At 39.6% G+C, this 60,948-nt stretch overlaps 1 protein-coding gene across 14 annotated transcripts; it reads right to left on the bottom strand.

Annotated features, from left to right (window-relative positions):
- Window positions 1–509: 509 nt before the first annotated feature.
- Window positions 510–54,095, bottom strand: LOC118723408 (SSX family member 2 interacting protein). 14 transcript variants are annotated; one of them, XM_045584388.1, is made up of 14 exons: window positions 53,942–54,094; window positions 27,870–28,001; window positions 27,100–27,269; window positions 26,428–26,640; window positions 21,372–21,482; window positions 18,658–18,793; window positions 16,810–16,885; window positions 16,551–16,740; window positions 14,349–14,499; window positions 11,686–11,828; window positions 11,168–11,341; window positions 8,122–8,236; window positions 7,587–7,749; window positions 510–3,709 (listed from the first exon to the last, which is right to left on the bottom strand). In XM_045584388.1, the coding sequence occupies exons 2-14, from the start codon at window positions 27,910–27,912 to the stop codon at window positions 3,535–3,537; spliced, it is 1,860 nt and encodes a 619-aa protein (XP_045440344.1). In that variant the 5' UTR covers window positions 27,913–28,001; window positions 53,942–54,094; the 3' UTR covers window positions 510–3,534. The 14 variants fall into 14 exon arrangements, with proteins under 14 accessions (XP_045440344.1, XP_045440347.1, XP_036301559.1 ...); XM_045584391.1 differs by having other exon boundaries at window positions 11,168–11,338; XM_036445666.2 differs by having other exon boundaries at window positions 11,692–11,828.
- Window positions 54,096–60,948: the final 6,853 nt, after the last annotated feature.

Genomic DNA, 60,948 nt, shown 5'->3' with positions numbered 1-60,948 from the left:
CCTAATCTTGTCAGGAATAGGTCCAATTCTGAATAAAGTTGCCATAGTAACCATCACAAAACAAGGCTAAGTCTTACACATGGACTATGTGATAAATATCTTTGGTGTAGATGATAGGGTGGCATATGAGGAGTTAAGAATGGAACAATATCATTTGAAAAACCGTCTGAAAGGCACTGTAGCAGTCTGGACCACACTGGAAATTTAGAAATCACATCTGGGGCTTTACGTTTTGTTTTATTACTTACTAGCTATGTGACTGGATTCATCACAACATCTGAAGTCTGTTACCAGCTCTAAAATCAGTTAATAATCTCTCATAGTTATTGGATCAAAAGGAAAGGTGTGTTCTATGCACTGTAAAATATTTTAGTAACTGTGTGAAACTACCGCTGGAACATTTTAAAACTTTGTATGAAAAGGTTAGAGAAGGTAAAGGAGTCTTAATATATTCCTTACAAGAATTAAGGATATTTGAAGCCATTAATAATCAAGCAATAAATCCCTTGCACAGAGTAGTTTTACTGTTGCTTTTTCTTTTGTTTTTTTTTTTTTTTAAATAAGTCACTGAATGGATGAACTATCAGGCATCAACTATGACATGTTAACGCTGTCATTGGTCACCAAGTAGCTGTTTTCTCTCCCAGCCCTGTTTCTAGTTAGGTTGGGGCCGCAGGCCCACGTTCTTAGTGAAGCAATGAAGGTGGAAATCATGCCTCCTCAGGCGAGATTTTGACATCCAGCCACATGCCCACTGGTTCTTTCCCCACGCTAATGACTTCGGGGCCCAGTGTTCCAGGTGTCATAACGATGGTGGCAGACTTCCCAATCCATACTGAACATTTCATGAACAAGAATTAAATTTCTATAGAGTCACACCAATTTTGTGTTTTTTATTTGTACCATGGCCTAGTCTATCTTAAAACTCTAGAGGAAACCAAGCTACATAGGGTTGGAAATATACTCCAAAAGTTCATACTCTCCTGAGAAAAGTTGGGTGTTAACCTGAAATTTATGGCCCTTTTATGCCAAGAAAGTGATTTGCTATTTGTTTCATTAGCATTTTATATTTCTCATCAACAAATATTATGTATTTCCTGTGTGTTAAGCATCATACTGAGTATATTTCTGAACATAAAATAATTAATCTTACAGATCTTTATGAATCACTGGCATTACAATAACTCCTAAGAGCCCAGAATTACTTACTTGTAAATGTTAAAAAAATGTTTTTTTAATCTTAACTAGCCAAGTGGAAGTTTTTATACAAATCAAGCAACTTTTTACCTTTTTATAGAGCATTTTGTTTATTTCCGCTAAACGTATTATGACATATGCCAGGGACCAAGATTGTCAAAACTTCTGAAAATAAAGAATTTAATCAACAGTCCACTCCACTTTTACTAGTACATCCAGATTGAAAAAACACTGTATTTAGAAAATGACTAGAATAACCCATTTCATTATCCTTATCTACATGACCCAAACCTTTAGAAGTACTTTGTCTACTAGATAACAAAACAAAGATTTTCTGTTGTGGGCAGAAAATCTTATCCTGCTTTGCAGGTCAAAATTTTGTTGAAAACAATAAACACAAAATAATAACATATCAGTTCTGTAGTACTTCCCATAGGAAATAATGCCAAGATTAACTGGAATGGAAGCCTTGCCGGATCCCTGTTATATAAACCCTGGAGCAGAACAATGAGATCAGTCCACGTTTTATTAACAGACAATGTCTGAGGAGCACTTATCATTGTTCTTATAACTTTGGCTTCTAGAGCTGGTCTTCCACTCAACTCCCAGATTCTCAGTGGCAGGGAGTGTGCTTAGTTGTCTGCCAATCCCATGGACTAGGATGTAGAAATAGGTCCTGACATACAGCAGGGACTTCATAAATGCTTATCATGAAATTGAAGAGAAAATTAAGGAAAAACACCTGGAAAAATGTATTTACTAGTCTTCTATGACCCATACTTATTTTAAATCCTATCTAGAAATAAGAGCATGACTTACTTGAGCAACATACTTATATTTTTCAATGGGACTCTCACACAAGGAGCTTGCCAGCCCACAGGACTCAGAGATCACACTGCAAAACCTCTCCTGCTCTACCCACCTGGGAAGGCCAAGCCTGGATTCCAGGGCACTTCTCACCATGCATCGCGGAATACACTTCCCCACAAAAACCACACTTACCAACAAGTCCAATAAGGTAGACAACATGGAACTCACCCCATACAGGGTGAGTATATGTTAGTGTTTGAACTGCTCGAAATGGGCCTGAATTACAATATCTAGCAAGGATGGGATCTATTCAGGCTTCTAAGTACAGACAAATAAGGTTAGGCACTTAAACTTTTTATGAGAATCCTGGAAAGAGCCTAGGTCTGCATGTGTTATTATTACTACTATCAATAATAACATATATGAAGAAACATGCAATCAGTTATGAAAATGACATGACACCAGTCTGTCCAGAAAACATCTGGATTATAAAATCTGATGTTTGTACATTGTCAGAATTCCTTAACAATTAGTGGCATCATTGAAAAATTATTGTCAACTACGTATACAAAGCCTTTGCTGGTACAGCTGGTGTAGTACTGGTACCCATCTAGTAAAGAAAATATCAGAATCCAAGCATCTTAAATATCTTAACGTCTCCTATTATCCAAATATCTGGAGCCAATAGTCTTAAATTGCTTTATTCAAAGGTACTTTTGTTGTTTTGCCTCTATTACTCTATAATCAATACTTCTTTGAAAAATTATATCCTACATATATTTAAAAAATCAAATGCTGTAGAAGTCTTTTAAAAATGTATATCAGTAATGTTAATTATCTAAAGAATGAGCTTTATGGAATACCTTTTAAGTATTTATTGCTCAGATGAGTCCAAGAAATTCTTAAGCATAATGTGGCAATAGCTCTAATACACTTGTAAACAAAATCCCACTAATAAAAATTTTATTGGCATGAAATACTATAATTATGAATGTGTAAAACTTTTTGATCTTAAAGCCTCTTAACATAATCATGTATATCTATGTACAAAACATAAATTTCACTTTATTTAAAACATGAAAGAGAAAATTTCAAATCACACTAAACATAATAAATATAGAACTTGCTTTGTTAAAAATCTACAGTATACATTCAAGTGAAGGCTAAACTCTCAATGCCAACTATATATGGGACAAAAGTAAAACATTTACAACAGCCTGTTTACTAAAAGTGCTATTTTTAATTCCTTTAAGAGGAAACTCACTCTAGTGCTTTTGTTTCCAAACACTATACATTCCTTTATTCATAGAACCAGATGCTTCTGATACTAAAAATACATATCCGAACCTATATACTCTTTTAAATAGATTTAACATCTTAGTTCTTTGGGGGAAGAACAGGAAGTCCAAACAAACAACTCAGACCATCTTAAATTATGAGAGATGACCAACTTTATGACACACCCTGTTTCAAGTTAGATGTGCAATTTGATGAACATATTAATGAAAAAAGTTCCAGTCCACATGGCTAAGGTAAGCCATCTTTTTCTACGTGAGAATTCGTGGAGGTCCAGGAGCACTCACTACAGCACCCGTCCTGTGATGCAGGCCTTGATGCCACGCTCCATTTCTGATTTGCACATTCTCCTCCAACCTGATTAGGTCTAGTCTCTTCTGGAGTCATATTTAGCACACTGATTGAACTGTAGGGGGAAAGAAACATAAGTCTTAATAATCATCTGCTCCTATATTTTAGATATACTTCAATGTCTAAAGGCTGACTGATTCCTTGTCCTATGCTGAGTAAATTTTGAGGACATGCTGATCAAGAACAAAGAATCTTTAAAATGGCCTAATTCACTTTTATCCTATCCACATATTTATTTATCTCTTTAGTCTAACTTTAAAGCACACTGCCCAACTTAGCATGCACCAAGCCCAAGGTAGACAGAGAGCATGTGGGTTTGGAAAGCCAGTGTCTCTCATAGCCCCATCTTTCTGCCACTATTTTCTAATCTCTTCGTGGCTTCTTTCAGTACTTGTCCATTTGTTCAGGCTCGGTTTCATCTACCCACTCATTCACCGACACAGATCCTTAACGAAAGCCTACACACGTGTAAAGATTCCAGCTAGACCACTTTGGCAAGTTAAACCTCCCTGTTCTTCAGCTTCCACAGCCTATCTCATAGGATTGGGTGAGAACTAAACGAGTTAGCATGCACTAAGCACTAACAGTGCTCAATTAACTGTCAGGCAATAACAACCTTCTTGTCTGAAAACAGACACAGCTTCCACTGTCAGCAATACAATCTGAAAGATATACTCTGCAACCAGCCTCAAAACAAACAACATCTAGTTAAATGATCACTTTAAAATCTACGGGGTTGAACCAATGAACAATCAAGTGAGTACCTTATGTAACTTTTTTCATAAAAATTTTTTTCCTAAATGTTCATATTTTCTGACTTTGGTTTACCAACTCCATCTTAGAATGTGGTAAACTTAAAAAAATTAACTTGCTTTAATAAAAAGTTAAAAAAACATAATTAAAATTGCTTTTTAAAAAAGTAGCTTAAGGCCCTAACCGGTTTGTCTCAGTGGATAGAGCGATGGCCCTCGAACTGAAGAAGGGTCTCAGGTTCAATTACAGTCAAGGTCATGTACCTGGGTTGTGGCCTTGATCCCCAATAGGGGGTATGCAGGAGGCAGCTGATATATGTTTCTCTCTCATCAATGTTTCTAACTCTCTATCCCTCTCCCTTCCTCTCTATAAATATCAATTATATATATATATATATGTATGTATATATATGTATATATATACATACACACACACACACACACACATATATATATATATATATATATATTTTTTTTTTTTTAAAGTAACTTACTTGTGTATCATTCAGCCCTTAGAATCCCTGCCATCTCAGATAAGGTCAATGATCAACTGAAATCTCCAACTTAGTACAGAGCTACTTTGCATGGAACCCAGGCACAGCCTTTATGTATAATTCCATCTTGTAGTGAAGGAGCAATGAGGATGCTACAAATACTGCTACAAATACTTTGGTGTAACCTTACCTATTACAAAACCCAGATCCAAGGTGCTTCAGGAGCAAAAACACAAATTCATCACATAAAATAAAACTTCAAGAACTACATCAAGCTGCAACTGACAGCCATTTACAGAACTCTCTCCCATGTTTTATCCTCCGAGGCCAGTAACTGAATAGCTTAATGAAATTTAAGATCAAAATTGTTTCTATGTGATTGATATATAGTGCAAAACCTTGGAGTACAAGAAACAGAATAGCCTTTTTATAATCTATTTATGTTTACATTTATTTTTATTTTTATAGCCTGTTACTAAAGGTTTACAATTGACCAAGTACTGTTTTAAGTTAAGTACTTTAACAAATATTAACACCTAACTTCACAACATCCTACAACGTAGGTACTAAATATTGGACTTTTATTAAAAACAAAACAATGTCGTCAAGAAATATTTATGTCAAATATTTCACAACTAAAAAAAATTATGTAAAAAGGTAAAAATTTAAAATATGTAAAGATAATTGGGGCAACTATCTGATGTTTTCTTTTAGATACAAAAAGTATTATTTGTAAGTGGTAACTAGAACTTATGTCTAAATATATATATATATATATATATATATATATATATATATATATATATAGTTATGATTGGTCAAATCTCAATGTTTCAATAACATCCTGTGTAAGAAAATACTCTGAGCTTACATTATTTTTATTATAAATTAAATAAACATTCACTTCCCATATCCAACCCATCAGTCAACCTTTTGGCTCTAACTGTAAAATATACCCTAAATCTAAACATTTCTACCTTCATCCACATTGCTATTATCTCTCCCCTCTGCCCACTAATGCCTCCTGACTGAGTCTCCCAGCTAATATCACTGGCTCTGAGATGTTTCCTATATAATATAGAGCAATGTTTTTGAAACTTAATTTTTCTCACTCTCCTGCTTAAAAGTCTTGAATGCTTTTGCATTGCCCTTAGAATACCTGACCTACAAATACAGATTAAACGATTTTTTTTTATTGATTTCAGAGAGGGAGGAAGAGAAACATCAACAATGAGAGAAAATCATTAATCAGCTGCCTACTGTATGCTCCCAACTGGGGATACAGTCCACAACCCAGGCATATGCCCTGACCGAAAGGGAGCAGGCCGGGCTGAGGAATATCCCCCAATCCCCACTGAGTGCACAAATGTACCAGGCCTCTAGTATTTATATATATTTGAACTTATACATAGTACCGTTTAATCCCAGGTCCTTCAAGGATATGACCCCTGGTTTTGTTTGCTAACTCCACTCACATCCACAAGCACACTAGTGTCCACCTCAGGGTCCCTACACTTGCTGCTGGGAGGGCCCTCAGCTCTTCTTTGGCCCAGTATTACTTAGTCCTCATCCTTTCAAAACTCAACTTTAAGTTAGTGTCTTGTACTTTGAAAAGCTTCATTTTTTTGTTTTAAAGTTCATCTATTTAACAATTCTTCTTTGAAAGTTACTGCCTTCTTTAGCACCGTGCTCCACACAAGCCTCTCACCACCACAGCCCGTGTGTGCAGCTCCCTAAGGCAGGCCCTGGGCCGTCTCCTCCTCTGAGGACAGCGCCGCCGGCACTTTCCCACGCAGCCCCTAGCTCCCTCCGTCCTCTGCAGCACTAGCAATGGTCCAGCTGCTTAGTTCAAAGCTAATCTTGGAATAGGATGTGAGCTAAAGAATTGATATTAGAGCTTAGAAAATTAATTTAACAACCTTAGAGGACTATCCCAAAATGTTAGTTAATAGCAGTTTGTGGGTTTCTGGGACGGACCCCATCATCCTGGGCACTGACCCTCTTTACCAGTCAGGATGAGCAGTGCTCTGCCCTTCAACACCAATGAAACGGGCATACGAGAAGAAACTCTAAATACGTGCTCTACAAAAAATTTCAAAACAATATTCTTCTAGTTAATAAAATTAAATACTTAAAATATTAAGTGATCCCTATAAATAAGACTATATTTTAAATTGTATTTTAGATATGAAATAAAAATAATCACATTAGCCAAAACCGATTTGGCTCAGTGGATAGAGCGTCGGCCTGCAGACTGAAAGGTCCCAGGTTCAATTCCGGTCAAGGGCATGTACCTTGGTTGCAGGCACATCCCCAGTGGGGGGTGTGCAAGAGGCAGCTGATCGATGATTCTCTCTCATCGATGTTTCTAGCTCTCTGTCCCTCTCTCTTTCTCTCTGTAAAAAATCAATAAAATATACTTAAAAATAAATAAATAAATAAAAAATAATCACATTATATCATTTAGCTCAAAGACAGGGACTGTATATGCCTTATTCACAACTATATTCCTGATGCCTAATAGTTGTCTATAGATAATGGATACCCAATAAATATTTGCATAATGATGAATCCATCTACTGAATTCCTCTCCAAACCCTCTACTACTGTTAATATTACAAACATGCCAACTTTTCCTTAGCAATGCAACTCTAGCGATGTTATGTATATGTGAGATGACCAATACCTATGTTCAGATACACAGGAACGTGTCTGGCAAAAGTCTGAAGTTGAAGGAGAAGCAGGAAGAGATTTTGTGAGTTTAGAGGTACAAATTGGAGACCCGTTAGACACCCTGTAGGGCTTCTGTCGTGGCCTTGAGTGCACTGTAAGATTGTCCCGGTCAGAACCTGTGGGGCAAAAAAAGGCAATATAATGGAGGTGGTTAACTATGATGGATTATTTGTAGTTCTGAGTAAGGTGTGAGACAGAACGAGAGTCTAGCTCGTCCTGTAATCTTTGTCACAAACATTTAAATGGGTTGTTTTAAAAATATTTGTTTGTAGTAAATTTTCAAAAACTTGACATTATTACACAACAAAAGTTGTCTTTGGAATACACAGCCTTCCTGTCATTCCCATTTGACTCAGTAAATAAAATATTAAAGTTGATTTTTTAGTTTTAATTAGAAAGCTCTTACTGCTGCCCTCCAAAGTCTTATATTAATAATTTACAGTATTTTTACATGCATTTTCAGATTAAAAAGCTTATGAAATACTCACTTCCAGAGAAGGCACTGAAAAGTCTCACATTTTCCGAATTCTGGTGGTCAAAAGTAGTCATATTTAAAAACTGTTGCTTTAACCAGCTGGCTCTTTCTTCTTCAAATGCTTTTCTCTGTCAAAATAAGCAAACCAAAGAAATATGATCAATGTTTCAATGCTGATGTAGTTGCCATTTTACATGATTTCTCTAGCTATCTGTGTTTGCTTTCTGGCTACCATATATGTAATTAAGTCAAATGAATTAAAAACACTAAGAAAAATTTTATTTAAGAAAATTGCTTAAAAAATAAAAAGCCATCCCTTTCATCTAATAAACTAACTAGTCACTATTTTTTCACATCAATTTTGATTAAGTGCAAGTGGACAATGCAAAAATAGCATATTAGCATAACTTTTAAACATGCAGAATATGAGCAAAACTTTTGAATATACAGAACATTATAAATATAAAATCACAAACAACAGAAAAATACCCATTGTAAATTAATCACATGAGAAAGGGGGGTAAGGCTTTATCAAGCATTGCTGTCATCCTCCAACTTTCTACCAGCAGGAGCAGCACCACTACACCACAAGGGGGCGCATGTCAAACCTCCCCCTTCTGCACAGCTTCGGAATCCTAAACTATATTCTCCCAGACACTCAGGTTTCTGGTCCATCCTCTAGTGACCACAGGCAAAGGGATTCCTAAGCAGAGAACTGGGAGTGGCATCAAAGTAGCAAGAGCATCTCAGAATAGGGTTGGGGGTGAGGGAGAGATGGGCTCAGAAACAGAAGTGATCCTATAAAACAGAGAAAATGCTAGTGCAAATTGTTCTTGTTTTCTGAGAATGATAGCTATTGATGAAATTTTCACAATTTGCTATTTAAAATGACCAACATATATAGTTTTTCACTTATAAATATTAATATAGACTAATGGATCACTAAACATTTGAAGAAAACTAACAGCCTAAGAGGAAAAACAAAAACAAAAACAAGACAAAGAGAAATGATTATGGATAACAGATAGTTTAGGACAGAAAAAAATATTTTTTAAAAACCATAATACAGATTTTAAATATATTACCAAAACTGTACTAACATAGTATAATATTACAAAAGTTGTAGGAAATATTAAAAAAATCTATAAATAACAGGATTACTTCTATTATATTTAAAACCTTTTTTTTTGAAATATTAATGTTTGTTACATGCAATATATTTGAAATCGTTTTCCTTGAAAAATAATTATGTGCAATATATTAAAACTGTTTGATCCAAAAAATTCATAATACAAATTACTGGACAGATTTATGAACTCCTATAAAATAATACAGTGCTATACCAAAAAAAACAACAAAGAAGTAAAGAAATTAAACACTAAAATGATAAACTCTGAAATAAAAACTCAGGGGATGAAGAGAATAATAAAACTGACCATGATGAAGACCAGGTTGCTGATGCACAAGATAAAGGGAGAGAATATCCCCAAATTCAGAATATAAAGTCAATTGATTCAGAAGGATAACCATCTGTCTAGTAAAAGTTCCAGGATGTGAGAGAAATCAAAGGAGGTAAAAATACAGCATAGAAGAAAAATTTCCTAAAGAAATATGGTATATCTTCAGGCAGAAAGAGCCATGGGGCCCAGCTGGCATGGCTCAGTAGTTGAGCATCGACCTATGAGCCAGGAGGTCATGGTTTGATTCCTGGTCAGGGCAAATTCCTGGTTGCAGGCTCGATCCCCAGTGGGGGCATTCAAGTGGCAACCAGTCAATGATTGGGATAGAATAAACGTGACGGCTGAGTCTGAGTCGAAGCATTGACTCCACACCGATACACTCTTCCAGGTGGCAGTCTTCATAATACAGAAGATTTTCCATGTGTCCAAACATATTACTTGGTACAAAATAAATAATATTTAGACAATTATGTTATCAATATTCTTTCCTAGGTTATAATTTTTAAGTCTTAATCTTACACAAAGTACTTCACTGGGATTATATTACAGGGCAGAATATGAATATGGTAACACTTGACAGTGAAAAATAATTATCACTTGGGAAGAGAGGGGCAAGCAGAATGGAGTAAGTGTAACTAGGAGAATGCCTTCTGTCATTGCAAGGATAAACTAATGCTGTCTGAAGTTGAGCAAACATGAAGTAGATGCATTAAACTGTTTATTCAAAGTAAAAAAGGTTACTCAGAAAAAGCAATTTTAAAAAAATTAGTGTAAAAAGTAACGATAGTATAAAAAAGCCAGGTGTAAGGAACAGTATAGGCGGTAGTCAAGATAAGTACATTAAATGCCTCCTCTTTCATTAGTGGGGAATCAATGGACTGAAATATATTAAAGTTAAAATATTTCCCAGAAGAATGACAAATAGAAACTTGTAACAGTGGTTACCTCTGAGGAATTAAACTGGCAATGGAAAAGGAGGATATTTCCTCACTTTTTAGCTTTGTGTATGGGTTGATTTTATTTTTAAACCATGTTCTAACATTACTTCTATAATTGTTGAAAGGAAAATCTATAGGTGATACACTGCTGGGTAAAAAAAAACAAACCACAAGCTGAAGACATGCATACGCAATAGTCCAAACTGCTAACTGGGAGGCCCACATCCCTGAGTGAGGGCCCAGAAGGAGAAGGAATTTCACTTTTTACCACACTTCCTTTTATAAAAACAAAACAACAAACATGCTCTTGTTTACACTGTCTTCTTACACTACTGACAGTGGACAGATGACATATGCCCAAAAGAACTCTCTTGTGAAGCTAAACACTTAATAGTAGAAAACTAATCCAAAAGGGATAATGAATACTTAGTTGATTTTTTGTTGTTGTTTTTTTTTCATTTTTTTTAAATTTTTTATTTTTCAATCCCCAAATCTGGTAAAGGCAAAAAGATATCCCTCTATAGTTCCAATGCTTAGCATCTCTTTCATTTCAAGTTATTGATGAAATACTTGTAGACGACACAGAACTTAGATGCATTCTACTGAGGCCTCCCTACAATTCTCAAAAGCTCTACAAGGAAAAGCCAATTGTTTAAAATACCTCCAATCCTAGGCGAATGGCAGCTTCTGTAAAGCTCCGTCTTTCTTTTTCGAAATTCTTTTTTTGCTCTTTAAATAGGGACCACTCTTCTTTGAGGCGCTCCTTTTCTTCCAACAAATAACAGTCTTGCAGCAGTGAAGTGGTATCGTCATCACATGTGGTAGCAAGCTGCTGCTATTAGATTTTAAAACAGTAAGTTCCTGAGGGCTCCTGCAACCCTCCACCAAGTTGAAACGAAACAAGGGAGGGCAGGTTAAACTTGAGGGGATGAACAGAAATGAAGAAGAATGAGAATGTCAACTGAAGTGTGCCATTCCCCAAATGCTTCTACTCTACAACACCCACTAAGCAATGGTATGAAATCTACCTGTTAGGAAGCAGAGAACTTAGATCAGACAAGTGTCACAGACTTATTTCTTAAGTTTCACAGAGCTTATGAAATAAAGAAATAAAATCTAGTAAGATTCAGTAACATTCTGGTCTTTCTCAAGGAAGAATCATTTTAAAAAGTAACTCACATTTACCTGTAAAAGTTGTTGTTGAGTTTTAATCATTTCTTTACACTGCTGAATTTCTAACTCAAGTTTTTCGGTTTCTTCCTCATGGTCTTGTCGTGAAATTACATCTTCATCATTAAAACCTTCTAGGTGTACCTTTGAAACTAACATAAAAGTAGTAATTTGACATAAATTTAACAGTCACCACTTAGCTTATGGTATCTTTTGGACATACACTTAAAAATCAAGGCTCTCAAAACTTTTCACTTTCGGGAATCCCATAGGTTTTTCTGAAGGATTACTATTGTCCTGTGCTCTTTAAAAATGTATAAGCTATGTTAAATTTATATTATTTTAACACTTGAAAATTTTAAAAAGCAAAGCAACTATAAGGAGTTCATGATAACTATAAATTGGCACCCTTTTTGGACTAAATGACAGCCACACAAATAGACCTTCATTACCAACAGTTACTTTGTAATCCATATTTATTCAAGATTATGTCCTAATTAAAAATGGACAATCTATATTCACAGAAGAGAAAAATAACTGACCTGCATAAACTATGTTCTTTTGACACTTTTTCAAAGATCATTGCAGTGCCACAAATCTCATTCTCTGGTTTAGATTTCAACAAACAGGAAGCCCAAACATACTTGCTATTTACTAACAGGCAATGAAGACTCACCCAAGTCAATAAAATCTCATGCCAATTCATTTTGGTACTTACATAAGTTTGCTGATTGCTCTTTATTTATTTACTAGAGGCCTGGTGCATGAAATTCATGCACAGAGGGAGGGAAGTGATGGTCCCTCAGCCCAGCCTGCACCATCTCCAATCTGGAACATCCCTCTCACAATCCAGGACTGCTGGCTCCCAACTGCTCGCCTGCCTTCCTGATAGACCCTAACCGCTTCTGCCTGCCAACCTGATCACCCCCTAACCACTCCCCTGCCAGCCTGATTGATGATTAACTGCTCCCCTGCCAGCCTGTTTGCCCCTAACTGCCCTCCCCTGCAGGCCTGGTCACCCCTAACTGCCCTCCCCTGAAGGCCTGGTCCCTCCCAACTGCCCTCCGCTGCTGGCCATCTTGTGGTGGCCATCTTTGTATCCACATGTGGGCAGGATCTTTGACCAGATGGAGGCAGCCATCTTGTGTGTTGGAGTAATGATCAATTTGCTTATTACTCTTTTATTAGATAGTATAGAGATCTGGTACACAGGTGGGAGTGGCTGGTTTGCCCTGAAGGATGTCCTGGATCAGGGTGGGGGTTGCCTTGAGGTATGGGGTGGTCTGGGTGAGGGGCCTGGAATGGTTTGCAAGCCAGCCACACCCCCTGGCGACCCAAGTGGAGGCCCTGGTATCTGGGATTTATTTATCTTCTATAATTAAAACTTTGCAGCCTTGAGTGGAGGCCTAGGCCGTCCAGGGTGTGCAGAAAGCTTGGCTTCCTCCATTACAGGGGAAACCCAAGCCACCTGCTCACTCCATGGCTGTAGCCATCTTGGTTGGGCTAATTTGCATACTTGCTCCTGATTGGCTGGTGGGCATGGCTAGTGGGAGTAGCAGAGTGATGGTTAATTAGCATATTGCTTTTTATTGTATAGGATTTATTTATTAATTAAATGTATCTTTATTGTTGAAAGTATTAGATGGCCTCCTTTTACCCCCTTTGATCCTCTCCACTCAGCCTGCTGATTGTTTTTTATTACTGAAGACAACTGGTACTAGGTTTGTTATTTTTGACAATTTAGAATAATTTTTTAAAAATAAACCACTTATTGAGCAGAAACTTAATTTTCTTGATTTAAAAGCATGTAAACTTTAATAAATACAAAATATTAAGGATATATTCATCAATGTAAATCTATCTATACTATCTGTACTGATAGGAAACGATGTCTAAAATATTCAATTTTGTTTTTTTGTGTGTGTGTGTGTCTATTTTTAAATAAATATTTTGCAAATGCAGAGAGAAAAGTCTAAAAAGATTTCACAGAACTGTTAAGTGTTACATATAGGGAAGAGTCCTAGATATTCTACTTTCAGACTCCCTGACACAAATACATTGAACATCTATTATTTTGAAAACAATTTAAAAGTGGATTATTAGCCGAAACCGGTTTGGCTCAGGGGTAGAGCTCGGTTTGTGGACTGAAAGGTCCCGGGTTCGATTCCGGTCAAGGGCATGTACGTGGGCTGCAGGCACATCCTTGGTGGGGGATGTGCAGGAGGCGGCTGGTCGATGTTTCTCTCTCATCGATGTTTCTGGCTCTCTGTCTCTCTCCCTTCATCTCTGTAAAAATCAATAAAATATATTTAAAAAATAAATAAATAAATAAATAAATAATCAAAGTGGATTATTAGGATCTTAGATGCGTATATCTAGAATAAGCAAAATATTCATATGTGTACTGTATGATGGTTACTGCTTCTTGATTTCCAGGATTAGTAGAGACTGGTCACTGTATCTAAGTGCACTGAGAGCACATGAATCATGACGTCCTCTTTTCAGAGAAAGAGGCACTCTGGAGGCCAACTACATTTTCTCAGTGATATTCAACCTCATGACTAGAAGTAGGCAGTCTTGCTTTTTAAACCACCAAACTGGCTTTTATATGACTGCAAATTAAGTGTACTGAGTTTCACTACTCACTTTGCATGCATTTAGGCAGTAGTTACCTTGGTTATCAAGTTTTTCCACATGACTTTTCAAAATCCTCCACTGTTTCCTGATGCTGTTTGTAAGCTGCTCTCTCACAGTTTCACAGGAAAGGTCCCATATACTCTCTCTGCTCAGTTCCCCAGGATCTTCTTCAACATCAGAAATACCCTACAAGAGATAAAAAGACCAGTATCTTAAAATGGCTTTAGGCACATACGCAGCAGTAATCACACTGTCAACTACTTATCAAAATCATTTCTGTGCTGTATCTTAAGCATATATGACCCAGTTCTTAACGTAAGTATTTTGAGAAAAAGCGATTAATATTGAAGGTAGAAATCCCCCAATTCAGGTCTCTTCAAACCTGAATTTGAACCCAAATAGTTAGCAATCAGCATCATAGAGCTGTGTGAGAAAGTTGCTATGTCTCTAATGTGTTAGATGCTTTCACATGTTAATTAATCTTCCAAACTCAGGCTTAGAGAAAGAATAACTTGCCCAATGTCACACAGCCAAGAAGTAGAAGTGAGGTAAAGTTAGATCAACTGATCTCCAATCTTACGCTGCTTAAACAAACCTGTAAAATAATCTCCAAAGTAAAAGCAATCTCCAAAGCAACTGTTAGTTCTATTTTTCTCATATAATTTTTAAAAATAAAATTGAAGGTTATTTTTCTTTGTGAATTCTACCAAGACATTATATCATAGGAAAGTGTAACACTCAATTATTGCACATGATCAATTAGAACCAAAGCAGAATAAAGCACATACAGAAAGGATATTAAAATGAGCATGTCATACTAATATGAATCTACATAAAATGGTCCTGAGCCTGAAGAACTGCATCAATAGTCTGAGGTCAGTGATGGATGGCAGAGGTCAAGGTCTCCCAGGGGAGCCAGTAGGAAAATGAGTTCTTTTTTTACACACTGCACTAACCTATTATGGCTCTATAATAATTATAGAATTATGACTTCTCTGTATGTGTGTCTCTCTCAAAAAGTGTCTTGCAGATGCAATAGACTGCATGTTGTGCTCCGTCAAAATTCATATGTTGATATTCTCACCCCGATGGGAAGGTATTAGAGGTGGGGTCTTTGGGAGGTGCTCAGGTCATGAGTAGCGCCCTCATGAATAGGATGAGTGCCTCTATAAAAGGGACCCATAAGCTGAAACCGGTTTGGCTCAGTGGATAGAGCGTCGGGCTACGGACTGAAAAGGGACCCATGAGTTCTCCGACTCTCTTTCCACCATGTACAAGTTAGCAATCTGCAGCAAAGAAAAGCACCCTCACCAGGCACCGAATCAGCAGGCACCGATTTGGATTTCCAGGCTCCAGAACTGCGAGAAATAAATTTCTGTTGTTTATAAACCCGTCTACAATACTTTATTATAGCAGCCCAGACAAAGACGGAGGGAAAGTCAAAGTCTTTTTAGAGACTTTTGCTCTGTTGGCGTGGCTCAGCAGTTGAACACTGACTTATGAACCAGGAGGTCACAGTTTAATTCCTGGTTAGGGTACATGCCCAGATTGCAGGCTCAATCCTCAGGGAGGCAGTAGGGGGCATGTAGGAGGCAGCCGATCAATGATTATCTCATCACTGATATTTCTATCTCTCTCTTCCTCTTTGAAATCAACAAAAATATATTTAAAAAAATATTTTTAGAATTTTCTTTCCAGGGACTGGAAAAGAAAATTGTGCAATCAATATATTTACGAAATAAATGATTATTTGATTCCTAACATTAGCAAAGGTTTCACTCTCTGAAAAGCAGAGCCTGTTTAAGCACACAGTATCGAAATAAAATGTTTAAAGAACACTTTGCACAGTGGTAACAAACATGAACTCTGGAGGAGGGAGGACTTGGATGCAAATCCTGGTTCCGTCATGTGTAACATTGGGCTGACCACTGTGCCTCAGGTGTCTTCATCTCACAATGGAGATAATTCCTGAATAGTATCAAAAGCATCAAATTACAATAAGGATGAAATGACACCATGCTTATAAAAACCATTACAGTGTTTGGCATATATTATGTCATAAAAAAATAGTCTCCATCATTTCCCAGATGTCTGGAAACAGGGACATTTTTTTGGTTGTCACGGTGACTGGTAGCAGAGAGTGTCCTGTCCAAAATACCAACAGTGTCTCCATGGAGAATACCTATTTGTTGCTTCAACTGTTCTAATTAGCAATCCGAAAGGAAAGAGCCACTTACAGTTCCTGTGCTATCATCTGCTTTTTCTATAGGTTTCTGCTTTTGGGGAGAAAGAAGAGAAATCATTTCCTTTTTCATTTGCTGAAGAACCTTCTTAAGTTCAGCATTTTCCATTAGGATTTGTTTCTGACGATATTCATAATCATTCAAGAGAATTTTATACATTTCATCTTCATTCCTGAAAAAGAAACTGTCAGTATGAAAATGCAGCATAGAAAGAAGGGTCTGGATAAATGTATCAATTTAAACTGGACCTTACCTTGCTTCACTTTTATCAGTCCTCCAAGAGCCTCTTTTTCCATCAGCTCTCCCCACATAATTTAAAACTTCCATAGCTACAAGTAAGAACACACAAATAAAACCAATCCTCACCACACATGTTTAAGTGTTTAAAACCCTAATATATTCCATAATACATCAGGGACTTAAGTCAACCTGGTATATGGTATATAGAATGAAATTTGTTTTGGACTCAATCAGCCCAGATTTCATATTACGGTTTCATCATTTATAAGCACTGAGATCTTGGCAAGCCTGTTTCTTCATTGATACAGGTAATAATCAAAGTATACACCAATGAGAAGTTGTGAAGAACAAAAGAAATGCTAAAGCATGTAACACAGCAAATATCTAATAAATGTTATCTTATTATCATTAATGTTATCATCAGGGCCTACATATTGACTGCCTGATTTTATAAATAAAGTCTTATTAGAACACAGATACACCATTTGCTTATATTTTGTCTACAGCTACCTTTGCGCTACATTGGCAGAGATGAATCAGTTAGAGCCCATAAACCCAAAAATATTTAGTATTTGAACTTTACAGAAGAAGTTTGCCAAGCCCTGTAGCAGCAGCATCGAAAGGAGTCAATTAAGGAAGGCCCGGTGCCAGCATTAATGCCTTCCGTCTCTGTACCACATGGAGACGGAGCAGTTGACATAATAAGAATGATGAGAGTAAGTTGTCATTTTAGAACTGATAAAATTATTATGAACCTGTCACTTCCAACTAGGTTTGGACAAGGTGAAACAGCCAGACCCCCCATAAAATAAGGGCTTTGTTACCAAAGTAAAATTTTTAGTCAACTTCTCTAACTAGGTGATACATTTTATACTTCTAGCATTTCATCCTTTAATTTTATTTCCTTCATAAATGAACACAAGATAACCAACCTTAAAAACCAATGAGTGTCCAAGTGCAATTTTAAATTTATTACCTCAGAATACCTAGAGATTTTCAACCTTGTTTTGCTTATTACACTTTCATTTTTCAATGATTTTAAAAATAAAATCTTTGAAAAACTGCAACACCTCTGCTATACAGCATGTGATACAGTCAACACTGATTTGCTGGCTGGCAGTAGGCAGAGCCCACCAGGTGACAGCTGGAAACATCTGCTGTTGTATGCAAGTCCAAGTTCAGTTTAGAAAGACAGCTTAGGGGTACGACTGAATAATACAGATTACAGGACAGCCTACTGTCCGCTAGAAATCATGCTTCAATAAGTAAATACAGATTCCCTGTCCCTGGGATATTATCAGGCCAGCAAAACTATCTGTGTAGCTCTACATTTGTGTATGTGTAGACCTACTTCTCAATCTATGCTATTTACTTGAAATTACCCATATATTGTCATGAAGTAAATTATAAGTTAAAAAATACTAGTCCACACAAATATAAACATAACTTTCATAGTTCATCCTTTTGAATAGTTGTTTCAAAATGCACAACTCAACTTAAAGGAACTCAAACTGACAAATTATTGGTCTGATGAACTATATTCTCAAAAACATACTTCTACTGATCTAAACAACTGATCCTGATTTTTTATATTATTGGTTCTTTATTATGGAAGATTAGTGTGTGTCCTCTGGTTTATTTCTCCTCTATGGATAAACCCACACCTACCATGTTAACAAGAAATGCAATTCTTATATGCAAGTAATAAGCAAAGCAAAATTAACTTTTTTCCCTTACCAGTTGCCTCAATTTCTAGTTTATATAACATTTCAGAAATTATTGTGCTCAATGCTTTTACATTTATTTCTTACATAGTTTTAGCTTATTTATTCCTCTTGTTCTGTCTTAGCCAGGCACTTACCTATTCTTTTATCCTTTTTATTCATAACAAGTTGATGTAGACGTTCCTTTAGTTTATTATATTCACGCTCTTTTCTCTTCATATCATGATTATATTGAGTAGCTCGACTTGCAATAATATTCTGTAATTTTTGTACCTGAAAAATAATTTCTATCAAATGTGTCCCTTTAGGATTGATAAACCCAATTAAAATTCACAAATTCAAAACAGAAAAAAGGTCCTAGCATTTACTTCACCATTAAATAGTTTTAAAAATAATCTAGGATTATTCTTGCTTCTCCATAACCACTGGAAATCACTCTGGCCAGTGTGGTTCATCAGTTGAGTGTCTATCTATGAGCCAGGAGGTCACAGTTCGATTCCCAGTCAGGGCACATGCCCGGGTTGCAGGCTTGATCTCTAGTGTGGGGCATGCAGGAGGAAGCCAATCAATGATTGTCTCTTATCACTGATGTTTCTATTTCTCTCTCCAGCTCCCTTTCTCTTTGAAATAAAATATATATGTATATTTTAAAATAAAATATTGTTTAAATGAATCTCATCAAACTTTTCTTTTTTATTCTGAAATTTCCATTGTTGCTAACTTTCTAAATTATCTTCTACACCAATGATTTTCAACCTTTTTCATCTCATGGCACGCATCAACTAATTACTAAAGTTCTGTAGCACACCAAAATACATTTTCTGCTGATCTAACAAAAAAAATGAGTGTAATTTTGATTCATTCACATTGGGTAGCTACTACTGTGTTGCACTTTTTTTATTTGACAATCTAAGGGAAAAGAGGTCAGTGCCCCAAAGTAGTCAGGTATTGCATGTTTTAAAAATCCCTGTGGTACACCAGTTGGAAATTGCTGTTCTATACTTTTCACCCTGCGTATATGACTCTTGATCACTTAGAAGCCAGAACCTCATTTATGGAAGTGTTACAGTGATTAAAGCTTCATCTGAAACAAGCAAAATTCACCTGATCATTTGTAATGACTTCCTTATATGAATGACTTGAACATTTTATTCCTTATCGACCTGTGACAAGGCAAATTAGCCATGGTTCAGTTCATGGCAGCAGATAAACAGGTTAATTTTTCTCTGACCATAAACAGTTCTCAAATTAGAGTAAGTACAAACAGCAGAATCTGATTCAAACATTTACTAAGTATCTATTAAATGCCGGACACTAGTGGTAAATGTTCATTTCTTCTATGGCTTCTTAGGCAGCCCTTAATGGAAAGTAAGTTCTATTCTATATAGATATTCTTTTTCCCTTTTCTTTTTTTAATCTCACCCGAGTATATTTTTTCTATTGACTTCCAGAGAGTGGAAAGGAGAGAGAAGGGAGAGAGAAGGAAGGGGTGATGGAGGAGGTGAGAGAGAAACACTGATGTGAGAGAGACACACTGATTGGTTCCTACAAGGGCTAGGGAACCAATCTGTACCCGAGGTACTTGTCCTTGAACAGGAATTGAACCTGAGACCCTTCAGTCCTTGGGCTGACATTCTAACCACTAGCAAAATTGACCAGGACTACATAGACATTCCTTTTTCTTATATATAAATATGTTTTTATTGATCTTTTAGAGAGAGAGAGAGAAAGGCAGAGGACTAGAGATAGAAACATTAATGAGAGAGAAACATCGATCAGCTGCACACACACACCTCGCCCCCCAGGGAATGGAGCCCGTAACCCAGGCATGTGCTCTGACTAGGAATTGAACCCAGTGACCTCTTGGTTCCTGGGTCAATGCTCAACCACTGAGCTGCACCAGCCAGGCTACCCAGACATCCTTTATACCCGCTATAAGATGATCATGCTTAACTTAATCCTTACTGAAGGCGAACTATTTTCAAATCACTTATATGTAATCAACAGATTAAGTCAAAATTTTCTGAGAACTCAAGGAAATACATAAGCAACCTTATGGTTAAGATACTTCATTAAGCACTTACTAAATGTACTATTAAATAATCAAATATGGTAAAATAATTGTCTAAATCACTGCAAGGTCCTTAAATAAATACGCTCCCCTAATTGCCCTTAATTATAGTTAAAACAATATATACAACACTGAAATTATATTAAGTATTCTGCTTTTAGTTATCACATGGTCAAGGATCAAACTGCACAGCAAATAAAAACAATGGTTTCTTCTTACATAAAATTTAAAAATAATTTCAAATGCATTTACTCTAAAGATCCAAATACTAAGTAATCACTAAAATAGAAATGAGATTAGAATTATAACACCTTTAGCACCATAAACTAGATTTTTAAATGTGAATTGTGTTTTTAAGCAATAACTTGTGTTCAGTTAATCAATTAATTGCTCGACTGAATGAACAATGTCAATATTTAAGAGAATGCAAGAGGTAGCAGGCTTGATATTAGTACAGGTGTGGCAGACAACAAACATCTGTATTTGTGGGCCACAGAAGAAGTGATGGTGCCTGTGCACCCAGGGTGGGTGGTAGAGGACATTGGTTGCCACGAGCTACGACTAACAAGCGTAATCCAAATGGATCCACTTGGCAGGGGGGACTGTAGAGAGGGTTCCTGACTACAGTTAAATATGATCCAATTCTGTACATAGAGGTCCACCCTATAGCTTGACAAAGGATAAATAAATTGTCCTCGCTTGTTTTAAAGTGAAGTGGCTCTAATGTTCACCTTAAATTATATTTAAAAAATCCCTTAAACTTTATAATTGACAACTTACCTCATCTTTCTCATTTTTCAGTAACTGGTGCAAATTCCTGTTCTTGCATTGTAACTGTCTGTCTCTTTCCTGAAGCCCAATCATTTCTCTCCTGGAGGTTTCCAGTTGTTCCTACAACATTCATGTGCAATTTTTATTACAATTAACATAGCTTCAGAACAAGTGAATCCTTAAAAGATTAGTAAAAACAAGCTATACATACTAGTGTTTGTTCACTACAATTGAAGTTTAGAGGTACACAAAATGTTTTTAAAGCACTTATAAAACTTGACACTATAAGTCCTACAATTTATTTAAATTTAAGTATCAAATTTTATCTAATTTATGTAGCAAAATTTTATGTCTATTCAAAAGAGCTTCAAAATGGATCCCTTAAAATAGTGTTTCCCAAAGTGTGGTACGCGTACCCCCAGGGGTACGGGAAGTTTGGTGGGGGTATGCGTTGCAACCAGAGTTTGGTGGGGATATGCACTGCACCGTGCTTAGCTGGGCCTAATTCTACGTTCTCATGAGTACGAGGGGTACTCAGCGTTACGAAAATTATAGAAGGGGTACACATATGTCAAAAGTTTGGGAAACACTGCCTTACTCTAATAGTGAGCATTTTATTCCACTGAATATTTTTTAAATTATCTTTTAACACTTTTTAACCCTTCTATAGCACACTCTGAGAAAGAGCCAAAAATGCTTCAAAGCTAAGTATGAGGAAGCCTGGTGAGCAAGCAGAATGGAACAATTCAGGTCAGAGAGGGTGGGACCACCACATGCAACCACTTCTCCCTTGCAGGCAGTAAACTGAAGATTTCCCCAGAGAGAAATGGCAGCCATCCTAGAATCAGTATGAACAAGATATCCGTTTTCAATTCATTCTGCACATTTTTATAGAAACTGCGTCAAGTTATGCATGAAGCCACTAAAGCATTTATCAAAATTCTCTTTATCTTTATAAAATACCAGAGCCACTCAAGTTATGTCATAATTGACAAAAATAATGACTTTCAAACAATGGATCTCAAGAAGATTCAGAGATGTAGGACTATTAAACTTGGATAATTCTAAGGTTGTCAAAAATATCGGCATGGCTAACTTTACAGCCTGTGGGCCAGTTGATATGTCCCATATGTCAAATGACAGATTCCCTTGGTCACTATCAACACCCTATATAATCTCATCGTCATCCCTGTAAATCTTACACTGCCTTCCTGCATTTCTTGTGAATCATACCACCGTCCTTGGCAAATTCAAGTCAGAGACCTGAATGGTATCTTATATTCATGACTTATTTCCCAAATTCAACTTTTCATGAAATTCTACCCATTCTACCTCCTAAGTTGTCTTCCTATCTCACTCTTACTATCTCCATTGGCACTACCTTGTTCAAATCCAGAAATCTCTATGGTCAGGGACTGCTAAGCATGCTACAGTGTCCTTTCTACCAGACTTCCTCACCACTTCCATTCCAAACAGAAGTCCCTCCACAATAATTTCTCCATCTACTGCTAGGTTGATATTTACACGATATATTCCCTGTTTATAATCCTCTGGGATTCTGCACAATGCCTTTCACATCATATGAGGCCTAGACCCCAGCCTCACTGCTCACCACTCTTTCTCTTACGTCATATACTTCAGCCCTTGCAGAGCTATATGCCTCCCTGAAAGTAATATGTGCTCCAATGCCTCCATGCTTTTATAGAGATTATATGCTATGCCTAAAATGTCTTTTCCAAACACTAGCAAATTTCTATGCATTCTTCAAATCTCAGGTATAGTGCTGTTACCACTAAGAATAATCAGTAAAGCAAATAACTGTGGTTCATATATCTCCTTCCCCTGGACTACAATTTCCTTGCAAACAGGGCTGGGTTCACTCGTCTTTGAGACCCAATGCCTAATACATACTCGATAAATTTTGCTCAACAAATTATTATTTTTTAAAATATATTTTATTGATTTTTTACAGAGAGGAAGGGAGAAGGATAGAGAGCTAGAAATACCAATGAGAGAGAGACATCGATCAGCTGCCTCCTGCACACCCCCTACTGGGGATGTGCCCACAACCAATGTTCATGCCCTTGACCGGAATCAAACCTGGGACTTTTCAGTCCACAGACTGACGCTCTATCCACTGAGCCAAACTGGTTTCGGCTTTGCTCAACAAATTAAATGAATTATATGCTAGATCTAGAAACTCTTCAAAGGTAGATCAGCAACTCTTTCCACTGAACACACATTTCTTTTTCTTTTTAAAAAAATATATTTTATTGATTTTGTACAGAGAGGAAGGGAGAGAGATAGAGAGTTAGAAAACATCGATGAGAGAGAGTCATCAATCAGCTGCCTCTTGCACACTCCCTTCTGGGAATATGCCCGCAACCAAGGTACATGCCCTTGACCGGAATCGAACCCGGAACCTTTCAGGCCCCAAGCCGATGCTCTATCCATTGAGCCAAACCGGTTTCGGCTTTGCTCAACAAATTAAACGAATCATATGCTAGATCTAGAAACTCTTCAAAGATAGATCAGCAACTCTTCCCACTGAACACACATTTCTGTCCACAGCTGACCCAAAATACCTGATTTTGATCCAGGTCAAATTCTAAATTAGAAGGTATCCTGTAAAATATTCCATGCTCTGGGTAGTCCTAATATATTATTACTTCTTAGAGAAAAGGCGTAATAGATCCAAATTACCAATATCATGCAATCATTCAACAGCTACTTATAAGACACTTGGCCAACAGTGCTCAGATATAAAAGTTTTAAATCTTAATCTAGGGTTTAAAACTCTGACTCAGTCTAATTCATTATACCTTCTATAGGTATCTCTGATTAAGATTAAAGTAGAATCACAACTTGCAGGCTTTTAATATGCCTGGAGGGTACCATCTGTGCCCTCCAAACCTGCCCTCCCCCTTCAGTTCCCCAATCTGCCAAGATACACAGTTGGATAATCTCTATCCCTAAGGCATATAGGATATACGAAAATCTAAAAATATTAAAGAGGGAACATACTGTTATTACTGCACATGAGCTAGAAGACAACATAAACTAGCCTTAGGCACTGATGGGCTTCTAGGGGCAGATGTTGCTGAGGAGCTAAGATGCTTCTCTAAATCAATTACCAAACGAGCCTAGTGTTCACATTAGGCCACTCCAGGCCTCTTCAGTATTGTGCAATACCTACTAAAGGATTTTCAAATATTAGAGATTCTGTTACTCTCCAACTGAGCTTGGAGATTCAAGATATTGAGGTGTTTCTTTTAAACAGTAGAAGCCTGTGCATGAAATTCATGCATGGGTCAGGAGCGGGGGGTGTCCCTCAACCCAGGCTGCACCCTCTCTAATCTAGGACCGAACAAAAGATGTCTGACTGCCGTTTAGGCCTGATTCCTTGGGCCTAAACTGGCAGTCGGACATCCCTCTCACAATCCAGGACTCCTGGCTCTCAACTGCTTGCCTGCCTGCCTGCCTGATTGCCCCTAACCACTCCCCTGCCAGCCTAATCAATGCCTAACTGCTCCCCTGCTGGCTCGATTGCCCCTAACTGCCATCCCCTGCTGGCCCAGTCACCCCTAAATGCCCTCCCCTGCTGGCCATCTTGTGGCAGCCATCTTGTGTCCACATGGGGGTGGCCATCTTTGACCACATAGGGGCAGACATCTTGTGTGTTAGAGTGATGGTCAATTTGTATATTACTCTTTATTATATAGGGTAATTTTATTGATTTCAGAGAGGAAGGGAAAAGGAGAGATGATAACATCAATGATGAGAGAGAATCACTGATTGGCTGCCTCTTGCCCCACACTGGGAATTGAGCCTGCAACCTTGGCATGTGTCCTGAATGGGGACTGAACTGTGATCTCTTGGTTCATAAATCGACACTCAACCACTGAGCCATGCTTGGCTGGGTATGGGTTTTAAAAAATTGTTATCTGTTCTTGAGGGAGTAGAGGAAGAAAAATAGAGAGGCATGGACCAATAGGAGATAAACTAACGAGAAGCTGATCTTCTGGGAATATGCAGATTCAAAACTTTTACACACACACACACACACACACACACACACACACACAAATAAGGAAACCCAAAATAGTAGCATCTTTAGAAAATATTTTTGCCATGGATCGATTCTATTACATCCTTCATAATATAAGTTCCCACTATACTGTGATTTTGAACTCCTTCTTCCTCTCCTTCTCAAATAAATGAATAATAAAGAATCCTATATAATAAAGAGGTAATATGCAAATTGACCCTCATGCCCTCACAGATGGCAGGGGAGGTAGTGAGGGACAACCAAACAAATGAACAGCAGACTTTGTGGGGAGACCAGGCCAGCAGGGGGGGGCAATTAGGAGTGATGAAGATGGCAGGGGGGCAGTATGGGGTGACCAGGCCAGTGGGGAGAGGGGGGCAGTTAGCAGTGACCAGACTGGCAGGGAGGGGGCAGTTGGAGGCGACCTGGCCGGCAGAGGGGGGCAGTTAGGGGTTATCAGGCCAGCACACAGAGGCAGTAAGAGTGAACAGGTTGGCAGGGGGGTAAGTTAGGGGTGACAAAGCAGGAAGGCAGGTGAGCGAGTAGAAGCCAGGGGTCCAGGATTGTGAGAGGGCAGTCAGACACACCCCATGGGTCCCAGATTAGAGAGGGTGCAGGCTGGGCTGAGGGGGAGCCTCCGCCCCCCCCCCCCCCGGGATGCCCCGCCCCCCCTTGTGCTCCAATTTTGTGCACTGGGCCTCTACAGATTTTTATAAAATAAAAGAATGAAAGCAAGACTAAATGGGGTGAGGGAATCTTTATTTATTTTTCTCAGACATAATATTTCCTACAGACTCAGCAAGTCACTAAACAGTTCATGGAATCACTGTTGTCAATATGGATATTAGGAAGCAGTATGGTGGATTTGCAGAAATCACTTTACATCCACTTTTATTACTTGTTTCAAAAAACCAAAACAAAAAAATTTTAATTCTAAAATGTGATAAAGCCTAAGAAAATGTATAGTATCAAATTACATAATAATGGCATTTAAATTCAGATTGGTGTAATTTCTACCTTGAGTTTTGCATAGCAGCTTTGCAGATGGTCCATATCACTTCCCAGTTTCAGATTTTGTGTTTCCACATTTTCCTGAGCTAGAAGGTTCTTCCGCTGACGAATAAGTAGCTCATTCATACAGTTTAAAACAGCAACTATATTTAATTCTCTCTTTGTCTCTTTACCTTTGGATTCTTCATATAATGAAGGAAAACCGAAAGTAGTCAATTCCTGGTAGGAGAAAACGTTTTTTCTAAAAGTTGGTTACCAGACAACTTAGTATAGAAAACAAAAGGTAGACATATTTTCTGAGAAAACTATTCTGTGACAATTAAAAAAAACAGTAAATACCCCAAAGAAAAAGAATTGAGAGGACGGGGCTCTTTTTGTCTCTGCCCTGCAGTCACTTAGAGTGAGGCATGCAGGTCTCTTCACCAGTAAAATAAGGGTGAGACTCCCAGTGGAGGAGCCCCCGGGGATATGGGAGGCCAATCTGCTCCAGATAAAAATGCTTACCTTGTATCTAGTTAGGTGATCACCAAGGTCTCCACAAACCTAATACAAGTCCTGGACCAATGCACAACAATATACTTGTAATGATAAGTGTTCTCATAACTTCAATATTATAGAACATGATTATACCAATGCTTCTTATAAAAAAAAAACAACAACACAAAAACACACCATTACCTGATCAAGATATGAAATACTTTGTTCAATATTCTCTTCTGTGCAGAAGGCACTAAAAAAACTGTGCACATTTTTTGATAAAGGTATTGAAGAACAGAGCACTTTTTGTAAGTATAGACTTGATGGAGACATCTTTGTTTCTGAGGTATATTGAGAGATATTTTTGCTTTCTGAAAGAATAAAAGGCACTTATGTAAGTAATATATTAAAATGTATGCAAAGTTAATATAATCTCATTACCAAAGATTTTTTAATTACATAAATATTTTAAGGATTTTCAAATTAAGACAAAGTTGGTTTTATATGAAAACTATGTACTATGTACTTTTTCTCAAAAGACACAACTAGAAAGTGATCTTACAAAGCATGTTAAGCTACAATATGCTACCTTAATTTGCAGTGTTTTAGATTTCTAAAAATAACAGACAAAAATCACTTGTCTACGCACTCAAAGTTTATGCAATTAAAGAAATATATCAGAGAAATGTACTGAAGCAGCCAATGAATTTATTTCAAATGCATAAAAATTTCCTCAAAAATAGTAACAATCAAGTGATCAATCATCCACACAAAGCAGTTAACCCCACAAATTATGGCACAATTCTTAGCTCTCCCTAATAATTTCATTGAAGATGGAAATGAGACATTTTGCAATTATTTATGTCTCTCATCAGTCACATCTTTAATATTTGTGATAATTATTTTATAGTGTCATTGAACATTATCACTTTTACCAATGCTTTGGCTTACAGTATTTTAAACTCAATCACCTGAAGACAGACCTGGATCTGTAACCGTCATCCAATCTCCCATAGCAGTTGCCAGAGCCAGGATACCTGAGGAACCAGTTCAGCAGTGAAACATTTAGTCCAGCTGCTGTCACTCTTCTATGTAGGCATCTCCTTAAAAAGCAAATCATAGAATGACAACAGCTAATTAAAAATATGAAGGCAAATATAAAACCAATGTGTAAGAATTACTTCGTGTTTCAAAAAAGAAAGGTTTTGTGTTATTTATTCTCATGTACACTCATATAGAACATAGTAGAACTCAGTAATAATTACTGTGTGTTTGTGGATACGTGTGTAAAGATAAGGCTATAGGCTTCTCTAGTTATACTGAGGTATTCTCATGACATCATATAGAAAGTACACAGTACGTGATTTCACTCACAACATAAATCCAAGGTATAGCACTGTAGTAAGTAATAAATAGTTCTAAAGTTGCCGAAACCGGTTTGGCTCAGTGGATAGAGCGTCGGATTGGGACTGAAAGGTCCCAGGTTCAATTCCGGTCAAGGGCATGTACCTTGGTTGTGGCCACATCCCCAGTAGGGGGTGTGCAAGAGGCAGCTGATCGATGATTCTCTCTCATCGATGTTTCTAGCTTTCTGTCCCTCTCTCTTTCTCTCTGTGAAAAATCAATAAAATATATTTAAAAAATAAAATAATTCTAAAGTATATCCTTTATAATAAAATATAGTTCTTATATACGTAGACTAGGCCTGTTGCACGATATTCGTGCAATAGGCCCCTGGCTTCACTACCAGCCACCAGGGAGCCAGCAAGTCCCTTCTCCCCGGCCGCCCGAAAGCAGGTATGTCCCTGCTCCCGGGGCCTCCTGGAGCCAGCAAGTCCTGGCTTCTGTCTGGGGCTCCACTCCAGTAGCTCCCCCCACCACCCTCCTTCCCCTCATAGCAGGCTTCATAATGCTCTGCGTGTGCATATGCAAATCAACCTCCATCTTTATTGGGTTAATTTGCATACTCACTCTGATTGGCTGTGGGCATAGAGGAGTGATGGTTAATTTGCATGTTTCTCTTTTATTAGGTAAGAGGAAAAAATTCTTGACCAGCATTCCTATTTTTTGTTTTTACAAACTATATTGGCAAAACTTTTATTTTTCACTACAATTCCCAATGTTGACATAGACCCAGAGAAATGAATACTCTCATACATTGTTCTCCAGAAAAATTATATAAACTTATATTATTAGTAAGCAATATGCATCAAAATTCTTAAAAATGAAAATATATTTTAATCAGAAATTCCATTTCTAAAATTTTATTCTAATAAAATCATTTGTACAAAATATTCATCTATTATTCTTTTACAACATCAAAAAACAGAAATAACTTATACGTTCCACAGAAGGCTGTTTATAAACATAATACATTTATGCAATTGGACAGTGTGCAAACATTAAACATAGCCAAGGGGAATTAGGATGCCTAACAAGTACATAAAACTCAAGAAATGCGCATGCATGAAGTAGACTAAGAAACAAATAACCTTTTTCAGTCTATCATTCATGTTTGCATTTTTAACATAAGTAACTGAATAAACAAATATTTCTCCATCATAAAAATGCAATGAAACAATAAATGGCAACTAGAAATTGAATTCAAGGTCAGGATAGCAGGAGGAGAGGTAAGGAGGCACATTGGAGCACAAGCCAACACCGGACAGCTGTGTCTCAGCTACAACAAACTGTGGCCAAAGAGGAAGTAGGTCCTTTGCTGTTACATCTTTCCATTTTTTTAAGAGATGTTGGAATTCTGGATTTTTTTGTAAAATCTCCCAATTTTTAAAGATAGAAATCAATTAAAAAGATGAACTATGGAAAACAACAACTAAAAGACAGAACAGACATCATTCAAAACCACAGGAAAGCTGGCTGAGTGGAAAATCTACAACTAGAAAGGAGAGAAGTTCACAGATCAGGAGAGCCTCAAAGCGCTGAGGTAGGGAGATGCACAAGCAGAGAGGAAGGGTGGCAGAGTGCCTGGCTGGCGGGAGGGGAAAGGAAACCCCAGACTGCACTGAACCTCAACCCCGGCCAAAACCCCACGGACCCAGGCTCATATGGGTGGAGTCTGGACTGTAGAGAAAGGCACCCGGAGACTCAGAGACTGGGAGACTTGGGGGAGCTGAGAGTTGCAGCAGGCAGGGTCTAGAGGCGCTCATGCATGAGTGAGTGCGCGCAAAGAGGTTTGACTGGGGAGGTTGCTGCAGCTTTTCCATAGAGAAAGGATTCGGAAGCTCCTAACTGCACTGGGATTAAAAATATTATACAGAGACCCAACCCAGTTCCAGGAGAGCCCCTGGGGTACCCACACTCTTGTAGGAGGAATCTAGACTGTCAGGCGGAAACTCAGGGGCTGAGTTTCAATGGAAGGCAGAGGTCTGAGGTGCGTGCACAAGGGTAGGGCTGATGGGAAGCCAAGAATATCAGCTCAGCCCTGTGACTCCGCCCCATCCAAGTTGAGCAAAGAGGCTTTTGCAATTTTGCAAGTCTGATCCTACAAGACTGTCTCCAATATAGACACAGCTGATACATCCAATTGGCCTGGAGATCAATTCCTCCCAGTGATACCAACAACAATCAAGACTTAACTACAACAAGGCTATACACACAGTCCACAAAGGGGAGCGCCAAGAGTGTCTAGCTTCTAACAATGGGTGTAGTGACTAGCTTCTAACAGTGGATGGAGGACCTAGAGAATGGAGTTTCCTTGGCTGCATGGAGGAGATGATGGTGGGTGAGCTAGGCTTTGAGGAAGCATTGTTTTAGAAGAGGAGCATACAGGCCGGAGTGAGTGTGCCATACATTTACCAGCTCATTCCAGCCCTACCATGTAGTCTTTAAGAACCACACATTTCACATTTCTGCATTCTCCCTACTCATCTTAATAAATGGAATGATCAATGAATACTCAAGTAAGTAACTGATGATAAATTAACATGTTCATCCCAGCAAGCAAAAGCAGATAAAGAAAAATACCAATGGAAAGGATGCAAAAGATGTGAATCTTTTATAAAATGTACTAGAGGCCCATGGCATGAAATTCATGCATGGGTGCGGTCCCTAGTCCTAGTCGGCAATCAGGGCTAATTGGGGCCTTCCGGCTGCTGGCTGGGGCCTGCCTTCCTGCCAGCTGCTGGCTGGGGCCTGCCAGATGGGGGGGAGGGAACGTGGGAGGTTGGCCAGCTGAAGGGAGGGACCAGGGGAGGTTGGCTGGCCATGGGAGGTTGACTATAGGAGTGCTCTGACCACCAGGGGGCAGCTCCTGCATTGAGCATTTGCCCCTGGTGATTAGTGCGTGTCATAGCAATTGGTCGTTCCAGTTGTTCTGGCATTCGGCTCACTTAGGCTTTTATAAATATATATATAGACTAGAGGCCCAGTGCATGAAATTCTTGCAGGGGGGGGGTGTGGAAGGGTGTGTCCCTCAGCCCAGCTGGTACCGTCTCCAATCTGGGATCCTACTCACAACCCAGGACTGTTGGCTCCCAACCGCTTGCCTGCCTGATTGCCCCTAACTGCTTCTTTCTGCCAGCCTGACCACCACCTAACCACTCCCATGCCAGCCTGATTGACGCCTAAGTGCTCCCCTGCCAGCCTATTTGCCCCTCACTGCCCTCCCCTGAAAGCCTGGTCACTGCTAACTGCCTTCCCCTGGAGGCCTGGTTATTCCCAACTGCCCTTCCCTGATGGCCTGATCGCCCACAACGCCCTCCCCTGATGGCCATCTTCTGACGGTCATCTTGTGTCCACATGGGGGTGGCCATCTTGGCCACATGGGGGTGGCCAGCTTGTGTATTAGAGTGATAGTCAATTTGCATATTACCTCTTTATTATATAGAATTATATAGGATTACTCTTTATCCCCCAAATCTCTCCTAACACATCAACACACTGAAAGAGAGCTCAGAAGAAACTTAATATCATGATTACAAGATTTCCTTAACATTATACACTACTTTAAGTTCTTTTTAAGTTCACTTGGAATTGAAACTTGAGAAGGTGCATTTGCTACCTAATCAGAATTCTAAAGCAAACTTCAAGTGTCAGAAAATAAGTTTTTCATTATACAGGAATGTGGTAACATTATACCATCTGGATTTCTAAGTACTAGACAGAATTTTACACAAATAGCTAAAATTTGCTAAAATCTCACAAAGATAGAACTACCAAATTGTTGGATTAAAAAAATAAAACTATTAAAACTAAGTCTTTAAGCATTAGTCCTATCTTAGAAATCCTCCTTTATAATAAAAGCCTATATAATATGAAAATTGTCCCCTCAACCAGGAGTTCGACTGCTTGCTATGATGTGCGCTGACCACCGGGGGGGGGGGGGGGGGGTGGTGGTTCTGTGACGTGGCACTGGCAGTGGGGAGCAGTGGAGGTGCTGCCGGCCCTGATGGGCCCTTGATGGGCCCCAACAAGAATGGGACCACGGTGGGACGGTGCAGCAGGCGGCGCCAGACCAACGCAGGTGTGAGCAGCTGATCATCCTGCCAATTGCCCTGCAGAGAGTGACCGGTGGCAGGGGGTGAGACGGCCGCCTGGCTCCCAGGTGCTGAGAGAGCCGGGCAGGGGGGGGCCCAGCCCCAACTGATCACCCTATAGGCAGGATGGTGGAGCAGGTGAGGGGATGGCTCCAGCCAAGGTGTGGTGCCTGGGGGCTGCAAGGCTGGGGGCACAAACTGGGGCTCGATCCCCCCCAGGCCATATCAAGGGACCCCACCCATGCACAAATTTATGCACCGGGCCTCTAGTTTAGTTATAAAACTTGATATGGTAGTTATCAGCATACTTTAATAGGTGTTTCATTTTTAAGAATCAAATTATGATCATTTTAAAAATTAATATCACCTTCTACTATAATTTTATTCCAAATTATATATAGTTTTTAATTCCATTACAAATGCCTTTGCTACCTTAAATAAAATCCCAATTCAGATACGCATATCAGAATAGAAACACAATAAAAATTCAACCTCTAGAAAAATCTACTTTCTACAAATTTAAAATCTAAATGATTTCACCTGAATGGCATAATTTAATAGTATAGATATTGTTTCTAAACTGGTTTGGCTCAGTGGATAGAACATCGGCCTGTGTACTGAAAGGTCCCAGGTTCAATTCCAGTCAAGGGCATGTACTTGGGTTGCAGGTACTTGCCCAGTGCAGAGTGTGGGGTGTGCAGGAGGCAGCTGATCGATGTTTCTCTCTCATCAATGTTTCTAACTCTCTATCCCTCTCCTTTCCTCTCTGTAAAAAATCAATAAATTATATATATTTTAAAAATAGTATAGCTATTTTCCACAGAAATAAATTATTCATAAATTAAATTTTAATATATATTTGAACGGTTGAGACTCAAAATCTGGTATTCCCTTAATCATCTGTCCCCTTGCTGAGGTTGTGGCCATGAGGAAGATTGAGGTTGGAAAGGCCAGTGCAAACAACGCAAACCTCACAGGCCTGGGTCAGACAAATTACAGTCACATCCTGACCAAGTCTCTCTAAGCCAGTTTCCTCACTTGGAAAACAGAGTGAGATGATCTACTTTGTAGCATAGTTGAGGGTACATAATGAGGTAATAGGTAAAAACCTAAGCACAGTGTATGTAGGACACGGGACTGATTTAACATATGCTAGGTGCTGTTTTAAATGCTCTGCATATATTACAGAAGTCAATCCTCGTAACCACCCTATGTATTACATTATTTCCTTTTTACAGATAAGGAATTGAGGACAGAAGGTTACATAATTTGCCAAAGTCCTAGAGCTGGCAAGTGGCAGAGCTAGGGATATTTCCCACCCCAGACTCCAGAGCCCATTCTCTTAACCATCACGTGCTGTGGTTTCAGTGGATGTGAGCTCAGGAAGCAATATTTCCTACCACCACCTATTAAATCTAATCTCCCAACTGCACAAAGACTGCACAAAATAGTGTGGAGACACAAATTATGGTTAAATAATTCACATGTATCCCTTTGGACTAAGGCCGTGGTTGGCAAACTGCAGCTCTTTGGCCCCTTGAGTGTGGCTCTTACACAAAATACCATGACTTGGGCGAGTCTATTTTGAAGAAGTGGCGTTAGAAAAAGTTTAAATTTAAAAAATGTGGCTCTCAAAAGAAATTTCAATTGTTGTACTGTTGATATTTGGCTCCTTGAGTAATGAGTTTGCCGACCACTGGACTAAGGGATACAGTGAAGCTCCAAGCCAGAATTTGCCATTAGAAAGAGACTCTACTCCCTCTTAGGGTAGAAAGCTACATTAAACTATTTATAGAAACCATTAAACCAGTTATTACTACAGTAAAAGAAACAGGATATTATAATGGCTAAAAACATAGGATCCAAAATCAGATCTCCTGGTTTCAAAGCCCATTCCCAGCACTTACAAAATGAGAGGCCCTGAAAAGAAATCTCTGACTTCATTTACCTCACCTGCAAAAGGAAAGTAAAAGAATCTTTACCTCAAAGAATAATAATGTGGTTAAATAATAAAATTAGTTGCAAAATTTACTTAACAACTTTACTGAATAAGTTTATGCATGTTAGCTATTATTAGATATTTTACTAATTTGGAAAGAATTCTGTGATACTTTGTTAAGTAACTTTTAAAAAGCTGCAGAATAATATCTAACATGGTCTTATTTGGTCTTTAAAAATTATATATGGTTATATATGCATAGGTTAAATTCTGCTCTATAAAGAAGAACAGGAAAAGCTGGGAGCCAAGACCAAGCTAAGAGTAGAAAAGGGAGGGGCGAGGGCAGAACCTTCAGCCCTTTCTCCATGCATTTTCGCACACATAAAAATATCATGGACAATCTTTACTTTTTTGTGTATCTTCCAAATTTTCTAATAAGTGAATATGTTTTTCATGTTTTTATTTTTTTTAAATATATTTTATTGATTTTTTACAGAGAGGAAGGAAAAGAGAGAGAGAGAGAGCTAGAAACGTCGATGAGAGAGAAACATCGACCAGCTGCCTCCTGCACACCCCCTACCGGGGATGTGCCCACAACCAACATACATGCCCCTGACCGGAATCGAACCTGGGACCTTTCAGTCCGCAGACCGACGCTCTACCACTGAGCCAAACCGGCTTCGGCTGTTTTTCATGTTTTTAAAAGGAAATCACAGTGGTAAGTAAAAGGCAATAGGGATGAATAGCACCAGTCTCAAACACCAAAACTATTGGCTGAATAGCTTAGTAGTAAAGACTAGATTTATTTCCAGATTAATCAGTTAACCTACCGTACCTTAACACAAGTAGCCCTGTTGGGCAAAACCTGGTTAGAAAGTATACAGTGTCCCAGCATTATTCAGATAGTCAGTTATATAAAGGAAATAAAACATTACCAGGGGACAGTAGTTTGTAGTTTTAGATGGGAATCTCACAGTTTACAAAAATTTGAAATGTGTAAATCCTTCCACTGATCAATTGTACTTCTAGGCATCTATTTACCACATATTCAATCACATACGCGAGCAAGCATGACATATGATATTGTTGACTGTAACATTATTTGTAATGGCAAGAAACTAAAGACAATCTAAATATCCATCAATAGAGAAGCAGTTAAAAACCAGCATGTTTCAATGGTCCCGCCAGAAGAACAGGTACTCTAGGATTACTAAAGTGGAGAAGGGATACTCTAGGATAGGGGTGTCGAACTCAATCAGAGAAGGGGCCAAAATCTAAAATCCAGCCTAAATCGCGGGCCAAATGGTTTACTGAACAGTCATAAACTGTCATTGTGATGGAAACGCAGCGGAGTGCAGTGATGACAGCGCGGTGCGGGCCACATTGCAAGGCCTGGCGGGACGGATTTGGCCCGCGGGCCTTGTGTTTGACACATGTGCTCTAGGAGAATTAAAAAAATTACGGTTAACAAGAATAGTATGATTGGTTTGTTTCTTTTTTCTAAATCAAACTATCTAAATACGTTTAGGAGAAAGGTCTAGAAAAGTTACCGTTACCAATGACATTCCTGGGGAGTGGGATGGGTGGGTGGGGTAAGAGGTGGGCCAGGGCTTTCTTCTTCCATAACATACCTTTATATAGCCGGAATGTTTTAGAAGCGTGTAATATTTTGTAAACTATTTAGAGGCAGTGAGTTTATGAAGAGTTAATGAGATAAAGTGTGTGAAAGTTCTCCCACCTCAATCCCAGACAGTAGCACCCCTGTCCTTCAGTGGAAATGTCAATTTTGACAAATGATCAACTCTTTGCACCAACCAATTACACAGCTAGCACCTATCACACATATTCGCACAGACGGTGAGCAAGAATGATGCAGGCTTCACACGGATATCCTGCTGTGTCAGAGCGAGTCTGCGGGGATCCAGCCCAACAGGGAGGCAGATTTCCCCCATATAGTGAAGAGCAAAGACACAGAGTACTGGCCAACCGACCCAAGGTTTACTCTCCTCAACTGTAATCTAAACTTGTTAGGAGGAAAGAAGGGGGAAGACTACCTTTGATTTATAATTAAGATTTTCAAAAAAGAATGCTCTTAATCTATGAACCTCCATATAATGTGCATTTTTCTGCTTCAAGAGAGCAGCTCATGAAGTTATATATCTTTGTACTTAGAGTCTATGTCGCACCATCTGGTATTTCATTATAGATTGACTTCTTATTGCTAATGTTTTCATCTGTGCTGGTCTTGGCTCTCCAAATAAACGGAGTTTTTTAGGGCACTATCATTTCAGGGTAGCTGCACAGGCAACCGAAAGAGCACCAGACTAAGTGGCAGGGCTGTGTTCTCAGTGCCCCTTCCTTCACTTTCTGAGCAACCAGACAAACTGTGAATCCTACAGTATCAAGAATTTACTCATTTATTCATTGACAATCATGACTCCACTTTAGTATCCCTTCTCCACTTTAGTAATCTGGTCATAATTTCATTGGTTTTCAGTTTCCACATCTGTAAAACCAAGAGGTCAAACCAGATGATCTTTAAAGAATCTTCAGTTCTACGATCTATAATTTCTACACTTCTCATGGGGCCTAAAATGGAATTAAATATACCAAATTTCCCTGAAAATAAGACATCCTCCGAAAATAAGACCTACTTGCATGTTTCCTTCTGAATGAAATATAAGGCATCCCCCCGAAAATAAGGCCCCCCAAGGAGTCACAAGAAATTCAACAGGAAATTCAGGAATTGGATTGTTATGATGATGTTCCAGAAGATGATGACATGATTGTCAATGAATAAATGAGTAAATTCTTGATACTGTAGGATTCACAGTTTGTCTGGTTTGTGTGTATACCGTACCGTATACAGGTAATAAATTTCCTTTATTTTCATTTAACAATAAATGTGTACCGTATTCTTCTTCACGGAAAAATAAGACATCCCCTGAAAATAAGACCCAGCGCATCTTTCGAAGCAAAAATTAATATAAGACACTATCTTATTTTCGGGGAAACAGGGTCAAAATTTCTTCACATTTTTAAATCAGAATGTACACACAGTCTTCACAACTGCATGTTTAACTAATGAGATTCTACTTAATTTTAAAAAATATATATTTTATTGATTTTTAACATAGAGAAAGGGAGAGAGATAGAGAGCTAGAAATGTCGATGAGAGAGAAACATCGACCAGCTGCCTCTTGCACACCCCCTACCGGGGGATGTGCCCGCAACCAAGGTACATGCCCTTGATCGGAATCGAACCTGGGACCTTTCAGTCCACAGACCAACACTCTACCTCTGAGCCAAATCGGCTTCGGCCGAGATTCTACTTAATTTTAACAATAGAAACAAAGTTTATTTTGTTCCATTTACTTGGAACAAGTTAAAGCATATAAAACATACAGTAACTCATTCAATCTCAAAATACCTCAAAGTTATTTTCCCCCTTCTACAAATGAGGAAACTGAGACCCACAGTTTTCTTGCCCAAGGTGACATAGCTAGAATGTGACAAAGCCAAGTCAAACGATGGCAGTCAGCACATTTAATAATCACACCCTGCTGGCTTTAATGTAGGAGAGGAAGGAATATATGTGAGCTGCTTTTTCAACTGAATATACACACAGGTACTCGCTTCTCTACCACCTCACCTTGAGACTAAATTGCAATCAGACAATAATTATTCCAACTGAGTAACTGGATTATGAACTGTATGAAAGTAAACAAAACATTAAATTCAAATAAGCAATACAAAGGAAGCCAAATTGCCAGGCTTTTCCCCAAATTACCATTCCCTTCTCTTTGTGCTTCCAGACACTTTGCATTACCCCTATTACAGCACACATCTAACTAAAACGAAACCCCCTTCTCCACCTAAACTGAGTTTCTGATTAGCAGGCCTGTCATTGTACTGTTTGTACCCTGCTTTATTATGAAATATCATTATTGACCCATGGCAGGAACACGATAAAGTTTTATGAATGAATGTCAATGAACTTCAGTGGCATATTATTGGAAAGCATGCTATTGTAATATTATAATAAACAAGAATCAACTCTTTAGCCATGCTGAAACTTACAAGGGCTTTTAAAAAACTTTAAATATATTAGGGTGACATCAGTTAACAAAATCATATAGGTTTCAAGTGTACAACTCAAAACATCATCTGTGCATTGCACTGTGCACCAATCACCTCAAGCAAAGTCTCTTTCCATCCCCTTTCCCACCCCACTTTGCCCACCTCCACTTATCCCTAACCCCTTTTCCCTCTGGCTATCACCACACTGTTCGAATCATGACTTTTGGTGCCAGCTTAGAGAAACAGAAAGGTGACTTAGTGAATGAATCCAGAGCATGGCAATTTAGACAGTATAACAATTTAAAATTCTTCCACGGCAGAGGTAAGAATAGCAGTAATCATACTCTTACATGAGGATTACTAAGAACAAAAAAGAAACACTTTTTTAAATCTAGTTTACTTTGTAAAGTTGAAAGTCAGCTAAGTCCAAATAAAATAAAAACCAAAAACTATTTACTGATATTTCATTCCTAAAATAAGTAACAGATAACAAAATCTACTATAAGAAATGGAAATAACAGAAACTTAAACAGTGTTCGTTAATAGTTTAACCATCTTTATGTAATAGTTTTTTTCAATGTTTAGCCCAAATTCAATCACTGGTTATAGTTCTCAAACTGCAGTTCCAGGACCAGGAGCATCAACAGCATCTAGGAACTTGTTAAAAATGCAAAACCCAAGTCCTACTTCAGACCTACAGATTCAGAAACACTGGGGGTGGAACCCAAAAATTAGTATTTTAACAGACTCTCATGTGATTCTGATGCATAAAGTTTGAGAAAATGGTTGCATGGTTATAGTCTATAGACTGTGGTTCAGTCTAAGTTAGAATTCTGTTTATGTAGTTTACATTACGGAATGCCAACAGGGTATTCTTTTCCAAGGGTGCTATAGAATGGATTCCAACAATAGTTTAAGTGTTCCAAAGTACTAAATGAAGGTTGAAAATGAAAGTCCTAGAGAACACATGGATAAGGCTTATTAAAGACTAGAGGCCTGGTGCACAGATTCGTACACTGGTGGGGTCTCTCAGCCTGGTCTGTGCCCTCTTGCAGGATGTCGGATAGCCAGTTTCGGCCCAATCGCCACAGGCTCGATTCAGACAGGAGGGAACCCAAATCCCACAGGCTTGATCCCCACAGGCCTGATCCCTGCAGGTCTGATCCAGACAGGAGTGAGCCTGATCCTCTGTGTTGAGGGTCTGTCCCCTGGTGTTAGTGTGCATCATAGCAACCAGTCATATATATATGGTTGCTATGATGCACACTAACACCAGGGGACAGACCCTCAACACACAGGAGATATATATATATATATATATATATATATATATATATATATATATATATATATATAGAGAGAGAGAGAGAGAGAGAGAGAGAGAGAGAGAGAGAGAGAGAGAGAAAGAGAGGCCTTCTCGCAATCGGGGAGCCCACGGGGGGTGGCCTAAGCTGTCAGTCGGGCATCCTTAGCACTGCTGTGGAGGCGGGAGAGGCTCCTGCCACCACTGCTATGCTCACCAGCTGTGAACCGGCTTCTGGCTGAGCAGCACTCCTCCTGTGGGAGCACAATGACCACCAGGGGGCAGCTCTTGCATTGAGCATCTGCCTCCTGGTGGTCAGTGTATGTCATAGCAAGTAGTTGAGCGGCCTTATCATATCATTAGCATATTATGTTTTGATTGGTTGAATGGATGACCAAATGACCAGACACTAAGCATATTAGGATTTTATTATATAGTACTAGTGGTCCAGTGCACAAATTCATGCACACTGAAAGGGAATTAATTAGAGGAAATATTTTAACATTGCTATTTGCCCTTTCTCTATAAGTGTTAGATATGAAAATTGGTAAAATGTATATAAAATATACAAATTTATTAATAAATAGTAACATGATATAACAACAAAGACATGATATAAAAACAATAAAAACATGATGTGAAAACAAAACATGATATAAAAAAACTGATACAAACAATGGCTGATAAATTGATCCAACTTATTCTAATATCTCCCTGTATACATTAAAAGTGAAAAACTTTCAGAGCCGAAACCAGTTTGGCTCAGTGGTAGAGCATCTGCAGACTGAAAGGTCCCAGATTTGATTCCAGTCAAGGGCATGTACCTTGGTTGCAGGCACATCCCTGGTAGGGGGTGTGCAAGAGGCAACTGGTCAATGTTTCTCTCTCATCGACATTTCTAGCTCTCTATCTCCCTCCCTTCCTCTCTATAAAAAATCAATAAAATATATTAAAAAAAAAAAAAGAAACTTTCAGAGTGCTTGACTAATCTCCCTTGTGATGAAGTATTTACAACTTTAACATCACTCATTCTTCAAACTTGAGAGAAATCAACAGATAACTGACCATGTCTGAAAATGAGTTCAGGTAGGAATATTCCTATTCTATCTAGAGTTTGTCCTTGCGTGCTCGCTTCGGCAGCACATATAGAGTTTGTCCTTGTGATTTATTAATAATCATCACAAATGCTGGCATCACAAGAAACTATCTTTGAATTAATTAAAATGGGAGATCAGTGTCAGACGGGGACAAATCAATTCTTGGAATCAGAACAACCTCTCCTTCCGAAGATCCTGTTAATACTTCAGCTGCAATGTTAGGTTGCAATCTTTTGATAATAAATCTAGTACCATTACAAAGACCCCGTTTACTACAAAGATTTCTCAGTAGCATGATGATTGTACCCACTTTCAATTTTAATTTATGACACGGTATTCCTGAAGGAGTAATACTATTAAGAAACTAGATGGAAAGTTTTGCCTTTTCAGCATCTGTTGGATCAATGGAACCATTACTTAAATATGTGTGAAAACCTCTGAGTATATCCAAAATTTCGTCATCTAATTTTTGAACGTGCTCCTTTTTGGATGAGGAATTGCACGTTTAGATATATTTTAATATTATCTATAGATATAGTATTTCCAAAGATAATAGATCCGTTACAAATCATTGCACAGGGGATTTCAATAATATCCATTTCTAAATGAAAACTGCTATCAAGTTTGCCATCTCCAAGTTTTACTAACCATTAACTATAAGCAGAGTCCTCTGACCTCTTATTTAAAGACAACTTTATGAAACATACCCAAACATTTCAGTAATTTAAACTCATTTGACTTATGGCTAATCGCATAGCATGCAGCACAATACTGAGATATTGTCGAAAATTCCCTCTGAGAACTTTCCACTAAATGTAAAATTCAAATTCATAATTTCACTTGGTAACCTATCTATGGTGCTTTTATAGCATGACTGGATGCAATGGTGCATTCATCAATAATGAGAAGTTGGGCCTTTTTAATGGTTTTAGCAACTTCACTCTTTAGAGAGTCTAGAAATTAAAGTTTCATTTAATGGAATTGGTAAATTATATTGGCATGAAAGGTTCCTTCACTGAGAAGTAAATTTGCAGCAATTCCTGTAGATGCTGTGGGTAAAACAATACCCACCATGACCTCTAATATAATGTATTAAAACTTTATAAAGTTATGTTTTTCCACTATCTTCTGGACCATCCAAGAAAAAGCATTTGGAGTTTACAGTTTGATCTTCGATGGCTGAAGTTATAGTGTGAAAGGCTGCCAACTGTTTCTCATTCAGATAATTTATCAAAACCTCTGCCTGTTGTTGCTTGTACGATTCATCACGTTTTTGTATTCATTAATAAAGGATAGTCCGGAAGTTTGAAATGTGAACATTTTATCCCATGCAATGTGAATACCTCTTGAATTGCATTAAGGGTATGCATTTCAGAGTTCACACAGACACCTTCTCTTCGGTGCAATTTCCAACAGAAATCTTCAATAAAATGAGATTTATTCTCATCCCATAATTTTTCTGCTTCTGAAGGACATCCAAACACACATATGTATGCAAAAAGTTGCTGTAGTTTTTTGGGCACTGTAGGAGGATCCCATCATCAATTATAGCTTTCCAGATAGTGTCATTGATTAATAATCCTCAATGTTTAGCAGCTTCATGAAATGTATCATAAATTACACCTCCTACAGTTCGCAAATCATCAAAACTTAACGCACTTTTTACATGCAGAAGCAAAAGTATAAGGTAATATCATTCTGGTTCTCTAAAGCTCACAGTGAACAGTCTACCTAATGCTTTATTCTCACCTTTTGGCATTTTGTCCACAAAGAATTACTAAACACATAATGTTATGGAATCTCCCAATAACTACGCACATCAGAATCTTCTCTATTCAATAACTGAGCCATCAAAGTCAAGTTATGCCTTTTAGCTCTATAACTTTAGCAAAATCATCAGTATGAAAATATAAATTCTGTTCATTAAGCAAATGAATAGCTAATCTTGTGATTGCATGAGATTGGTCATACATTCACATTGCAAAAAGTCTTCAAACAGCCTCAGGAGCACTCACATACCTGGAGTCAATGAAGTTCTGTACTTCGTCATGATTTTTTTTTCCCCAGAAATTTGAATATTTGCACAATCGTGCTCTTTATAGTTGTACTTAAATATTTGACACTTTTAATCAATGTGCAGACTTCAACGTTTAGATGACAGTTATACTTAAAGCACAAATACAGGTTATAAGTGACAATCCAAGTGTTATCAATAACTTTATTTCCAATAGACATGGTGCTACCAGATCTTTGTTTGTATTTGGAATATCATTATTTCTAATGGTTGCACTTTGAAATTCTTTCAGATATCCCTTTGAACATTTTTCATTTCCCATACATGGGCTATTTGGATTTTGTATTCCACATGGTCCAGGTACCATATTTGATTTTACAATTTGAAAAGGTCGAGGACATTGGTCTTTATCCCGAATTTCTGCCTTAACTATACAGTCTATGTCATCTTCTGCTCATAATTTGGATTCACCATCTAAATATTAATAATACATGAGCGTGAGGCAGAGTACATTTCTGAAATTTAATGACATTAATTTTAGCTCTTTGTCAAATAAATGAAATTTACATATATCATTTAAAAGAGCATTCAGCCTTAACCGGTTTGGCTCAGTGGTTAGAGCGTCGGTCTGCGGACTGCAAGGTCCTGGGTTCGATTCCGATCAAGAGCTTGTACCTTGGTTGCGGGCACATCTCCAGTAGGGGGTGTGCAAGAGGCAGCTGATCAATGACTCTCTCTCATTGATGTTTCTAACTATCTCTCTCCCTTCCTCTCTGTAAAAAATCAATAAAATATATTTAAAACAAACAAAAAAAAGAGCATTCAGCTTAATGTTAAAAACTCTGGCTACCAAGTCAGGTCTGTTTTCAACTTTTTGCCAGTGTTTTAAATTGTTTATAATATCTATTTTGGATTATGAATAAATCGGGCTTACTATACTTCATTACAATTGCCATAGCATCCTGATAGGACTGCTGATTTCTGAGACGACCATCAAAAGATGATGGAAGCATTATCATTTTATCAACTGGCACATTGTCATTTTCAGATCTATATGTGAGATAATCCACCAAAACACTATATTTTTCAACTCTCAACTTAGATTGGTTTGCTTTAATGAAATTTATCCAATTGGCTTCCAATTTTGAATATGAATAGACAATATACTGTTAATTTTCCTGCATGTAAAATAGGATTAAATATGTCCCAGATGAAATCTGTAATACTGCATTTGTATGACTCGCATCCTTACATTTCATCTAGTAATAATGTCGATTACATTGTCGTCTCTGAGTCTTAATGCAATATACGTTCCCCAGCTTTTTCACCATGTGGAAAAAGAATAGGATATGTCATGGTAGCCAATGTAGGAAACAGGATACTGATTTGTTTCATTTTAGTGGCATTCAGATTATTGAAATCTGGTTTACAATGAACAAGTCCCTTTCAAAAGGAGGTTCTCCATCTTTGTTTCTGAATATGATGGCAACCTCAGTTACATGGCGAGAATTATATATACATAGATCACGGTTACAATCATATTTAATTACCATTGTTACTTCCATGGGAGCAATACCTTTCCCTGCTGTTTCAGACTGGGCTTCCTTTTCTAATGCATGTAGCATCTAGTATGATTTTGTTAATTCATTTATTTCATGCATGAGGTTGTTGATGTTGATCATGAGTCTTTCTGAGCAACCTTGGTTTTCTGGCATTGCTAATCTTTTACTCATCTCTTTATCTGTATCTAAAATATAGAGTTGAGCAAACTTCCGAGAAACACCATCCAAAGGATATAAAGTTCCAGCACGGTGATAAACGTGTCCATGTATTCTAATACAGTATGGCCCATATCCTGATGGTGAGCAATATTTGCACCCCCTTAAGCAAAAGCAAAAAAAAAAAAAAAAATTTTTTTTCCATGTAATTTTTAATATCAGAATCTTTATCATAATTTTTTAAAAATATGCGAGATATTCTGAAAAATGTTATCACTTGGCAAACTTTACCTTCACTACAACATCGAGTAAATTTTCCATCAGATGATTTTTCATCGGAGAAATTTAGTGATGGGCAAAATTGGCAGGTAACAGTCATTCCACCACAACTATGTTCGATAATTGCATTCTCATTTACTTCATTTTTGTTGTGAAGGCGGATTCTACCAGTATTGGCAGTATTTGTTGATGGCTGTTCTTCAGACACAATCTGTCAACGACACTGGCTTCTTTTGGCTACAGAGGCACGTTGTGCCAACAGTTGGTCCTCAGACATGTTCTGTTGACCAGAGGAGGAATGGGTGGAATTGGGCTCCCTCATGTCAGGGTCAGGAGTGGGGGAGGGGGGTGCGCAAGGATGATGGGGGAGGGATCGATCAGGGTTTTCCTTCTTCTGGCTGCCTGCAGCAGGCCCCGCCCCCAACACTGCTATTGCTTGCCATATGTGTAGCACCACCCCCCTCTGCCAATAGTTGCCTCCTGCGGGCGAAGGGTATGGGGTATGATCACTTGGCTGGCCTGGGCCTCCCTCTATAGGGTGAGAGCTGGCCGGCCCACCCACCCAACACAGCATCGCTGGCCGGTGGGCCTCTCTGTGTGGGGTGATGGATTGCGGAGCCCACAGATTGATGCCTCGCAAAGAGAGACTGCCTACCATCACAGTGCAGCCGCTGGTTGGGTAGCCTGGGCTTCATGATCCATTGTGGCGCACAGGAAGGCCCTGCTCACTCAGCTGTGACTCCCCCTTTGGTTGCTGCCCACAGGGAGGCCCTGCCCACCCTGCTGAGGCTCTACAATAGGCCCTCATAGCGGTGGTGGTTTGCCTCAGCCCTTGCAGCCCCAGCTTCATCAGGAACATTGTCTGGAAGGATGTCCAGAAGGTCATTTGGCTATCCGGTCTAATTAGCATATTAATTTTTTATTATTATAGATTGGAGGGTGAGGAGAACCTTTGAAAAACAAACAGTATGGCAGCTGAAATTCATATATCCTATTCATATATTCTACAACCTAGCCAGTCCACTTTTAGGTGTAAATCCAAGAAAAACCTCTTGCATGTGTACACTAGGCTGTGTGAACATAAGCAGCAGCCCTCTTCAGATAGCAAACTACCATAGCAGCAGAACCCCGGAAGCAACCACACAACCCTTAAAAGGAAAATGGAGAGACTATGGCATTTCTGCAAAACAGAATGTCAGCAATCAGAAAATTTCAGTGACATACATTATAGATGAATCTCAGCAATATAATTTTAAGTGAAATAAAGCATTATAAGGTGGAAAATGTATTAAAAGATAGGGCATGGATGTATACTTTTAATTGTGTAGTATATATGAAAAACTTATAAAGATTCAATAAAATATATTTTAAAAGCTACAAAGGAAATGATGAATAAGGATTCAGTAAATAGTTGCCTTAGGTTAAGGAAGCAGGAAAAGGGGAAGAAGGGGCCCAGCTGGTTATATCAAGGTTACTGTCAAGGTCTTAGCTTTATTAGGTGGTGCTTATCCTATAAAATAAGAGGAATATGCTAATTATCCATTACACCATGAGGTATAATGACCAATTGCATAATGACTGGATCACAGATCTGCAGGAGGGTGGGGCATCGAACTATAAGCAGGTGGAGGAGAGCTACATGTCGGGGCAGGGCAACAAGCTATGACAGGGGCAGAGCAGCAGGCAGAGAGCTTCAGGAGGACAGGAGGAACCTACTGGTGCATGGATTCATGCGCAGGGCTATTAGTCCTACATACCTAATAAAAGAGTAACATGTTAATTGACTGTACCTTCACAATGCCCACCAGCCAATCAGGAGTGAGTATGCAAATTAACCCAACAAAGATGAGTTAATTTGCATGCGCAGGTACTGGGCCTCTGGGCAGGGTGGGAAGGCAGAAAGGAGGTTCTGGGCCACAGCAAAGGCGGTGCTGGCAGCCAGGGAAAGGAAGGACCATTCTGGCACGAATCTTTATGCATTGGGCTTCTAATATAATATAAAAAGAGTTAATATGCTAATTAGACTGGACAGCAGAACAACCTTCCAAAACAACCAGTGGGTGGGGCCACGGGAACTGCAAGACGTAAGTGTGGCACCAGGCATCCGAGACTGGGAAGGCTGGGCCCCTTGCATGAATTTTGTTATATTAAAACTAAATAAATGGACCAATTATGAGATTGTGTCATGAGCCAAGAGCCAATGAACCTCCCTCCTTACAAGTATAAAAACAAGCAGTTTGGGCTTGTTTCATAGGATCCATGAAGCAACCACAAATTTGCAAAGAACTGTATTAGCTAACTGTGTGGAACTGGAGGAGAGAACTACCACCTTGAGCCTCTATGGCAGCCAGATGTGGCTATGTAATTTCTCCTTACAATGACCCTAGTAAGTAGTAGATATAACTCTTCTTTATTGATGGAAGAATCTGAGGCTCAGAGAGATTAGTTAACTCATACGATACAAACTTGGAAGGCAGGTATAAAACCCAGGTATTTAATCTGGAAGGTAAGAATAAAAACTAGATACTTATGATTCCAAAGCCTCATCGACTCTGGCCTTCTCTTGACACCCAAGTATCCAGAGCAAGTGATATGTTTTCCAAACCCATCTCCTCATTAAAAAATAATCCATTTGATGATGGCTTGTATTTATTGAAGATTTATTTTATATGCTTGATCCTATGTAGGATATTTTGAAAACTTATATACAGAATAGAAAGAGTAATGCTGAAGGTGCCATCTTATAGACAGGAAAGGACAATACCTAGATTACAATCACCTAGCAATAGACTGACTAACCCAAGACTGGGACCTTTATAACCTAGACCACAAACTCGAAGCTAAAAAGTACATGCAATGACTGGTACTCATCTTGGTTATAGTATCTTCTGGCCACTCAAACTCTTTACATAATTTTATGTAGTGCTACAACTATTAAAGCAATATTCATCTAGCAATCTCCTTCCACCTTAATGTTTCCAAAACGGGCTTCATTTTCAGTAGCACCCCACCTCCCCCAACTCCACACAAAAATATTATAGCAAACTGGGAAACTGGGCAGCTGATGTTTAGGCACGGCTCACTGACTGAGCCAGTAACAATGAAGAAAGTGTAGGACAGATAAGAAATACTTCAGAAGCTGAACTAATAAACAACAAATGGAGGCATTTATTCTTTTTTGGTACCAGACAAAAAATAGTGTCACTTAAAGAGAATAGAGGAGTAAAGTTGATATAACTGGGTTTGGTTAAGTGTGTAGAGATATGAGCTCCATGTAGAATTCACTGGGTGTAGAGATGCTGCATGAGACATTCAAATGGGGATTAAACTAGGGCCTGAAGGTCAAAAGACATCAAGGCAGATTTAGCATAATGTGGTAGTTGCATCCATACAGAAAAAAAGGGAAGCAGAAAGAACACCTAGAGAACATCAACATGTAACAGGTGAGTGAAGGTGACCTAGATGTAAGAAATAAAAATAGAGAGGTGGGCAGGCTTTACGAAAGCCATGGGGGAAAAAAGTTTTAAAGAGGAGGGAATGGTGAACAAGCAACAAATGCCATAGAAAGGGCAAGATCTAAATAGAAAAAATATGTTGGATTTGGAGATTAGTGACTATGATAAAGCTGAGGTGTAAAAATGGAAATGAGATTTAGAGAAGTGATCAGCAAATAAGATAAGGAGACAATAAACAAAGATCACTTGTTCAGAAGTTTAGTTTAACAAAATGTATTTGGCTTCTCTGAATGTAGAGGCTTTATCAGATGTTCATGGATAGATCCACAATAAGAGACAAAAAATTCTTATTCAATTATAGCATTTTATGTCAAATAGAAATATAAAGTGCTCAGTAAATGTAAACTATTTCCCCAAAACACTATTTTAGATATTACTTTATCTTACTTAATCATCACAAACCTATGAAGTAGTTATATTATCCCTAATGTACAGATGAGACAACCAAGACACACAGAAGATACAGGCAAGTATTGGGTCGGCAAGTAAGTAATTGCGGATTTTTAAAAGAAAATCAAAGACAATTTTTTCATGGAACTAAATAACTTTATTCTGTAATGTATTGCCCATTTTGATCAATGACCTTTTGCCATCTTTCAGGCAGCATCATAATCCCACGTTCAAAAAACTTCTGGTTTTTATTAGCAAAAAACTGAATCAGGTACGATTTGACATCATCATCATTATTGAAATTTTTACCATTCAAGGAGTTTTGTAAAGATCGAAACAAAAAGTAATCAGATGGTGCAAGGTCAGGACTATATGGTGGATGTGGCAAAACATCCCAACCAAGCTCCATTAATTTTTGCCGAGTGACCAAAGATGTGTGTGGCCTTGCATTGTCATGATGGAATACAACACCTTTTCGATTTGTCAATTTGGGCCGCTTTTCTTCAACTGCATTATTTAATTTCATTAGTTGTTCAATGTAGACATCAGAATTGATCGTTCGGTTGGGTGGTAAGAGTTCAAAGTAGACAATTCCTTTGTAATCCCACCAAACTGATAACAAAACCTTCTTTTGATGAATATCAGCTTTTGATGTTGTTTGAGTTGGTTCACCTGGCCTGCTCCACGATCTTTTCCGCTTGATATTGTTGTAAACAACCCATTTTTCATGGCCAGTTATCAGTCGTTTTAAAAATGGATCATTTTCATTACGTTTCTTTAGCAAATCGCAGCTGCTAATGCGTTGCGTTAACTGTGATTCTTTCAGTTCGTGAGGAACCCATGTATCGAGTTTTTGAACATAGCCAAGTTGTTTTAAGTGATTTTCAATGCATGTATGTGATACATGAAGCTTCTCTGCAATCTCACGTGCTGTACTGTGACAGTCCGAATTGATTATTGCTTTGATTAGGGCGTCATCAACTTCAACTGGACAACCAGAGCGTTTTTCATCTTTGAGTGAAAAATCACCAGAACGAAATTTGGCAAACCAATTTTGACACTGCCGTTCTTTTAAGGCTTCGTCACCATAAACAGCACATAACTTTTTATGAGCTTGTGATGCGTTTTTCCCTTTGTGGAAATAAAAAATCAAAATATGACGAAAATGTTCCTTTTGATTTTCCATTTTTCAACGAACGCCAAACGAAAACTACAAAACAGATCAAAAAACTTTTTTTACTGATTAACAGCTGAATAGCCAACTATCAAATAACAAAATGTGTTTTACATTTTTACTACGTCTGCAAACCTAAAAATTCAACTGAAGCCATATATATGTGAAACCCGCAATTACTTACTTGCCGACCCAATAGTAACTTATCCAAGGTTCCTTACCAAGTAGTGTGGTGGTCAAGGCCAAAACTTCACTCACAAAGTTAAGAGGGAGGCAATATATGATGAGTTAATATATGAACTGTAAATATTAGTTAAGATTACATTAATTGTTAAACTAGCTGCAGTTTAATTTCTATTTAAGAACTATTTTTAATTTGAATTTCTGCCTTCTCTCATGTCAGAATCCTACACTGCCAGGATCTGACATTTTTATGCTCTTATGGCACTGTTTCTGCACTGCATTATAATTGTGTTATCTCTCTTTACTGAATTGCAAGTTGCTGAAAATGGGGTTCTTATTTATCCTTGCATCTCTATTCCCCCCAATCTTAAAAGCAGACAATACTACACTTACCGTGGTCACTTCACAATATGTATACAAATATTGAATCATTGTTCTAAACCTGAAATTAATGTTGTCAATTATTCCTCAACAAAAAATATAAAAACAAACAAAAAGGTACTAAATAAAGGTTGGTTATATGAATAATCATTTTGCCTTTTTAAAAGTTTTTAATTGCTATGTAGGGCTGTTGTTTCTGAAATATTACTTAGGTTGTCTATATTCAGAGCACCTTTGAATCATTCCAATTACTGGTTTTGATGCAAATACTTCTAAAGCAAACATAATTCCCATGGATAAAACCTTTTATAAATTCCCTATCACCTACTGGTCAAAGGTTGTACCACACCTGGCTCTATCAAACCACCTGTACTTCCTCAAGGGTACAGAACATGCCATTATGTGTTCAACAGGTGAACTGTGACACCACCTCCTCCATCTCCATCAGGACAGAACTGAAATTCTTTTCTAAAGCCTTTCCATATTTGCAATTTTTACTTTCTGTTTTGCTCTCTTCTTTACTACACTATAAATTTCCTAAAACAAACACTCATCATATGTATCCTCAGGTCTGGCAAGAAGAGGCTTAGTGTTTAATAAATATTAAAAGTACCAGAGGCCTGGTGCATGGAATTCATGCACAGGGTGGAGAGTGGGGAGGCTCAGCCTGGACTGCACCCTCTTGCATTCTGGGACCCCTCAGGAAATCTCCAACTGCTTGTTTAGGCCTGATCGCTGCCAAAGACATTCTTCTAGCAACCCGGGACCACTGGCTCCTAACGGCTCATATGCCTCACCCCTAACCACCTCTGCCTTGGCCCCCCACCACCAAGGCTTTGCCTGGAAGGACATCAGAATGGCATAGGAAGATCAGATCTAATTAGCATATTATGCTTTTATTATTATAAGTTATTAATGCATAATTCAGTAAATCTGCTAGTGCTATCTAACCCACTATCAAAAGTAAAATTTTAGGTAGTTTTCCATTTTCAATAATGAATGGTGGACTTTTCTATTTTATCTCAGTCTATAGATTCATGAATTCAAGACAGTTTGTACCTTCATTAGCAGCTAGCCATGATCATCACCAAAGACACAAAACAGACCCACAGAGTATCAAAACCTCTCTGTGACCTGGTCTAACATATATATTCACTGGCAAATTATATGGGGGAAAAAGTCACTTAAAAAGCTTTGAAACCGTTCCAATTTAAGCATGTGAATTAAAATTACACACTTCTGGGCAGGTATCTTTCTTATATTTTTATCTCTAGATGCATACTACATAGAAGATACTCAAATGCCTCCTTTTATAAAAATTGTGTCATACCCAGCCCTAGCCAGTTTGGCTCAGTGGACAGAATGTCAGCCTGGAGACTGAAGGGTTCCAGGTTCGATTCTGGTTAAGGGCCCATACCCGGGTTGCAGGCTCGATCCCCAGTAGAGGGCATACAGAAGGCAGCTGATCAATGATTTTCTTTCATCATTGATGTATGTTTCTATTCCTCTCTTCCTCTCCCTTCCTCTCTGAAATCAATAAAAATATATTGAAACAACGCTCGCTCGCGCGCGCGCACACACACACCAAAACAAATCGTGCCATCCCAAGATAGCTATGTCAGGATTTTGGATAGGCCAAGAATATAATCTGATTTCCTGTTGGCCTTGAGGCCTTTGGCAAGTCAATTAACATTTTAGTTTTCTCATATAACACCTCAGTGTGTTTGGAACATAGTATTCTTTAGCAAGTCTTGTCATAAGGTACAATGTGTTATGAAGAGATCTTCACATTTCATCCTAGAATAACTAAGTCCTTGCAGTTATCTTCAAGCTGCTTCGCGCATGCTACTTAACCCTTGGGCTTCATTATCTTCGTTGTGCACACGGGGCCGGAGAAGAGGAAGGAAGGATATAAAGTGACTTGGCTGAAAAGACCCACCGAGCCAGTCACTTAAAAGAGCCTTCATTTTAACTACCGGTTCCCTCATCCTCTTTTCAAAGAACCACTTTGAGAAACTTGCACTGACAGCAGGCAGAACAGTGTCAAATTAAGTATTAGCTATACTTTGTTTAGCCTGAACCAATGATCTCAGCTTCCTAGACCTTGAAGTAGAGATAGTTCTAGGATTGGGTGGATAAAGTTTTGCTGACTGAATCCAAGTTCATAAGTCTAAATGTCAAGATAGCTTGACCTAAATTTTAACTGTAAGGGCATTTTTGTTTTCTCTCTCTCCAGGTCTCTCATTCTTTTCAAATTTTGCTCAGTATCCTTTTAAATGTGTGAAGTCATACCCTACCTTTCCAGGTCAGGGTCAAGGCTGCCAGAATTTTCTTCTACCCAAACAAGGAAGCAATCCCTCCCAAGGCACCACCCATCAACTCCCACCAAACTTCAGACCTAGACTCCAACCTGAATTGTTAGGGAAGCCCAGCATTTTCTAATTCGAGGAAACCCCCCACCCTTTTACTCTGCTGAGCCACCCTGGGAGGAGTGTCTCTTCGAATCCTCACCCCATGACAGAGTCCAGAAAAGAGAAATCGCAATTCCGCTCGGATTCAACAAGAGCTGTATCAGCGCCGCAGGTAACGATGATTTAGCAATCATAAATACGGGTCCTGGAATGAGGTAATAATCCATAAAGATTCCCAGTATCGCACGTACCGAGGAGGACATATTCTTTAGCACATTCCATTTCCTGGGCCCAAATGACTTGCATAACTGGGCGACCAGCACAGGCTTCAAAGGGGGGGGGGGGGGGGGCGGGGGGGAGGCAGGGAGCTCCTAATTCAGTTTACTCCACTTTTACTACAAAATTCTACACCGAAAAAAATATGCTCACACATGCCTGCCCCTTAGGATGGAAGCTCTTCCCCTAGACATCGAGCTGCCATCGGCGTTCTCTTCCTCTGCAGCGGCCACGGGGCCACCCAGAAACTCAATTCTAACCTCAACTCGCGGGGCTCGAGCTGGCAAACACCGAAGCCTCGCACCCCCCCCCCCCCCCTTTGCATCCCCGCAGCCTCTGCCGACACCGCAGCCCCAAATTGGCCATCTTCTCCCCCCGCCCCCCATGTCCCTGCGTCGCCCATCACTCCACGCCGGGCCCCACCCTCTCTCCATCCCGGAGAGGGGGCACGGCAGTCCGGCCGCCGCCTGCGGAGCGGCCCCCGGGCTGGCACCTACCTCCCGCCTCCTCCCCGGGGCGCGGCCGGGGGTGCGGGTCGCGGGTCAACGCCCGCCCGCGCCTCCAACGGCCCCAACCGCCGCGCTGGTCAGGGCGCAGGGAAGCGGGGCGCCGAGCCAGGGGTCGACGCTCACCTCCGCGCCACCCCCACCGCCCAGCCCCTCACCGCGAGCTCCGACCCCCGGCCCGTTTGCCCCAGACCTTGCTGGCGCCGTCGCCCTCCCCAGGCGGGCGCGTCACTATTCCCCGCCGCCGCCGCCGCCGCCGCCGCCGCCGGGCAGGGCTCTCACCGTCAAGTCCCCGACAGCCGCGGGGACACACCGCTCGCCCGGCGCCCCGGTCAGGACCGCGCAGCCCCGAGGGCCCGCAGAGCGCGCGGCACGCGGCGGCCCCGCCTCCGCCTCCGGCTCCCGCCTTCCCCGTCCCCGCCGGCCCCGCTCCGCCCCTCGCGGCCGCGTCCCCGCCTCGGCAGGTTCGCCAGGTTCCCACCCCGCCCCCGCGCCGCCGCGCCGCAGGCTCCGCCGCCTCCCATTGGCTGTGCCCGTTGCTAAGCGACCAACAAGCGCCGCCGGCATTGGTCCGGTGGGGGTCCGGTGGGGGCCCGGCCTCTCACCCGGAGGAAGGGAAAACCTCACCCGCGGAGCCGGGCGGGATGCGGGAGCAGCTGCGGCAGCGGCACCTGTTAGCCGCCCTGCGATTCACCCCGCCCGGCCCGCCCCCCTCCGCCCCTCCTCCCGCCCGCACGGCTTGGGCCCCCCGGGGGGAAGGGGGCTGTGGCTGCATCCGAGCACGTGTGTCGGGCCCCAGTGAACCCCAATATGCGCACGGGGAGCAAACGTGAAGCTCCCCGAAGAGCCACGTGCGCCGATGAAAGGGGAGAAATAAACCAAACAGCAGCCGGCACCCAGAATTAGGCCAGACCCAGGGGAGAGAGAGGATGCAAACAACCCAACCGGGAGAAACTGACATGTAAAATCAGGGCAAAGAAAAGGACCTAGGCGGGGGACAACGGGGAGACTTAACGAATGGCACTTGTGGTCTCGAAGTTCAGATAGAAATGGAAGTTCAGATAGAAATGCCTCACACCCGCCCAGCAAAATAGGTGAAAAGAAAAGGTATGCCTGCTGCCACCAGAGTCAGGCGGGCTCCTCCCCCGGCCCCTGTTCCATGTCAGCCTAATGCTCCAGGCGAGAGGAGAGGCCTGTGGAAGGAACCTCAGGCATATGAGTAGAGTTATAAACACAAAGATGTACTTTGATGGAGTGTATGTGTGTGTGTATATGCCAAGGGTTGTATTTTACTCAAGAGACCTAGATGGGTTTGGTATTTTAAGGAGCCTCCTGAGAGCATTTTGAAACTAAAATACCAAAATATGAGACAAGAAAAGGAAATATTAACAATGAAGAACAAGGGAGGGACGAGTGTCCCCCGCCTCCCAATTTACACGCACCTATGCCCAATCCTGGATGAAAGATCAAGGCGAGAAAGTGAGCACTCCTGGGTGACAACTTCAGCATCCAAGGACATCCTCCTGTTGGTCTTTGGCCTGAGCGAGCAGGAGGCCCGGCTGGATGCTATTGCGTTTAGCTGAAGGACAGCCCACTAACCCGTCATGGCCCCTCATAAGGGCCCGCTGTTAGTGCGGGCTGGTGTGGAAAAAGAAATCAATTATTAGGAATAATTACCTTACTCCCTACCCCAGAGGCCTGATGACCAGTGTATGTTGGGGAGGCGGGGGGGGGGGGGGGGGGGGGGGGGGGGGGGGGGGGAATACCTCTGCTCCAAAAAGGGGTTTTGCAATTTCAACTGTGAGCCCCAAACTCCCACATTCCTTCCCATCTTAAGAACCACCTCAAAGTGACAGGTTTTCTTTGAAATAACACTTAAGCCTTTAGTTTGACCATTTCACCTCCTCACAGTCAAAAGCGAGAGCTCCCTTCCGATTAGCTGCTAGAAGAGTTGATTTGAGATGGATGAATTAAACAAGCAGCACCCAGCACACCCGTTTGTGGCCTAACCACTTACAGAACCAGAGGTTAGGGTTTGGGCCAGGCTGCAGTCCTCTCCCAAACGGCCCCGCCCCCAGCTCCAAGGGAAAATCTGATCTGTCAGAATCAATCAAAGGTTTTCAACCTTTTGCTCTTGGGGCACATGTTTTATTCTTAAAAAAACAAAAACAAAAACAAAACAAAAAACCTGCAAAGGGCTTTTGTTTATGTGGGTTATATCTATTGATATTTACCATACTAGAAATTAAAACTGAGAAATTTAAAAGTATTTATTTACAAAATAATAAGCCCTGCTCCGGGTGCTCCTGGTCAGAGCGTCCTTCAGGTCGCAGGTTTGATTCCAATCATGCACATATAGAGGTTGTGGCTTTGATCCTTGGTTTGGGGCGCCTTACAGGAGGCAATTGACCCATGTTTCTCTTCTCTTCTCTTCTCTTCTCTTCTCTTCTCTTCTCTTCTCTTCTCTTCTCTTCCTTTCTCTTCTCTTCTCTTCTCTTTTCTTCTCTTCTCTTCTCTTCTCTCTCCCCTCCCCCCCCTAAAGAAAAAAAAAAAACAATAAACATATCCTCAGGTGAAGAATAAAATAATAAAATTACATTTTACATAAATAGCACAAGCTAATGGAAATAACTATATTTTCCAAAGAAGAGTGGGAAATTTTACTTTAAAATTTTTCCAGTATCTTTAATGTCTGGCTTCATGGAAGGTAATTGGATTTCATATCTGCTACATTCAATCTATCTCAGGTAGCCCTTGGAAAACTGTACATTCATAAGAGAATGGGAGTAAAAGGTAACATTTTAGTATTATAATAAGACAGTTTTGACTTTGTAGACCACATGTGTCAAACACAAGGCCCGCGGGCCAAATCCGTCCCGCCAGGCCTTGTAATGTGGCCCGCACCGTGCTGTCATCACTGCACTCTGCTGCGTTTCCATCACAATGACAGTTTATGACTGTTCAGTAAACCATTCGGCCCGAGATTTAGGCTGGATTTTAGATTTTGGCCCCTTCTCTGATTGAGTTCGACACCCCTATTGTAGACTTCCTGAAAGAGTCTTAGGGACACCCTTTGTCAATGGTTTAGGAATTGAGGAGACGACCTAACTCTGGTGAATACATAATGGGAAATGTATGTATGTGTGCGAAGGGCAGGGAATCAGGGGAAAGATTTTTAGCCCTGAGAGCCCGTAAGAAGTCTTTTCCTTACTTCCTGGTCTGGACATCCTCTATTGAGCAAGGCATATTTGGAGTTGTGATGGCATATCCTGAGACAATAAGAGAAAAGGTTTAAAACAAAACAACAACAACAACAACAACAAAAAACACCCAAAAAACTGGAAAGACAACCTAGAGGTCACTGAGTGGCTAAATTAACCTACTCTGGCTTTGCATACCTCCACATTTGAGCTACTAAATGGCCTATTGCTTAAGCCAGTTTGGGTCAGGTATTCAGTTACTTGCCGCCAAGAAGATCTTAACTGATATATAGAACAAGATAAGGAACTGGGCATCATCCTGAAAATAGTGTAAGTATACTTTAAGCACAGGGCTAAAGGAATTAGGCTTGATAGAACTTTGCCATGGTAATGAAAGATAAAGGGAAAAGGTGCTCTATGGAATATTTTTTAATGCTTTACTTTGGCTACTTTCCCCTCTTTTAGAAAAATTAAGGGAATGTGATATCAAGTGTTGTTTTCTAAAACGCATCAAAACTTCCACTTCTACTCCATGTACACCACAGTGATCAGAGTAATTATTTTAAAATATAATTTATATTATATCATTTCTTTGCTTTGGCTCCTGTCATTCATTGTTGAAGCCCAAATTATTCCATGTGCTACCGTGTTTCCCCGAAAATAAGACATCCTCCGAAGATAAGACCTAGCACATGGAAAGATAAGACATCCCCTGAAAATAAGATCTAGCACAACTTTGGGAGAAAAAAATTAATATAAGACACTGTCTTATTTTCGGGGAAATGGGGTACAAGATTCTTATGACCAGCTGCCTCTTGCACACCCCCTACTGCGGATGTGCCCGCAACCAATGTACATGCCCTTGACCGAAATCGAACCTGGGGACCTTTCAGTCCGTAGACCGATGCTCTGCCACTGAGCCAAACCGGTTTTGGCAAGAGATAGAGATTTTGTTTGCTATTAACCGATGTGTCTGGTGCTCAATAATTATTTAGTAAATAAATGAACATAATTCCAAGTAACTGTTTTTAATTTCAGAATAACCACCTTGGCAGGCTATTATATACTTATTACAATAATGTTGCTCAAAAGATAGCACATCAGTAGGCACTGAATTTGTTGAAAAGAATTCTTTCTTTGAGAATAAACCTAATTTCTGGAACAAACCAAAAGTTAAAGCCAAATCTGATGAACACATTCTGGAGCCACGTTGAAATGCCAAACCTGTGTTTGCCAACTAGGTTACTGCATTTGGGTGGACAGGGAAAGTTCAGAAAACAAGATGTGTTTGATTAAGACAAGCAATAAACTGACTCTGAACATAATTTCAGGGAGGAATTCTAAAAATGTGCACTGGTAACATGTTTCAGAAAAAGCATATATATTTTTTAAACTCTGTATGTTTGTGTGAATGAATCTCTTTCAATCTGTCTGCAGACTTCCATTTTAGCCCCCATTACATCAGAGTCTTTAAAAAAGTGAAAATCCACTCCTTTCCCCAAGCCTTCTGTATTTAAGGACCTTGAATGGCCTCTCGTTTTATCTGCATGAAATTGAACTTTCTCCCCAATCTAGCACACCAGGCTGGCTGGTTCCTGTCCCCATCTCAGAGCTCCCACTTTGGCTAGCCCCTATTTGTGTCCCCTGGCCCTGAAAGGCTTTTCCCACAGAGTTCAAGACTATGTTTCTTTTTCAACATTTGGATCCCACTTCCATATATGTAGCTGGCTTCCCAGGCTTGGTTTTGTTTGCTTGTTTGCTTGCTTATGGTCTATATCCTCCCACTAGATCAGTGGCTCTCAACCTTCCTAATGCCGCGACCCTTTAATACAGTTCCTCATGTTGTGGTGACCCCCAACCATAAAATTACTTCTGTTGCTACTTCATAACTGTAATTTTGCTACTGTTATGAATCGTAATGTAAATATCTGTGCTTTCCAATGGTCTTAGGCGACCCTGCTAGTGGTTTTCAACCTGTGGGTCGCTACCCACAGGTTGAGAAATGAAGTTATAGAGCCATAAGGTTGGGGGTCACCACAACATGAGGAACTGTATTAAAGAGTCGCGGCATTAGAAAGGTTGAGAGCCACTGCAATAGAACGTAAGCCCAGTGAAGACAGGGACTTTGCTGGTTGTTTTTGCCTCTGTAGCCCCAGCCCCTCTATGCCTGCACTGGAGGTTGGTAACCAAATCGTTAATAGTGAAATTGGGTGGGAGGTGGAAAGGAAAGAAAGAAGGAGCATCCATTTTTAATTTTATTAAGTTCTGTTATTTATAAATTTTTATAAGTATGTCATGTTGTAATTTTAAATATTTTAATTTTGCTGAAATAACTAGGCTCTGACTTTAACATGTGTTAATAATCAACTCTGTGTGTTTCTCAGAAACCAGTGTTTCAAATCCCCCAGCAAACATTCAGGCCACACAGCTTTTACTAACACATACATTCAAATCTGGATTATAGTGGGCTTTTATTATAGCTTTTTGTAATTCATACCATCTGGATTATTTCAATAGCAGCAAGAATCTCTGGATCTAGTGAAGAGCATTTCTTCACTAGAGGAAAATGTAGGCCATAGTAGATGTGCTGAGTCACCTTTCCTTAATGGCCCCACATTCATTCACTCATTCTGTGCTCTGGCCAGGACTTTTCTTTCCAGCAGCGGCAGGACATATAAACAAAGTCTTGCTAGGTACTGTGCTGGGGACTCCCTATCCATGGTCTCATTTTACTCACAAGATAAGTTTAAGACTGTCAGTAATTAACTGCAAAATAGTATAGGAAAGCTTCCAAGAGCTGCAAGACCTCAGAGGCCCACACGTTGGCCGAAGTGATCAGGGCGTAGGAGGAGAGAGAACCTGAGCAGGGCCTTGAGGCAGCCTTCACTCTGCAAATCCGGCAACACCAGGCCACCAGCTCTGCTTCCTGCTTTCTAAAGGCGGCCTTGCAGTGAGCTGGGCTTGGATCCTCTGTCCACTGAGGGAACCTCTGCAACATGCTGCATTTCCAAGGATGATTCATTCCTGGCCAATTCCTTTGGCTTTGGGCCAGTAGAAGTCCAGCTTGAAATGACAGTACAAAGCGCCTGCTGGGTTTGCAGGATAAATGGGCCACTGCAGTTGCCTTTTCCTCTCACATCCACCAGGTGAAAATTCTCAGAAAAGAAAACTATCCTTCCTCATTACCCACCCTGCGCCGCCCCACCCTGCCCTAACTCACCCAGCCAGACACACAACAAAGACATGCCTGCTCATCTTGTAGGTACTTAGTACTTTCGATTTTTGTCTGGTCTGCTGAGTGTTCTGCCCCACTATTTTTTTTGAAAGTGTTCTTTTTGAGCAATAATGCCTGACAGAAGTTTGTCGAGCTCTAACACATTGGTGTCCAATTCTCCATTTGTCCCCAAATTGCTTTAATTTTAAAATATGTCATGTAAAACTTGATTATGCATACACCACTCAAATAGTTTATAAGGTCCTATCATAGAAAAATGGTCAGGTGCCAACCAGAGGAGTCTTCCAATTCTGTATTTCAAAGAGAAAAGCAGAATTTCTACCTTAATAAATGAGATGAACACACACACATGTGCACACCCACAATAGGCAATCATTTTGAACATCTTGAGCATTCAGGAGGACTGTCTTAAATTCTGACCTAACACAGGGACCATGTTAAACTAAAGTTCTTGACATAAATTTATCTTCTTCAATATCCAATCATAGTATACTTTTTATTTTTACTGAAATTTCATGGGGTCCCATCACACAGTGCATAGCATTTCACTTTTGAAAACCCCATCAATCCTACATATCTCCTCTTGGGTCTCTCCTCCTGCTGCCATGTTTTGCTTAAGGCCCATCATTCCCTTCCAGTACACACACACACACACACACACACACACACACACCCTTAACCTTGCAGACTGAAGTGGTCTCTAAACCTTTCTTATACAGAGCAATTTTGTTCAGTCTACATTTCTAAACTTGTACATTGAAACCCACAGTATTGATCAAACAACAAAAGACCTACAGGGAAGTGAGGGAACTCACTATAAATGACCCAAAATGCTGTTGTTGTTTTTTTCAGTT

The sequence above is a fragment of the Pipistrellus kuhlii genome, unplaced genomic scaffold, assembly GCF_014108245.1.
Source record: "Pipistrellus kuhlii isolate mPipKuh1 unplaced genomic scaffold, mPipKuh1.p scaffold_m20_p_2, whole genome shotgun sequence".
NCBI classification, from domain to species: domain Eukaryota; kingdom Metazoa; phylum Chordata; class Mammalia; order Chiroptera; family Vespertilionidae; genus Pipistrellus; species Pipistrellus kuhlii.
This window is presented reverse-complemented; position numbering and strand designations above follow the sequence as displayed.

What these genes read in the sequence shown, in the direction of transcription:
- LOC118723408 (XM_045584388.1), bottom strand. Translation starts at nt 27,912, where the DNA reads ATGGGAGATTGGATGACGGTTACAGATCCAGGTCTGTCTTCAG. An exon ending in AACAACTTTTACAGGTAAAT is followed by an intron (nt 11,342 to 11,685) that starts GTGAGTTACTTT and finishes AAAATCTAATAG; the next exon opens with CAGCAGCTTGCTACCACATG. An exon ending in TTTCAGTGCCTTCTCTGGAA is followed by an intron (nt 7,750 to 8,121) that starts GTGAGTATTTCA and finishes TTTGCCCCACAG; the next exon opens with GTTCTGACCGGGACAATCTT.